Source organism: Osmerus eperlanus, chromosome 6 (genome assembly GCF_963692335.1).
Source record: "Osmerus eperlanus chromosome 6, fOsmEpe2.1, whole genome shotgun sequence".
Taxonomy (NCBI): Eukaryota; Metazoa; Chordata; class Actinopteri; order Osmeriformes; family Osmeridae; genus Osmerus; species Osmerus eperlanus.
The window spans coordinates 17443595-17514629 of NC_085023.1; the positions used below are offsets into that span (position 1 = coordinate 17443595).

Genomic DNA, 71035 nt, shown 5'->3' on the forward strand with positions numbered 1-71035 from the left:
ACATGCTCTTGTTGTTGGTGATAACTGGTTTACAACCCAATTCATATTCCAGCAGGTTTTGACAATGCTCTTATTTTGTAACCGGAAATGCTGTTCAGGACTATTGTAGCTTGTTTCATAGTTAAGGCTAGTCCATGTTATAAAAGAGGTACATGTTCAGACTCACAGACTGGGATTCACGGTACTTTCTTTCACTTGCGCATAAAACAAAGAATTTCAAAAGAAATATTCCGAAGTAGACAAGAGCCTACATGTAGAGGAAATCTGGGCAATGTGTCATTCGGTTTAAACTTGTTGGGCTTAACGTTTTGGCAAAAGGCATTTGTTGTAGATATCAAATACGGGAAATACGTATAATGAATGCATGTGAAAAAACATTAAATATAAGTCCACATTTGTTTTGCTGAAAATTGGACAACACAACAAGAACAACAATTGTATCTATACAAATGTAGAATTAATCATTTATTATAATTAAATAACAAATAATGATATTGGACTTTACATTGTGTTAAAATAGCTACTTGTTAAAGGGATATCAGTGATAACTGCACTTTGCCAAAAGGAATATTGGGATTGGCAGTCATTGTGGCGTATGCACTGAATCATTTCAGCATTTTATTTCAAAACAGAAATAACAGATTCAAAAAGGATAATATGAGAACAAATTTGGCTTTCAATTTCTATGCTATTTTGTAGTCCATTACTAGCATTTTCATTGTACTGTTGATTAGAAATCTCTCCCCATCATCTCTGCTGCCCACCTAGCAAGCCCAGTCCAGCTGCTACAGAAGCAAACACTGGAGACAACACACAGAAATAAGAACACACACACACACTCAAAGAGAAGAACACAGCTAAAGAGAGATGGGGAGCTGTCTCTCTCAAGGTCTGCCGTGTCTGTGAGAAGATGTCTGATCAGACCCCTTTAAAGCTGACTGTGAAACAGGATCAGAGGCAGCAGTGTTCTGGCCCATCTTCACTCTGGGCTGGTGGTTCTCTGTCTCTCTCTTTCTCATAAACACACTGCACGTTGCCAGGCCTGTGTAGAGGTTGAGTGGGTCTTAGTAGAGATGACCATGGTCAATCTCCCCAGTCAGGGAATTCCATCCTGTTTGGTCTTGTTGGCTGCCTATGGTCTGCAGACAATACTTTTTGCCATATCACTGTCTGGGACACCTCCCCACATAACGCCAAACTCCTCAGACTCTGAGGTATCCGTTTCAACTCAGCGGGGGTGAGGCTTTTGACCCCATCGGTGACACCAGGCACCCAGGACTACTTTGTGGTGCAACGTCTGGAGCATCTGACAGTGGCCTACCCGTTGGAGCCATCCCACAGGCATGAGGTGGTGCATGGGTGGGACATCCGGGTGGCCTACCCCCTGTTGGAGCCATCCCACAGGCATAAGGTGGTGCATGGGAGGGGCATCTGAGCGGCCTTCCAGTAGGAGTCTTACCCGTCCCCAATCTCTTCTTGTCCAGATTCAAACTATCAGAGAGGTTCAGCTTCTTCGTGACTTTGATATACTGATCATGATTTGGAGATGATTTTTATTTACCCGTGTTGACAGACACAATGTGTGTGTAAAGACAACGCAGAATTGTATTTGCTTGTATACATAGTAATTTCCTGTCTATGAAAGCAAAAAAGTAGTGTTGATTTTTAACTGTGGCTAGCAGCTCTATAAATCATTCTGTCAGTCAGTTGGTTGGTCTGTTGTTTGGTTGGTGCACAAAAATTGCTTGCCAGTACTTTGTCTCAGCAGGAGCGATACCACGGGTCCTTCCTTCCTGCTGCTGTGAGACTATACAACCAGCACTGGTCTACACACACAATCACACACAGAACTCAACCACTCTAAATATCTCATGGACACACTTAAAGTGCAAACTACTGTGCAATATTTATATGTGTTTATTTATATTTGGTCTCCAAATGCAACTGGTGTTATCTTTTTTATATATTTTTTTATTATATCTCGTACTTACTTTCTAAATTGTATGTATACTTCTGTCCACACTTCTGTCCACAATGCTCCACAATAATCTTATCTTATTTTTAATTTGCGCTTGTTATTACAGTGATTATCTGCACTGGCACTGACAAATGTATAATATATTACCACATGGTGGCAGCATGTACCAAATTAATCAGTAAGCAGAAGCTTCTGAATGGGAGAAACATGACTGATGGTGTTTGAATCATGCTTTCTCAAGAGCTGTTGCAAATACGGGATGATATGTCAGTAATATACTTAAAAAATGTGTCAGTTTATGCATCAATAAGTAATAATAATAATTAATCCAAATAAAAAAAACATAAAATAATGATGTGGAGGTTTGTGATGTTAAAGGTCTAATCTTTAAGACACATTCTTTTATGCAATCTTTATTTTTTAATATTGAGGATTTTTTATTGGTTTATAATATTTGTAAATTTTATGTCACTATAATGCAGCTTGTAAAACACCAAAATAGAGAGATTTAATTCAGATATAAAAATAGACTAAAGGTTAAATGTAAGAAATGAATAAATACAAGCCATTATTTAATTTTGTCTTGTTCTGGAGCATCTTCACCACTCCATGAAGAGCGGTCATGGCGTCCTTTGATCGTGACACATCTCGTTTCAGCCGCTTCCTCCACACTCCAATGGAAATATTGTTTATATTCAAGTGATTTCATAGAGTTTTGTCCAGCGGTTGTCTCAGCAACATTCCCTAGCTGTTGCCATGGGGAGGTGATTGTTGAGTATCATGTCACACATAACATCACACCCTGGCGACATGCTGGGCAGAAGGACTGATCCCATGGTCGCTGTGACACTCACCGTGGCAACCAGGGGCTGGGAAATGGGCAGAGTCAGATCTTGTGTCTCCTGCCTGCTCCTCTCTGCTAGAGGTCAAAATGGTGACCTGACAGTTCTCTTCACATTGGCCTATCACTGAGTTATAGATAAACTAACATTACATTACAGTAAGACATGATAACAAGACATATGATTTGGCTTCTAATGTCCCCAATCCAGGATATATCCTAAATGTCAATCAATCTCCTTAGATGTTGTTTCCAAGACCCTCAAAGATCTTAGTCTTGTTCAGTGAAAGCTTAGGAGAGGCTTAGAAACGCTCCATTAGATACAGCTCTGCAGGGATGATCCTAGCATGAGCACATCTTTCATGCCCAGTGTGCCTACTGGTTCTTGCTACAGCCTGGAGGACCACAGGGCTTCACTGTAGGCCCCAGGCGGAGGCCCAGACAAAAGGGTAAGCACAGGACTTGAGTCTGCAGAGTAGAGGAACAGGGCTTGAGACCTGGGATTATATTGCCTGGGATTATATTGCTGTCTTTTGTGGAAGTTTGTGGCTGGGAGAGGGGGTGTGTGTATATGTATGTGTGTGTGTGTGTGGGAGGGGGGGTAAAGGGTGTGAGGAAGTAATAAGATACCAGGATGTGCGTATACCAGGGTTCTAGGACTGAAAGCGCGAGCCAGAGAGGAGGCGTGGAGGAGGAGGAGCGTAAGGAGGAGGGGGGACTGGAGTCCTCATCACTCTCTCCACACTTCTGCTGTCACTGTCTTTGTGAGAATGGCATTACTCACTCCCCAGGCTTCTGGCTCCCAGGTAACTGACCTGGGGGTGGTGGGGTAAGGGCTGGATCTGGTAATCACGGCTTTGGTGGGGGTGGAGGGGTGGGGGAGGAGGGGTGGGGGTGGAGGGGTGGGGGGGACATTGTTGGTGAAGCTTTTTATCCTTGCACAACAATAAGGATGCCATACTTTAATTGTGTGCTGGCAACATTTGGGAAAACAAAGGCTGAACAATACTGGCTTGTGAACAGACAGGGCTCTCTTCATCAGTATGATAGAAGGATTTCGCAAATATAAAATTGTACTTTGTGGTGGATAACATTGGTCACATACAGTTCTATCAAAGATTCATAAAGATATGATATTTCATGTCCTCGGGTAAGAAGAATGTCATGAGACAACAATGAGAAAAGTTACAGAAATACAGTCACAAACTTGAGAAGAAACATTTGTGGATGGATTTTGTGCATTCTCTTGTGCAGTCGGAGGCAAATAATCATTTCATATTGTTTACTTGTCCTGTGTTACTGCAGTGAAGACAATCCCTATAATAATAGGGTACTAGTTCCATCTCACTTGTCTGCAATGATGAGACAGTGTTTTAGTTCAGTCCAATACTCAGAGATTCAGTATGGATTTTAATGACTTTCTGTCTTTCTGTTTCTTTATACTCATTTACTTTCATTGGCTATTCAAATTGATATCAGAAAGCAGCTTCCCCCCTGGTGTCAAGGCATATAGAAAACACAACTGAGTAAACAAAGAAAAACATGTTAAACGCTTCCTTGGTGTCAAGCTGTGTTTTTTAAATGTTTGTTTTCCGAACATCACTCCCTTGTAATTAACTTTTGTCTTAATTCTCAATGAGGGAATGTAAGATATCTAGAGCATAGGGATTTGTGAGCATGATTATTGTTGCAAAGGTTAAAGTTTTCTAAAGAACCAACTCTCAACCTTGCCTTTGTAAAGAAATTGACAAAATGGGCCTGACACTGAAGCCTATCCAATCCAATCTGGCACAAGGCCTTAAACATCAGTGGTTCCCTGACTGTAGTTTAGCGGACATGTTGTGTCTATTATGATAGACTGAACTAACTCCAGGGGTCCCGGGTGTGTGTGTTGTGGTGAGTGCTTAGTAAATGATTTACCTCTGGTGCTGAGAAGATGAACCATTATCCCTTGATGTTCTGCTGAGACCTGTCCTCCAACGTTAACACCTCGTTAGGGGGGCGGGAAAATAATTTTGCCAGGAGGCCCCTGGGCTGCGGCTCCGGTCTTCGTGGAGAGTCACTGGTCTGTCTGGGTACGACCCCTGACCCCTACACTCCTCACTCCCTGCCTGTCAGCCACACCATCAGGACAGCAGTCGTCGAACAGAGACTGAGAGGGGGTGGGGGGGGCACAATACATTATATGGGTAGTTTGAACACTCTCACTAAAAACAGTTGATTGAGCTAAAACAAAGAGGAGCGTGCACACACGCACACGCACACACACACACAGACACACTAACACTTGCACACTTTCACCACATCCCCAGCAGCCAGAGGGAAAGCTTTGTGAGGGATCAAAAGCTGTGCAAACAGACACAGGCTTTAATTGTTGCTCTTTATTAGGGGGATAAAGGCAGGCTGGAAACAGTAATTGGCAGAGAGGAATGAAAGGATGAGGATGAGACAGAGGAGGATGACACCGTCAGAGGGCGTTGGTGGGAGGTTTCGATCAGGTTGATTTGTACAGTAGAAGAGGCACTTGTTCCAACTGGTTCACAGGCTGCTTGACATAATGACATGCCTCCATCCATCCAGGTTACACTCACATTGCCATACCTAAACATATGAGCCTCATCAATATTTTTCCTTTTCCTTTAAACAACAGTAATTTATTGAACCCCAATACATATAAAATAACAAACACATTGTTATACATTTTATTGTCAACCTTGGTAAAAAAAAGGTTTATGAGCTAATAGCTGACTATTTTCTCACCAAAGACTGTGTATCTAATTTCCTTTTGGCTGTATGAATTCAGTGATATGACAATTAATCTTTTTAACCATCTTATCACTTTGCAGCCATATGCTTCTCAGTACATGCTCCATATTTGTTTACCTAGCATGTGATACAGCCATACGTTACTAGACAGTTTGAACACACCTAACTGTGCTGAGAAGAAAGGATGCCCTCGTCTTATATCCTGACATAAATATATGAGTGTTTTTATTTCCTGTGTGAAAGGCGATGCTCAGTTAAGTGGGGTTTCTTTGGGCTGTGCCTAATGGTGTAGTATGAAGTGTTGAGATGAAGGGGAGGCCTACACCATGCCTAATCAGCCTTTCTAGCCTGGGTCAAGACATTCTGTCTGGCTCCCCTCTCAGGCCTGCCACGGAGGACTCCTCCATTCACACACACAATGTACCTGTCAGTCTGAACAACACTTCCTGCCTTCACTGGCTCCAGTGCTCGCAGGGAAACACAATATTTCACGGCACCGAACAATGGCCTGTCTGCCCGGACCAACCATATGGTTACTATGGGGCGCAATATTGACACACATCACTAATTATTCATAAAACAGGATCAGAACAGAGGAGGCGTCCGTAGGCCCGGTTCTCTATTCTGTGCCCGCAGTGGAACCCCATGGAACCCTGAGGTCTGCTGGAGTTCTTCTCATGTGGATGACACATCAAAGAATTAGTACCCTCTCTTTTTCCCCTCTCTCACAGGGTTTCACCTGTGATGATTCTCACCACTAAGAAAGAAGAAGAAATTCCCAGAGAATGTTTAAACAGTGTGTAGCCCATACGGTACATATAGTACATACTGTATGTAATACATACATACTGTATATATAGTTTGTGTGTTGTACTGCCTGTGTAGTTTTGCTGAGTAAACACAGGACATGTTGGAATATCTAGCAGTAGTCTGTGTAACATACACACAATTCTTTTTAATGACCAACACTCCAGAATATGATTAAAGATTAAATATGAAGCCACTGAAACACTGAATTGAGTTAAGTTATGCTAAATGCAGACACTCCCACTTCGAGTGTGTTGTGACTTGTTGCTGTGTAGCCTATTAGTGACTGGAGTGATCTTGACCATCAACTTGCCAGTAGACAGAGACCCTGCAGAAAATTCTGATTGGTTCTAACAAGCATGTTTAATGTTTAATGTCTGGTTCCCCATCGTGTAAGACGAGCAAAAAGCTTATCTCCAATTCAGGCCTGTTGTTGCCTCAGTCGGTACAGTGACTAATTGGCTGGTGTCTGCTCTACTGTGAAATTGTCCTCTGACTGTTTAATTGAGTCTTTGAGTCTGCTATGTTATTATCTATACTTGAGGCAAAACATTGTTCAAAAATCAAACACAATTTAGGCCATTTCATGATGTCCTGTATTTAAATTTGCATATTTCTCATGGGGCAGCCTTTTGTACATTTTCCACATCTTTTTGGTCTCCTGGCCCAGACTTAGACCAAACAGCCTCTACAGCAGTGTTCCAGTCTACCTGCTCCCTCTTCAGCTTCAGAACCAGCCCTCTTCCACAGCTTCTTCCCCAATCTCAGATCAAACCTTTGGCCACAATTTAGCCCGATAACTAAAAATACTGACCCTGATCAACCAGTCCACCAACTTAACCCCAACCCCAGCTCCAGCCCTAGTCCTAGCCTCAACCCCTTCAGCCAGCCTCACCCCCTGTGTTGTGGGAACCTCCTCTTGTCCATCAGGCCATGACAGGCTCATGTCGAGCCAGACTGCTTCTCTCCGCCCCACAGCCTGGGTGATTGACAGACCCTCACATTCTACCTCACTGATGGGGCAGGGCTCCTGGTCTGTCAATCGTTAAGGAAGCTTGACGAGTCCCTCCTGTAGGTGAAGCTCTATAGTCACCGGCCTCCCAGGCCTGATAGACCTGATTGAAGGTAGCAAACCTTATGATATGAATCCACAACCATCACTTAAAACATTTTTGTATATTTAACTGGCATCTCGAACTCTTGGCCACAGCTAATATAAAGTTAGCTTGTTGCCGCTGGTGTGGTTGCCACAACTCCAGATGCCATGCAGGCCCGGGAGCCCCCTGGTGGTCAGGTGCAGCACTGCGCCACATCTGGCTGGGCAGAGATGAGCCATATTGCATTCCATCTGCCAAGTGGACCCAGTGTGGCACAGCCGCGCCCAGGAGCTGCCCGGACTGCTCCGACCAGAGCCGTAAATGCTGTAATTCATGACTGTGAAACAGCAGGCTATTAACGCTGCTCTGAGGAATGGAGAGAGACGAAACCATTGGCAGCCGACGACCAGCTTCTGTCTTTCTGGTGGCGATACAAAACATTTGCCTGAGATACCAGCCTGGCATCCTGGTGGCACAGAAGAACCAGCAGCACCCCCCCCCCCCCCCCTCTCAAAAAATAAAAACTCTTCGTCCTGAGTCAAACAGTCTGGTGAGCCAAGGGGGTAGTATGAGAGTGAATGTCACCCCTGTCCCAATGTGACATGGGGGAAATAGCCTTGTTCAGCCCAGCCCTGCTCTCAGCCATATGCTGATGTTTTCATATTCTACAGAAATGAGTTGAGGGACTAATAAAGTTGGTTCAAGTCAGAATGACATCCCGATGCTGCAGGGATACAAGAGGCCCCTTCTGTCACACTGACGAGACTTTTAACTACGAGCCACAGTTTCCACTCGTCTCGGGACGAAAGTGAGCTGAAGATGTGGCGTTGCTCTAGCCGCCCTGCTTATCTATTTTTCATGTCTTTATCTGTACTAGTTGTTTTAATGAGGCCTCTAATGGCTCTGTAAATCCCAGGAAGCGACAGCATCGCCTCATCCTCAAGTTGTGCTGATGGGGACTTTTTAAGATGCTGCCGGAGATTTGATTACCTTGCAGTAATTAAACTGTAGTGTACTATAGGAGTATTTGTTTACCCTGAGTAACATATCTCCTCCTTACATTGCTCCTTACATAAGGATTTCATAGATGAGCTCCTGAAAGACGTTTGTTTGACCCTTGGATGTGTTTCCGTCTCTTGTTTTCTCTCTTTCAATTGAATTTGGCATTTTCTCTTTGTTGAAATGACTGTTTATCTCCACCAGCCAGTTCAACTCAGTCTGTTAAAGGATGGTCACCATATGACAGCCATGTCTACAGTGTATGTAAGCTACACCTGGCCAGGACGCAGCCTGGTTCCAGAGAGAGAGAGAGGGAGCGGAACACGTGTGTGTAGGAGTGAGAGGGGATGAGGACAAGGAAGGCAGTAGCACCCTTCTTGGTATATTTTATGACATTAAGCTGTGTCATTGCACCAACAGTTCCCCAGGTTCCCAATCAGGGGTGTTATGTAAGTCGTCAGGTTTCCTAAACGCAGCGCTCCGATATCGTTTGTAACAGATTATCTGTCGTAGCGCGGCGTGGTGCGGGCTGACAGATGCCCCGTGCAGCTGGTGGAGGAAGGCTTTACAGCCCAGTTGGAACGGGGGTCCTCACACCCTCTACAACGCTGGCCACCATTGCCCGTTTTAATGAGTCACGAATTGCCTGTTTATCTTCTGCTCCCTGCTGTTTCGGCATTTTCCTTTCCAGAACAATCCCAGAAACACATGCTGTTACACACAGCAGAGCAATGCGTGGACACGTTCATGGCCAAACTGTTACAAGGAACAAAGTTGTTGTGTTTTGGTGTCTTGGGTGTTAAATTAAGAGAGGAATGACATGTTTCAGTAATAAAGCAGGGTTTCAGATGGTCGCTGTGACCCCGCCAATGTGGTTGCCCTAAAAAAGCTGCACCCATTTGAAGCCCCAACAAACACAGAAATGACTCTATAATTGGAGTGCTTTGTTGTTCATGTGTTGGCTCGGCTAAAAGCAAGGCTCCTCGCTTCGTGGAATGGCGCTACATTATGACAACACATGGCTCCTGCTAAAGAGAGCAGAACTGGCAGAGTGATGAGAGATGAGCAGGTGGTGTTGACAATTTTTTGTTTTAACTCTTTAAAATGAGGATCTACGAAGTTGTGGCAACTTCAGATCATACCAGTTTGCAGACCAGTGTCAGTGTAGCTGTGTGCTGGACTCAGGGAAGGGTCGGTATGGTTATCAAAGTGAGAGAACTGTCTGGACACGTATCAAATATGGAGCAGACAGAAGGGGTCTTTGTAGATGCTCTGTGTTGATGTCCCAGAAGATATTCTCAAAGCTGTCCAATCTTTTGCCTTAATCATACCTTTAATATTTGAGGTTGGCAGAGGCAGCTTAATGGAGGAACAGGTGGCAGAAACAACTGCTTTCCAAGACTTTGAAAAGAATGTCCTGGACAGAGTACACTGGAATTTCTGTTTTAGCATCTCTCGGGCTTTGGATGTTCTATGGTGTTCATACAGCATCATCTAATGTCACTGATCTCAAGACCTACAGTACGGTATTCTAGAATGTCCCAGACTTCATGATGTGCTCCATGGTATTCTAGAATGTCTCCGATTTCAAGGCTTACAACATGGTGTTCCAGTATGACCCAGATCTTAAGCCCTTTCGTCAGATATCCCAACAAAGAATCTAAGGAATCTAGAAAGCCTCAGAGCTCAGGTTCCTCTCTGTTTTAGAACAACCCACATCACAGATCTTACTATACGGGCAGAAAAAAAGAGAAAGAGAAGTGGGAACTATCCTTGGAATCTTGGCCGAGGACAACCTCATCACAGCGCCGTGAAATCCTCATTCTGCCTCTGTCCCCTTTGTGGTGAGCACCGGGGTTAGGGCCGACATTCTTCTCATTGTACATATCACTGAGGCAGAGGCGGCCAAGTAGAAAAGATCCTTGTGGGGGAAACAATGGCAAAAGCCACCCCATAAATGTCTCCTGTTCAGCCTCGCACTATTGACTCCCTGCTTCCCCACCAAGATGGCCCTGTCTGACCAGTGAGCTTTCAAACAGCTTAATTAGCTGAAAGCCCAGCCTTGTCTGAGCATGTTAGAGCTGAAATAAAACAGAGAGGCAGAAAAGCGGCCTTCTCCGCCTCTCATTGTCCTTCCGCTGTCTGTGCTGACAGAAATGTGGGTTTCTGCTAAAGAGAACACAAATACAACAACATTCCTCCAGGTCAGAAAGGACTGCCTGACAACAGAGGGAATGCCCTGTCCCCTCAAATATCTCCGGTTGTGAACCGCAAAATTAAAATTTACTTTAAATGTCTTTCAAAATGAATTCAGGCCATTGAAGTAACAGTATTTTTGTGCGTCTTGGGCAGATCTCCAAACAACATCTGCAAAATTTGAATTAAACTTAATGAAAAACCGTAACTCTCAGTAATGAACAATGATGATATGTCGATGCAGATGTTTAGCTACATTGGCCCAAACTCATACGATTTAACATTCGATGACATGATGTATTTATATTTGTGCTGGTTGACATTCCAAGAGGGAGTCGGTCCCGTTAGGATCTGAAGAGGATGGCTGATGACTACATGCACTACAGTTGGGTTTGTCCACTGCACTGCCATTCCTTTGAACCTCGTTCCTCTGTCTCACCCATCTTTTCAGATCTGACCCCCGTTATTCTTTTATTCCTCTCTCAGATCAAAGACTCAGACCAGATTGATTCTCATGTGAACACAGTTGAGGCAGGGACCCCGGCCTCACGGCCTGCTTTGATGCCCCAGACGCCCGCTCACCGCTGCTTGGTCCTCCCTCGGGTGAAGATGAACCATGGAAATTACTAAACAAACTAACCATTCACAAGCCATGTCAAAGGTGAGCACCGGCCCCCTTTACTGTTGCCGTGACACCAAACCACTCCCCCATAAACCCCCAAAGGGCCATGTACCTGCCTTCGGTGATAAAAAGTGTATTTGAGTTTGTGTGTGTGTTTGAATATGTGTGTGTGTATGTGTGTGTGTGTGTGTGTGAGAGAGAGAGAAAGAGAGAGAGAGACACTGGCTGAAGTCTGTCACAGTGATCTATGGGATGATGCCCTCTATGGCAAAGACACAATAGGCATATCATGAGTGTAGGAGGGAGGGAAACCAGGAGACTGGATCAGACTGACAGCTCACCCATCCTATCAAGCCCCACAGTCCCTCAATGACACTGTCACAATAACAGTTAGAATTTAGTCATTTTACATTACCTGGTTATGCGTCATGTTAACTTCTCTAGTGGCCTGTATGATGATTGAATACCAAACAATTATTTAATCCTAATGAATTCATAAATTAACTTATTACATTTGTTGAAATATGCATGAGCTATATTTCACAGGTCAGTTTTAAACCTTTTGTTTAGCCAGGCCTTTGATGACCAGACGGTAAATCCAGGGAAAACAAGGACTGTTTGGATTCTCAAGTGTTTTTCAATTGGACGTTCAACCATGAAGTTCACATGTCGGACAAGCCATGCCCTACAACGGCACGTATTGTCAATTTCCTGACTTCTAAGAGATATAAAGCCATATAACTTATCTTTTTAACAACCTTAGTCTTTGAGAGCTGCTGGGCCTGAACCATATTTAACCCTTCAGTGCCAGACCACCCGCCAGTGTCTGGGCCTCTGTTGGCATGTGGCACTGGCGGCCCGGAGGAATATGATATAGAGCAGGCTCCTGGACGGGCCACTGAGGCAGGCTGGGGATTTATGCCCTACAGAACCCAAACATCTTTAGAATATGGGCTGTATGGTCACACACAAAAGCCCCATAGGCTACAATGCCACAGCAGCCTAAATTGCCTTGTATTTGATGAAGAGGGGTTTTACATGGAGGTCTCCTGCTGACTAAAACCACTGGTTCCCAGGTTAGCTGGTCTGGGGAGGCCTGGGGGGCTGTGGGCCTGGGGGGCTGGGGGGCTGGGCCTCAGGGGGGGGTTTATACTTGTTTATCAAGCTTGGGAAATGGACAGAGAATCTCTTGGGAAAGTAAACCGTGAATGAGAAGCTTATCATTTGTGTGCAAACTGAAAACAAGATTATTATCAATACCATTTTCAAATGTGTGTGATATGAACACAAGATTCAAGAGTCTCTCTGGCACCTTACTGGTTAATCAATGTCAAATACATGTTCTAGAAGGTAAGCTGGGCTTTTCTATTGTTTGTTTTTCATTATTACTACACTCCACAATTAGTTCTCTTTTCGAACATACATGTAAGACTGAAGAACATCATGAGCCATGAGCCTGGGTCCATGGTTGGAGGGAGACTGTTGTCCACTGCAACAAACCGGCCAGTTGTAGCAACTTTAGATTCAGGTTTTAAAGGTGTCGACGAAGGTTAAACAAGATGTCTTGCACTTTCCTTCTCTTACTCTACCTCTCAATCTCGGACTCCCTCCCCCGTTTTCATCCCACTGCGGCCCCCAAAGATGGCCTCTGACAGTTGACCCCAGATGACCAGTGGGCTGCAGGACAATCCTGCCGGATTAATAATTACTCTACTCTCAGGGAGCAGGACTGTGACCAGGCCACAGCCCAGAGAGCCAGGGTCAACCCCTGGCAGAGCTGATAGATGGGAGTCTTCCAGCCAGGCTTTAACCCTCGCCCCACTATGCCAGGCAGGTAGGCAGAGCTCCGAGTGACTGATGAGATCTCACGTTGTGCCCTTGACTGTGGGTGGGAAGGCGAACAAACAGATAGCAGACAAACAGAGGCCGTGCTCCTCTCCCCCGGACCATTAATAACACTTCAGGTCACAAAGGAGCGGAGGAGATCAGAGGCAGAGAGAGCCTCTGGGCTCCATGGGCTCACAGCAGAGGGCCAGGGAAGCCTACTGATGGGTATGATGGGGAATTCTCTGGCTGATAAAGGACCAGAACCTGGCCATTCAATACTCACTCTTTTGTCATCTGCTTATGTTTCTCTTAGAGCCTCTTCTAAATTCATATGGTCCTCTGCTATGCCTATTTGGGAGTCTGTTTGATCTAGTAAGTGGAGTCATCGATTGCACGTGGTCATTCGTTTTCCAGTAGTGTGCAGAAACACTTTAGTTACTTTCAAGTACTAGTAGCTATGTTCAGTACTCGTAGATGACAATTCACAAGCAATTCACACATACATGTGAATACGAGGTATGTTGATAGACTGGGAGTTTTACATAAATTACATTATTGAAGCGGAACGATACAGTGAAACGAAAAGTGTTTTCATTTGCTGGGTTTACATACCACACGGTTCCATGACTCAAATAATCACAGAAAAAATGTTCAAAAGTTGTTGTTCCCTGAAATTCAAGCTGTACATTTAAAAGTACGCAGCACGAAAGATAATTTTGTTGCCGTAAACATAAAAAAAATTCTGCTTTTGTCGATTGGGAGAAAACAAACGTTTAGGCAGGACAACAATTTCCGCTATATTCAACTGCCCACAAATGTTTGCACATTGCTAGAGCCAAGAAACAGTTACAGCACAAACTATCTCTGTTGACTACAGCTAGATTCCACTGAGTTTTAGGCCTGGTATCTAAACCTATGGGTTAACGCTGACCATATTAACACCACCTTAGTTTTGTCGTGTCCTGTGGACTTTTCAACTGTCATTGCTGACAATAACTAAAGTGTCAATACAGCCAAAGCGTTCTGCGACCAGGCCAGTCCCCTCAGTCATTAATCATGGACTGGACAGTCGTGGTGTGACACTTGCGGCCAGTTCTTGTGTGGAGAGCTCTGAGTGGACAGCTCTCCTGTCCTCCATACTGCTCGGCTCTGGGAAGGTCGTCCATATGGGCCAGTGTTTTTTTTTAATCAGAGACCAGGCAGGGTCGCAGCCCCCAGAGGTGACCAGAGGGGTTGACATAAATCTGTACAATAATGACTACTGTAGTGGGAGGGCTCTTGCAATAGAAAGGGTGGTTAAAATGATAGAAAGTCAGTCGGTGTTATAACATGTTAAGACAGTACAGCACAATAGAATAACAAAGATTATGTGATGGGCTCTTTTGTCACTGCTTTGAATGAGTGGTGGAGGAAGTTCTTGTTTTATGGGTGCAGATTTAGTGGGCTCCGTCAGGTCACACAATTACATGTGTGGGAATTCATGAGCGACAAAATCATTTAATCTGTGACGTGTTTCTTCAGCCTCAAATGTCGATCTTTCTCACAGCTCACTGCCAGGATGAAATAGAGTGATATCAACCCAGTGCATTAAAGTCAGCCCCTTTCTTCTGTGGAACGCTCATCCATCCTCTCTCTCGTTCACGCGTTCTGTCTCTGACAGTCGACAGATCATATTCCCTCTCCTCCTGTCCTCCTCTCCTCCACGACCCTCCCGTTCTCTCCGTGCCGACGCGTCCGACCGCAGGCACGACGGCAAATAAAGAAGATGAATGTGGGAGAATCTGAAAGCAAACAGCGTAGGTTGTCATCCCTCTGGCTGCCATCAGGCCAAATGAATGATGATGTCTTTAAGTAAGTGACAGATCACTGAGTGGCTTGGATAAGCCTGTTTCCTGGCTAAGCAGCCTCCCCTCCAGGGAGCCTGGTGCAGAGACTCAGTCCTCCCTGCCAGAGCTATTTTTCACCCAATTTATTTCCAAATGAAGTCTAACCTGGGGTACCTCCCGGCGGGGCCGGCTTTATGCAGTGATTAATGGCGGGTGTTTAGTGGAGGTACCTGGGGGAGAGACCCATCTGCAGGCTGATGTCAGGTAGGACAGGAGCGCCTGCAGCCCTGAGATGCTGAGTGGCAGGCTGCATCGCCCGCAGCAGATCGCAGACACACCCAGGTCTTAGCTAAGTACCTTCTGGGCAATGGCTTCTGCTGCGAACTGCATCACCTGTCACTGACAGACCAGGCTCTGCTCTGTGATAGGACGATCAGGGCTGGGCGTCCATTTGTTCCTCCGTGGTCGCCACTGCGTCGGTCCCCCCCCCCCCCCCCCCACCTCAGACTCTCACCTGAGATGTGAATAAACAAGATGCGCTCGTCCTTTTAGATCGATGAGACTCGGTGTTTCGCAGTGTGTCTTCTTCCCGGTTGAGCTGGAATCTCCTGAAGTCAATGACATGCTCTTGCTGTCGCAAGTCTGGCCAGAGTATTTACATGTCCATTATACGCATGAATGCCCTGTCTTTTCCACTCCATCACAGCACCCGTCCCGCCCCCCCTCTCGGCCCAGCGGTCCCGCCACCAACGGCCCAGATGCTGTGTTTGGGCCCTAATCAGATTAGACTGTGGACAGGTTTACGGCCAGTGGCTGTCAGATTGTGTCTGTGTGGAAAAGAGACTGATGCTGATGCTGTGGCAATGATGGTGATTAATGACCATGTTTGTCCAAGAAGGAGTTCCATCACTGATGGACACATCATATGTGGGCCTGTCCAGGCCCTAAACAAGCCTATAGCCAGCCTTCTCGACATATTGGGTATGCACCATGCCTATGCCTTTATTTTATTTTTGGCCTACTGTATACTGGTGACATGCACAATGGAAGTTTTTTCTGGGTCTCCTGGTTTGTCTGGCCTACATAAGGTACAACCTTCAGCTCCTAATGGGACCTCAAGGTGGAGTTTTCACGCTCAGACAGACAGACTGGTCCTTACTCACTGTCATGGCAACAGTGACCAGGCTGGGATGGACAGAGACAGGAGCCTATACTTGTATACGCATACTGACTGATCTTCACGATCACATATATTCTCTCGTAAGTTCTGAAGGAGCTGGGAATGTTTTGCGTACGGAAGGGTGAGAGTGCAGCGGCGGAAGATCAAATAGTGTTTTTGAAATGGCAGTCGTCCAAGCCCCCTCTACAGCCCCTCATCTTCCCCGCCCACAAACCCACCGCCACCCTGAGCACAATGGACATGAACGTTTACAGCATCATCAATCAAAGGTATCCACTGCCCATGAGCAGCTGGCACGTTTGCAAATAATTGTAATTATTAATCATGCCGATTTCACACCCTTCAGATGTGAGGCTGGAGCCCTCAGGGTGCAGCCAGAGATGGCGCCTGAAAGCTTATTGTAGAGGCTGGGGCTGGGGGCTGGGGGCTGGAGGCTGGAGGCTGAGGTCTACAAGCTCAAATCAGGACGCTGGGACTGGGAGATAGAAACTGTTGCCTCAAGCCAAAAGACTAAGACATGGGTGCTTGTGGCTGGGGTAGGAAATGAGACAACCTAAGAAGCTTGAGAGTGGAGAATTAAGCCTTGCAGTTTGGGGTACAAGACAGGATTGTGGCTGTTCAAATCGAACCGCCCTCTCGGTTGTGCTTAAAGTTTCTCCATAATGTCTTTAAGTAACTTCTGCTATCAACCTCTAATCGTTCAGACGGAAGAGTCTCTGAGGAATACATCCACCACTTCCATTTATATCAACAGATGTCGCCTGTTTCCGCGGTGCTACCCAAAGTCCCTATGTTAACCAGCTGCCCACATCCCTGTCTGTGCAGGCTGTGGTGGAGTCAGCCAGCTTGTGTCATCTCTCGGCCTCTGGAGCTCAGAGCAAGGAGGGCCATTATGAAGCTCCATAATGAGGACCTCTGGACCATCTGTAAGCAGTGCTACTGTATGTGTTTCTGTGTGTGTATGTGTCACAAAGAGATTTGTAGAGAGTGTGTGTGTGTATTTGTGTGTGTCTGTATGAGAATGTCCTTTAGCGGAGAGGAGGATACAGAAATGAGGACGTGTGTACCCATTGTAAACATGGTCGCCAGGTCAGCCCAGAAATGTTGCCAAACGCACACACCTCACTCCACAGAGACACACCCACAGAAGGCTCTGACCTCCGAACACACTGGACAGATGGAAGATAATAGTACACTGGTCCAAAGCAAGTATGGGGGACTCAAGACATTTCAGCATTTTTATCTGCAGAAGCTGTCTTTATTCATTTCATGAAGAAATATATGAAATATAAACGCATGCACAACAACTGTTTTCCCACTGCACATTCCATCCCTCGCTCTCTGAAAGGCCTCTTTTCTCCTTCACTCCTCTCCTGTCTCCAGACACACCCATAGAACACAGCCACTGGAACAGAAGATTGTAGAAGACCAAGAGAGTCTCATTCATCTCTTACGTTTGGATTTATAGTGCGATCCCATTCCTGACTTCACAAACACATGGGTGCTGGGGTAGTTCAGCCTGACTACTGGATGCAGCTGTTTTCGTACCCGTACGTCTGCCTTTCACTGTCACCTCTCAGCAAGAAGGTTCTGGACTCGATTCGCGCTTAGGGCATTGTTCAGTGCCCAGACGGGCCATCTTCAGAGCCTTCCTGTGTGGAGTTTGCATGTTCTACCTGTGCTCACGTGGGTTTACTCCCAATAAAAAGATTGAAAAAGAATCCCAACAAATCAATGCAGTACAGATTGCTCTCCTGCCCATGTTCATGACCAGGACATGAGTGAGCACTTGGACGTGGCCCCCCGGTTGCCTTGATGTGGATAATCACTGCTCCTGGCTGCCCTCGGTGGAATGACACCAGGATAGGAAAACGCAGAGGAGAAATGTAATTGGTGAACACTTAAATGACAGTTAGCTGTTCAAACCTAAATATGTACAGGACTTCCCAAATCGACCGCCTCTCCTCAAAAACGTGGCCAAGATGAACAGGGTTAAGGTTGCCGTGATCTATGGACGTCACACGAAGGACATTTTCCTAATGATTTGTAACTGGAGTGTGTACGGGAGCAGCATTGCTCTGATTTGATCTGTAGCCATCAAAGCATGACTGTGTGTGTGTGTGTGTGTGTGTGTGTGTGTGTGTGTGTGTGTGTGTGTGTGTGTGTGTGTGTGTGTGTGTGTGTGTGTGTGTATATGAGTGTTTTGCAGCATTCGGGTGCAAGTGTTTGTAATCCTGAGGAGAGCAAACTCTCCAGGAGGTGACAACATTGACAGGAAGTTGATGGATGACCCCAAATCAACCCCATCCAGCCTCCCCAGCCTCCAGCCCTCCCCTGCCCTTGCATGACACAGCCCTCCCCTAGATCAGAGGTGGGCCCACAGACTAAGCCCTTCTCAGGTATTGAAATGAGCCTTTCAAGCATGTCCTCCAGAGAGAGTGAACCCTGCATGGCTCTTACCTTAATGAGGTGCAAATGAGGAAGTCAGCCTCTATTCTCATCTCAGATAAAGACAGACCGAGAGGAAGGCAGGCTTTTATTGGGTAGTTAAGTGATCAGGGTAGACAGATCGGATTGGTGGAGGAGGAGGGTTCAATAGCTTTCACTCTTTGAGAGTGACAGGTGTCACTCGGTGTGACTGTCTGTCTGCCAGCCTCCCTCCTCACATAACTGGGAATAATGAGACAAAGCTCCAAGCAGTTAGTTCTGAAAAATCCATCTGTGGTGTGATTACTTATGTTGATTCGAGGTTCTCAAATTGACATCAATAACCCATTGAAGAGCTACAACCCGGGGGAAAGTTTTTCAAGTTTCTCCTAACTTATCTTCCAAACAGTAATGCAAACAGAAGATATGTGAAGAAATGTTGGAACTGAATTTATCACAGCTGCCACTGAGGAAATGCTAGAAGCTGGAGACATCCTCGGAAGTCTCGTCTGTCTGATCGTTTTCTACCAGGGAAGCCCTTCCTCGCCACAGATGAAGTGAACATCACCACCATCTGTGGCTCCTCCATGTCAGTGCTTCTCCCCATCCCATCATCCCAGTGGGGAGGCCCCTCCTGCTGGGTGGCTGAGGAAGTGGCATGCTGTACCGTCCTGTGGGACAGATGTGTGTATGTGTGTGTGTGTCAGCCATGAAAGACCAACACACCAGAAACAGACAACAGGAAAGTGTGCCATTCTGACTCCTGGTCTAAGCAGCCCAGTGTCCAGGCTGGGCCCGTCCAGGCTCGGCCAGGCTGGGAAACCCCAGGGGGCTCCAGGAGCCATTGACATGTAGTTCCCTCCATTAGGCCCCAGCGGAGACGCTGCTTTACATCTCCAGTCGGGTAATAGTCTGCTAATGGGATCACGATGCTGCGTCCTGCCCCAGGGAGATGGAGGGATGGAAGGATAGGGACAGATGGAGGGACGGGGCCTCCCTTGACGGGCGGAGGGATCTGGGTGGATGGGCAGGGCTGACGGACGAGGCATGGCAGGACGGGGGAAGTGACAGTGGAGTGACAGTGGACACCTTGGAGTGTTTCCTCTGCTTGTGGAGAGAGAAGGGCTGCATGGGGAGAGCTCTCACTAGGGGGTGGGGTCTGTGTGTGTGTGTGTGTGTGTGTGTGTGTGTGTGTGTGTGTGTGTGTGTGTGTGTGTGTGTGGGGGGGTGTGTGTGTGTGTGGGTGTGTGTGTGTGTGTGTGTGTGTGTGTGTGGGTGTGTGTGTGTGTGTGTGTATGTGTGTGTGGTGTGTGTGTGTGTTTTGATTTTGTCATCTAATTCATCTTCAATGTGTAGAATACTTTTGACCACTCTTTCCATTACACCTGTATAGTACCATAGCATTTCTTAGCATTTACTGTAATAACATTGCCTTGCTAAAGAGCTTTTGTAAACTTTGCTGTGTCCACCAATTAATAGAACCCTGTTTCCTGTTTCCTACCCACAGCTTGGAGCAGACCCTTATAGAAGCCCCTCACATCTCTCTCTGATTGTCAGTGTCATGGTAACCAGCTGCTAGATTCCATAACAACATCCAACAGCTATCAACCAGCATCTGCTGCAGCATCTATTACTCTCTCTGTCTCTTTCTCTCTCTCACACACACACACACACACACACACACACACACACACACACACACACACACCATACACACATGCAGGCACATACACACACAGTTTTATAAACAGAAATAATTCCAGGCATCCACAACAAAATATGTCTTCAAAGGAGCTTACCCACTTCTTCACTTCATGTGTTGTTACTCAGTTTGGTCTGATGTCACATTCATGGACAGACAGTCACACAAATTAACTTTCAAATCACATGTTTTTGTTATTTATGTTACATTTCTTTCTCTTATCTCTTTATCACGGTCTCTGGTAGACACACTTGCGCTTGGTCACACAAACACCCCTCCCCCAGCGGTGTCTCCTGTCTGATTGGGTGAGCCCCCAGGGGAGCCATTAGATACAAAACGTTAACATCTGGCATGCATTACAGCACCAGATCAGCTGTGATTTGTCCATATGATGTCTCTGGCCCATACAGCCTTGTGTGTGTGCGTGTGTGCGTGTGTGCGTGTGTGCATGTGTGTGTGTGTGTGTGTGTGTGTGTGTGTGTGCGTGTGCATCCTGTCACTTCTGCTTTCACACCTCTGTTGGTGCCAGGCTGTAATTAGCTTTGTCTTCCACTACCCTGCATTAAACACCTTAGAGATGTATAGACTGAGGGGGAAGCAGTTGAGGACTCACTCAATTAATCCAAACAATCCAAAACATTTGAGTTTTTCATCAACTTTTGTTTAAAAGTGCATTTTATACAAATACAAAAGCTGAAAATCGAAGTTTGCTTGTATGCAGAAGTACGACAACAAGGCAAAGGTCATCCTTGAATATAACAGCAACCTCGCCCCCAAACACACGCACTCACACACAAACAGTTATCTACCTCAGTGTTTCACTGACACAAATCACAAATAACTGTTTGGTTCAGATACCAGACAGTCTTCCTATGATGGTTATTGTAGAGTGATAGAGCTGAGTATCATGACTCCCCCCATTAAAAACAGCCTGTCCAACTCGCACAAATATGTTGACAGATATTTACTTGTTTGTGTTTGTACAGCAAGCTGTCTCTCAGTTGTTTAAGATGAAATTGATCAAAAGCACCAACTGTGACAAAGTCCTCTTGGCATGGTGACTGGCGCTGGGTGGGCTTGCCAGCTGCAACACTGCCAAGAAACGCGTGGGGTGGCACTGCAGTGAGGAGAGGGTGAGGAAGGATTTCCGGATGTACAGACGGAGGGACATTGTTTCAGTGAACCTTTCATGCAGGTTTAGGGGTCTAATTGAGTTTATTGGAAAAGACAGCAGCAACTTTGAAACTTGCAAACACATTTAAAACACACATTGAATCTGATCATGACTCTATTTGCTCTCTCTCTCTCTCTCTCTCTCTCTCTCTCTCTCTCTCTCTCTTCTCTCTCTCTCTCTCTCTCTCTGTCACCACACATACACCTGTGGCACACCACACCTGTGTTGGTACCTGGTCCCACCTGATCTCTCCCCTCCTAGTCCTTCTCCCTTTCTGTTTTTGTGTGTATTGGTGTGTGTGTGTGTGTGTGTATTGGTGTGTGTGTGTGTGCATGGAGCAGGGGCCCTGCCGGTCCCATCTGCACACATCTCATTTCCATAAGCATTATGTGTGGCTACGGAGAACACATTTAGCCAAGCTGTCAGACACATCGCTGCTGAACAGCTTCCCTATTATAGCAAGCCACGAGATGTCAACTCAATAAGCTGTGTGTGTGTGTGTACACTTTATATACGGTCTACCCCACACACGTACACACACACACACATATAAACCCCACAAAACAAGTGTTACACTGTTTCAACCGCATTTTCTTTGTTTGCCACATTTCATAAATGATTTGCATTAGTTCTGTGTGACAAGTCACTTGTTTAACTGTGATTCTAGTTCTGCGTGTTCTTGGCGGGGGCGAAGACTCTCTCCTCGCGTCCATGTTTCACTTTGTTACCCAGCCCTGCCCGCTGGGAGGGACACTGCCTCCCTGCCCTCTGCCACCCTCTCAGCTGGCACACAGACCACCGCCCGCTGGGCACCTCCTCATCCTCTCCTTGCCTCTCTCCCAATACAACCTTTCTCCGGCTTGCTCATTTCCCACCTCTCTAAATTCCCTTTCCATGTTTCTCGTTCACACTTCCTTTCTCCTTTGGCACCTTTCACTCTCTCCTCCCTCAGTGAACTAGTTAGACCAAGCATCCGAGAGTCAGATAAAGTAACAGATGCCAGACATTGAGATGTTTTATGGAGCCTAAAAGTTAAATGAACCTTATTGGCCTTCAACACATTTCATTGTGTATCACTGTATCTCACTTTCATACACACACAAGTGCACGAATGCAAGGGCACGTATACATAGTCTGTCAACTTTTTGATAAAGTTCTCCTTTTCTACACCCCTATTTCCTCATGGAGAGACTGTGCTTGTAGCAGATTTGCAGCATGTGTTTGCCAGTGATTTAAATAGATATATTTTTCCCATCAGCACCTGCTCCCCCAGTCGACCCTCTCTCGCCAGAAGGTTGGGGTGACGAGGGCCGTGGCACGTCTGTGGTTGACAATCAAGGACAGTTCGTTTGGGGCGGTGTCAGGACAGTAACATTCTCCCAGGGAGTCCCTTAACCGCAGGCCGCTGGCAGACGGACAAACACTCGCTGACAGCCATTTACGGCCAACTACTGAATGCCATCTGTCAGACACTGTAGGAGGACATAACCGCTCTCCCACACATGATAGCTTGATTTTGTTCCCTCTCTCACTTTCTCTCTCTCTCTGTCTCTCTCTTTCTCTCTCTCTCTCTCTCTCTCTCTCTCTCTCTCTCTCTCTCTCTCTCTCTCTATTTCTATTTCTATCTTGCTTGCTGTTTCTTCTGTATTTACAGAGCAGTGACTTTAAAGCAGGCTTGGATGCGATGTAGCATGTGAGTGTAAACAGGCTGATATTCTAATAGGAGTCTGGGCCATGTTAAGTTTGATCGTGATGAGCCTTTTCCATCTGAGTTTTTGAGTGCTGGTTTGGAACTGCTCTCTCATGAGACTTGCAAATATCACTTTCCAACCGTGAAGAGACCCTTTTCTTCTGAAAAGCCCTTCAGTTAGCATGCAGAGATCTTGGTTTTGATAGGGCTTCACATTGGTGTATCAATCACACCTGAGTCTTTCAGTTTTCGTGTGAATATGTTGGATACATTTTCCACAAGAGCTGAGTGGTTGAATAATCCACCAGGACAAGAGAAAAACAATCGTTTTACATTTTGATGTTACATTCTTTTTATTCACAGATTCCCAAATCAGGGTTAGCATATCTGATACTCCTGAAAGTTACATCAGTTGTTTAACAGAAACACAACAATGAACCATTTAACCACAACAGACATCCAATCACATTTGATTCTCTGGCTCAGATCTTTTATTTCCTGTGACCAAACATTGACAAAGGGAAGTGTCACCACACCTCTCACTGCACAATTAACATGCAAATTTGCTCTGTCGCTAATGGCTATGGAAAAATGCTCTTATGATGGAAATATGCTTTCTGTTTTGGCTATATAGGATAAACATTTGTCTATGAAATCAGCTGATGACAGGCCTGGGGCATTCCCTGGGGGCCAGAGAGGAATGGCCTTTGCACCTGCCACCTAATTCAGACCTGGGCTGGGGGAGCAGGGGACCTGGCATCCATACTGAAGAACATTCAGCCTGTCATCCCACTCAATAACTTAACCCCACAACTGCTTTTGTTCTAAGGGCTGGGGGGCGAGCCGAGCAGCAGTTTCGACGATGCAGCCACTGCCTGTTATTCAACTGAAATTTATTTTCAATTGCAGCCCCCGGCGTTGGCCCGGCACAAGCCTGGCTTTGACGAGCCGGTTTGGCTCTGGGCTACCAGCATTGTTAGCATTGTTAGCATCAGTGTCTATTGTGTGGAAGCTCTGAGGGGAAGGCCTACTTAACAAGGCAGCTCTCTCAGAGTGTAAAATCCCAAGTGTTTCCAGTAACAGGTGTGTCCACTAAGGATGACTGGTCATTTGTCAATCCTGAAAAGAATGAGCGGCTACTTAGAAAGCTTGTCTTTTTGACTGCAGACCATCAAGACATTACTTGAGAGCATGAAAGGGTCTGCCTTGTTAGTTGTCTTGTGACCCTTCTGTGGTTTTTAGGCTGGTGATCTGGCAGCCACTGAATGAGGCTCCACAGCAGTGTGGCTGATCCTGGGACTGTTGCAATTTCCCTCTCAGAGACATCCATAGGGTAATTAGAGACCCGTTGATCAGTGCGCTAACTTTTCCCAGTCTTTTCCTGGTGATTGCAGTGTGGAGGTGAAATGCTATCTATTATACAGTTCACTTTTAAAACATAAACGACATGAACAATTCCTTCCTTGATTCCTTCCTTATTGATTAAACTTTTTTTTATTTATTTAGACTAGGCTTCAATTTCATACAAACATTCTGTCTTTAGCTGACATCATTATTCAATCTAACTGAACAGATGTATACTGTTTTCAAAAACGGAGGTAAGAACATCCGTCTTTCTGCAAGACTTTTAGATCTAAACAACAGTACCAGTAGTTATGATGAGAATCATAATATCTGATGAATCTCCCACTGAGGACTTTATTAGCTGCAGATCTGTAATTAAAACAAACAGAGCAGAAAGGAGGAGGATAAATCTCAGAGGAAACTAGAAAAACATATCACTCACGTGCATCCCAAAAATTATTACTTATGAGATTACTGTACTGTAAATTTTATATCTCAACAATATTAGAATACAAACCAGACAATTATAGGTTACAGAAGCAGTGCTTTTCAAACCTACAACAACCTACGCCCAGAATTTACAATAAATGATCGAATGATCTAGAATAATATTTACGTTTTATTCTTGATAAATATTTTAATTATCCATCTCACAATAAGGGGTAGATAAATTCAGAAAACCTCATTATCAGCATTAAGAAATATTTCTCGCCCCATCGCTTTGAAAATGGTCCATAGAATAATGTATTTTAAGTAATTACTCTAACTCATGACTATTAACTACTGCAAGCCTCCCTTGACACTGCATCTTGTCTGTCAACGGTTAAAAGCCTCGGCTTGATAGGACATTGCAAACCCCCTGTTTAAAACCCATCTGGCACGGATAGTCTTTCCGTAACTGTTTGTATCCTAAAGACAAAGAGTGAAATGAACTTTCACTCTCTCCAACCTGCATCAGTTACTACGAGGAAAAAACTTGAGTTTCCCAACGAGAAAGTTACAAAAGGCTTTTTAATCCACTAGCTCATTTACATGCTGGAAGAATGTGGACTGAATGCATAATCTTCAGCATTTTAGGGTTCTCTAATCCCAACGCTCTCTCTGATGTCCTTCTTCCCCTAGTCCCCCGTGAACAATTAACTTGTAATCTCCACAAACATACATTCTGTTGCAGCCTATCTGATGTGCAATGAGCCAGGGAGACGGCCCGGAGGACTTACATCCCAAACCGCTCGCTAGTCCCCTGGGGTGGATCTTTACGTTGTACAATGAACAGCATAACGGAACCTGTCCAATCATTAGATCAACACATACTATACATATTTTTAGCTTGCTACATTATTATTAAAATGTTATTGATGTGGTCAAGAAAAAAATCACCTGAAGACTAAAGCAGTAGGCTATGTTAAAAATATTTTTAAAATATTTTTAAAAATCTACATAATTTCGTCATGATAAAGTAACGTCTACATTCTCTTCAGTTTGTATTTGTCTATGCGTTCAGAAAATTAAACAAAACCCAATAGTCAAGAAATTCTGCTGCGACAATTTAGGAGGGTACTGACTTCGTGTAGACTGACATACTAAATGAATATGCCAAATGAACCTCATTGAATTAATTTCGTTTCGGTAATATATTCTTGTTGTGTTGTTTCTTATTGGATTTATATGTCCTGCTGATTTCAAGCAGGGTGATGCTCTCAAAAGGTATTTTGTTTTTCAAAATTAAGTAGGCAACAATACATTTCGAATTAATTAAGAAGAAAATTGTGTGTAATAAACGGTGGTGTTTTTCATTTTTTAAATGAGGACGTAAATAAAGTTCTTCCTCAGGTTGTAGTTTGTGTGTGCAAAAGGATGTAGGTTTTAAAAGGATATAACCAATCAAAATAAAATGTATAATGAGAAAACGCTCAAAATATTTTTTTTTAATGTAATGTCAAAATAAGATATTAGGCTATATGTAAAAATCTGTTTTTCCGTGTCCCATGCATCAGGAATTATGTGAAGTGCCTTGGTCAAGTCACTGTGTCTATCTGTAGGCCTTATTGTTTCCAAGCATAAATCAATTCAAATGGAGACTGTCTGCCCAATAGTATACATCACTCCCACTTGCTAATGTTTTTGTATATAAATGCAGAAACCTGAAATCAAAAAATCAACATTACAGTCGCCATGAACAGACAGCCACAATATGGGTCATTTGAATCCGTTTTATTGAAATTTCTTCCAGGGACACTGGGCAATAATAAATATTTTGTTTGGCTAATCATCGAGAATGTACAAAAATAAAGACACGGGGTCTCTGGGCATAACAAACTCTTTCCAGCAAAACAATCATGCTTTGTAGTTGTTAGCACCGCAGAAGCCATGCGTAAAAGAGATCAAAATACTAATGGACACATGTATAACAACACAATCATATTTTAAGTCAAGTCAAGAGTCATATCATTTCACACTTTTTGAACTAAATAATCATACACTTTTTTTCATACACTGTAGAATGCAATTTCACCATCCTTGTTACAAGGCACAAAGGGCATTCTTCATTTTCACAAATGATGCCTGATAGAACAAACTAATCAAATCAAATGTCCATGCAGTGTTCCATTCAGTCCCGCTGTCACGTGTGCTGCGGGCTTCAAGCTACGATAGAGTTTGTGCTCACAGTTGTGTTTTTGTTTACATTGTTTAAGGCGTCTATGCTGACACAAAACAAATAGAAAAACTTTTGCCTATCGGGATCCTTGTTACAAGGAGGAACTTTTAGGTTGTATACGCAAAACAAGACAAACAATGAATGCATGCATGCATGGAGGCAATATCCTCTTGTCCTTGGTATTCACAATTTACAAATTGTCATTTTTCTCTTTTTCTCTGCATCTGATGTCATTTCATCATGTCTTTGTTTTCGCTCGTTAGTCTTGTCAGACCTGTAGAGGTGATAGGGATATGCGGTGGAGGGGGCATCTGGCAGATGGTGCACGGACACGGTAACCCTGCCCAGTGCTGGAACCCACTTCCGAGTTGTAGCGGGTGCGGGGGAGCACTCTTAATCAGCGAATGAGGGGCGCGAATAGAGGTAAGTCCAGGTAAGGCCGTGGACAGCGTTGAGGGTGAAGACGAGGAGAGCGCGTTACCGAGGAGAGGGTGCACCTGATGCGCTGGGTTACCGGAGTGACCACTGGAGTGTGTGACCGTCCCGCAGTGGAACGCTGAGTGGTGTCCTCCGTATATCTCACCGACCAGCCGCTTCATCTCGTCAAGGGAGCTGTTCAGCATCAGGATATAGTTTCTGGCCAGCAAGAGAGTGGCGATCTTGGACAGTTTTCTCACTGACGGGCCGTGTGCATAAGGCATGACCTCCCGGAGTCCGTCCATGGCCAGATTCAAGTCATGCATCCTCTTGCGTTCGCGCCCGTTAATTTTGAGACGTAACTGCTGGACCTCTTGCTCAGTGACCTGTTTCTTGAGTTTGTACTTGCTGCCGCCAGGTGACTTATCCCCGGCCAGGGAAAGGTGCTCGCTCGTCATCCTCTGGAGCAGTTCGTTTTGTGCAGAGGACATGGAGCTGAGGCGTCCGTGGTCTCGAAGGAACATCTCATCCATGTCAGGCGATGAAGCTCTGCTCGAGCTGGAGTCAGAATTCATTTTATTGGTTCGGTTCGGGAGGAGGTCGCTTCCTTCGCAAACACAAGATCACCTGATTTTGTCGTTAGAATCCCGTCCGCCCTTTTTAAGAAGGATGTGTATCTAAGTCGACGCAGTGGGCTTGTGGTCCTCCGCGTGTTGCGATGTATTGATGTGTGATCTCGTGTGAGCACCTCTATGTCTGTTGTGAGGTAAAAGGGAGCTGTGGGTTTTATAGAGCTGCCTGAGAGAGGGGAAACAAAAGCTGTCCTATTCATAATGGTCTAGTTAGGATGACGTCCCCATCATAGGGCGGTGGGCTTTGACTGTCCCATTGACCACAGGAGCATCGATTCACTCTCATTGTCATGCCACCATAGGGCACCTCTCCTACCCGGGACTCTGAAACCAAGACAACTTGAAAACGCTCTTCTCCATGGCTCCGTAGAAATATAAACGGGTTAGTTTGATATCGTCGTTTGATCGAATCAACTTGTAATGCATGTCTTATTACTTACATTGAATATAAGGAATTCTTTATTAAAGGAAACTGAAAGTAAAACTATTTACGTATTTTGTAAATGCTAGAGGTGCCAGCTATGGCGCAATTTACTTAAAATAAATGCATATTATTTTTCCTTATGTTCATAATTGAATTGTTGAAATATATCATAAACTGCAATAACCTTTTTTCTTATAAAGTGACTATGCTATGTTAATTCTTATTTCGAACCATTTTCACATTAAAACGATATGTTATTATGCACAAACATATTTGCAGATCATTTTAAGATTGTTGCCTTTCAGTGAAATCTTATTGTGGTTTTCGAACAATATTTTAATATTCATATTTTCGACCAAAGTTAGAAAAGCCGCTTATGATTGGCTATCTATGGTAAAAGAGTTAAGAAAAGTGCAAGCAAAAAAAAAAATCCTAAATTTTTGCTTCCATTGAAACATAATAAACGTTTAAACTACTACCTAAGCTATTCAGTTCACTATGATTAACCACTATTTGCATACAATTCTGTAGTTTCTAAAGTAAAACTTTGCAACAATAACCCAACATTAAGTGACGTTTCTGTATGGTCTATATCTGTCGCAACACAGTGCAATATTCATATATTAATATTGATAATGTCCAAAGACCTACAAGCTAGTAAGGTACACATGATGAAAATATACACATACATAGCTAACAGATGCATTTGCATCCAAAATCATTTACAACAATAAATCTCCAATTCTAAAAGCTGTCAGATTAATCTGACTTTGACCTTTTTGGTGACCCTACCCTGGGCTTCATTTTGATCCACGAGTCCATTATTGGCACGGTTAAGTTTAGTGCTATTTAGAAGGCCTTTAAAAGTACCTATCAGCGGTAAACTGAAAACAAGCAGCAATTTGGCATGCAGCCTATGCAGAAATATCACACTTTCAGGTGGAAATAATCCTTTCCTTCATTTAATAATGTCCACAACAAGTGTTGCCTGCGAAACCGTTTACATGAATCCAATTAAACTGAGACAAGTACTTTTATAACAGAATAACAATCACATAAATGCAGAATAGACCTAAAAACTCACATAATTATGGCGATTATGATAATCATAATTATTATGAGCACTGGCAATATAATAATAAAAACAACATAAAAATTAATAATAATATCAACATTAATAAAAAACAATAACATAACAGCTATCATTTTAACAATAATGATAATTATATTAATAATAACAAAAATTGCAATACATATTACAATTTACATTTCTATTATTTTATTTGGTGTTATCATTCTTCATTCAACAGTTATCATTACCATTATTATCAACATTGATACCATGACTCAACTAGCAATCATGCTATACAGGAACGGTTAAGTCCTCTGCAGTTAGTCAATTAGACAATCCTAATGAAAGTTGATAATATATCAAAATAACAGATTTCAAGCCTTTTCATTTAATACCCAATTGAAATGTCGACAGAGAAAATACTTGATTATCAAGCAAAAACAAGATAGTGTGACTAAATCAATAAACTGCATAAGTGCAAGGCCTTGCTAAGGTATGAAACATTTAAAATAACAAAAGGGGTTTGTGTTGTAAATATTTAGACTATTCCTATATTCTGAAGAATGTTCTCCAGTCTTTTGATGGGGAAAAGAATAATATAATACACAGACGAGGTAATTGGAGAGCCACAAGCCTTTACTATCCTGTAGCTCAGGCCACAATAAACTCCATCTCATATTCTTCTTGGTGTTCCACTGCAATAAAATACCCCCAAAAAACATTGAAAATGTGTATTCACAACTGTCATTGTTGGAGCAGAAAAGGGTCCATCCTTATAAAGGTGCTACCAATGCAAAGAAAAGCGCTCCACTTCTTTGCTCTCTCTTGGTGGCATTTGAAAGTGTAAAGCTTTGAATACCAATTGCTTGAACTGGACATATGTGAATCCCTTTTAATCCTACTAATCCTGTCCCCAAGTGTTTCTTTGTGTGTGGGGCAACCACATAGATCTAAGTGAAAGTGTTCCTAATCCAACCAATGTGGAGAAATGTGTGAATGCGAAAGTAGGGTAGGGGAGAAGGACCAGCAGTGTATGTGTGTGTGTGCGCGCGTGTCTTTGTGTGTGCCATATATGTATGTATATATTTATATGTGTGTGTGTCTGTTTCACTATGTGTGTGGTAGGGGTCACTTACTCCCTACTGCTAGAGGGAATGGAAGGCCAACCAGCAGGAAGAGACTGAGGCCTCTCTTGTTTTACGTTCCTCCATATTTTCCTACCTCTCTCTCCCCCCTCCATTTGCTTCGTCCCCATTCCTCTACTCACCTTCTCTTACCCATCTCTTTCTCCCCAACACTTCCACACCTACCACTCTCCCACCCCTTCACCTCAATCCTCCTCCTCCCCTCTATCCCTCCTCTGGGCTGGGCCCTGGCTGTGCGCCACCTCCCCAGAACCAGGACATTGGCCTAAATGAAGGATTTCATTCACCCCAACTCAGCAGTACAGTCCCAGCAGGTAGCCTCTAATGTGGTCCTTTCATTTCTTAAGCCCTTAGCTTGTTTATTATTCCTCCCTCCCACTCTCTCTGTCTATCTCTCTCTCTCTCTCTCTCTCTCTCTCTCTCTCTCTCTCTCTCTCTCTCTCTCTCTCTCTCTCTCTCTCTCTCTCTCTCTCTCTCTCTCTCTCTCTCTCTCTCTCTCTCTCTCTCTCTCTCTCTCTCTCTCTCTCTCTCTCTCTCTCTCTCTCTCTCTCTCTCTCTCTCTCTCTCTCTCTCTCTCTCTCTCTCTCTCTCTCTCTCTCTCTCTCTCACTCTCTCTCTCTCTCTCTCTCTCTCTCTCTCTCTCTCTCAGGCAGTCCCTAGGGAGCCCAGCCCATTAACCCTCTCTTGTCCTGGGTCGTTACCCCTACACTCCCTGGTACAGCCTGGGGGCCGACTCACACTCTTACTTCTCCAATTAAAACATTACTGTAAGTCTGATGCGATGCAGCCAACCAGCAAAAAAAAAAAAAAAACCCTGGAAGATAGAACTGGAACTCCTGGAGGAACTCCTGGAAGAATGAAAAGTTGGATGTGATAGGGGGGTGTTCTGAGGGGTGGAAGGTTAGAACAGACAGACACCGACCGAAACACACGTCACACAACTACACTCCTCAGACTAGAAATGTACAGTTTAAACAAACCTACACCAACACAGAACTATTCTGACACAGTAACTAAATATTTTTTTCTCTTTGCCTTGCAAACAAATGGATTCTTGGCTTGTCATCTATGTTTTTATTATCTCCTGTCCAGTCCTCTGAGTTATCTGCCATGGCCGGTATGGCCATCTTGGCAGGTGTAAAGAGTGTAAATACACTTCTGGATAATCCAACTCCCTCTCAGATGGTGCACATGAAGACAAGTACATCAATAAGAAGCAAGCAAGCTGAGCTGCACACTGAACACAAACGCATACACACACTCAAACACACACACAGGCACACACTAACGCACACACACAAATCCATTCATGGCGCTGTCTGTTTGAAACCAGGTCCATAAATGAATAACTAATAGGGCTGTGATAGAAGCTGCAGCTACTTGGGCTATTAGTCTGATCATTTGTCGCCGTTTCTTGTCAAAGCTAAACCGTTCTTTCTGTGTGGGGAGGATTTTTCAAAGAAATGAATCATTTGCATATTTAAATGATCCCTCTGAGAGAAGAGAGGAATTAAAGTGTGTGAGTGTGTGTTTGTCTGTGTGTGTGGGTGTGTGTGTGTGTGTATGTGCATGCGTGTGTGTGCGTGGGGAAAGCGGAAGATGGGGGCAAATACAAACAGGAGGGAAGGCAATTGACAAAACTTTTTCAAACACAACTGGACCCTTAGGAGAGGGACTATCAATGGGGACTATCAACACCAAGTTGTGCTTTGGACGGCTATCTATGGGGAACAGAATGTGCAGGTATAGACTGTGCATGAGCCATGGGCTAGTTGTGGAGTCAGGGACAGGAACACAACTGTGTCTGATGAGGCCCCTGTGCGCTATGAGCACAACTATGCGCATAACTGTGTTATTTCAGCACATCAGCTAACTGAGGGTGTTGCCTATGCTGGTTGAGGGACTAACTGTCCCTACAGGGTCATTAGCTTTGGAACAAAGGCAGAGGACAGCAACACTGCAGCAGGACTCTCATGGTAGAGGATGCTCTGTTGATCGTGTGCACCAGGCTCCAACCTGCATCCTATTACTCAGTCCCACATCATTAACGATCTGAATGTAAATACTTCACAAGCACACACCTCCACGTGTGGCTGGTCAAATGAAGGAGTGATGTGTTTTATGTTATACCAGCGCATTTGTTTTGAATGGGTTTGAGGGACTTCTAAGAGATAGGCTACACTTCTTATGTTGTTTGTAATGAATTTGTGTCATAGATAATTGGCAGTGTAGGCCTGCCAATTGAGTTTCATGGTGTTGTGTGTCTGTGCGTGCTCTCCTGTCTGCTCCTGTGTATGTGTCTAACAGTGTCAGTGATAAAAAGGAACAACACACCCCACATTTTTCAAGTTTGTTTGACGTATTTAAAATGCTAATAACCACTTTATTATGTGCTATATCAAATGCAAATGTTTTGTTTTACTGCAGCGAATTTAGGCCGACGATAGCATTTGCATATCTTATGTCTGTTTCCTTACCATGCTGTGGAGCAATGAAGCCAGCCAGCGGCACAATAAATAACATTAACAGGAGCATTAGATAAACAAGCTCCAATGATGTGCCCATTAGGACCTGCCGTGGTATTGCCCATCTAAACGAAGGTGTTTGCCACCCGCAACATATGGTCCACAAATTCCCTCAAATCAACTCAGCCCTAACCATTTTCCGGAGGTGTCTTAAGAAGCAGACGGATAAAAAAACAAAACATCACGATAACGGCTTCTTTACGACGTTGAAGGAATGCTGCTAAATCTACACTCTAATAACTGCTGGCTGTTCGTCTTGGTGTGTGGTAAAGAGAGATTGGAGTTGAGTTCATACTGTCTGTTTAATGATGGACTCGACAGGAACTTTTCTGTAAAATTCAAATTCATCAGTGGAGTACTGAGTTTAAATGGTTGTGATTTTGTTCAATGGATTATATTTCAAACCTTCTCAAGCTATATAAGAGAGGTGATGCAAAAGGTCAATGCTAGTGAGCTGTTGTTTATTTTCTAATCGATTGGATGATGTGACAGGTGTTAACTGACTGTTATTTACCTGTGGCAAATATGATGCATTGTTAAGTAGACATTTATGTAGGCTGCAGTAAGTACATTCATACTTGACTGATGTAATCCAAACATCTTGTGTGACACTATGGGCATCCCCAGCAAATAGATCATGAAGTCCTAAGCCCTTCCTGTAGTATAGACCTCTGAGGATAACACAGCAGTACAACTACGAGCCTGTTCATCGAACTTCAGTGGTGCACGTCTTCAGAACTAACAGGTTGTAATGCCCTCCATAGCCATGAAAATGCAGAGTGATCTGCAACATGGAGGCGGTGACCTGAGGGCAGCCCGGTTGAATCCAGCCAAGGATTTGAATCCCTCAGCAGGTAGGATCAGACCACGCAAGCAAGTAAAACCAGGCTGAACCTTCACCAGGCGCCTCCAACAACTTCCTCCAACAGATGGCCTGACGTCTCTCAGGACAGGCCTGTGTGGCCCACCCCGGGTTGCCAGGGGAGAGGGGGCTGCCGGTGTGGAGGGGGAGGAGGGGAAGGAGGGGGCCAGAGGCATATGTCCACAGCCCTGTCCCCTGCCGACTGCCTGTCTCCATGTTGGGCTCCCATCCCTAAAAAGTCTGCCTAACACACACACTCACACACGGTTGGCAACGCCTGGCAGATTGCAGCAGAACACCCCCCTCCTCTCTTTCCATCTGCACCTTAAGACCCTCATGGCCCGACAATGAGGTGACCATGTCAGTGCCTGCTCAGAAACAGAGGGGCGGGCGGTGAGGGAGGGAGGGACACATTAACAAGCTATAATCTCAACTGCCTTATCCATAATGCATTGTCTGGGCCAATTTACATGGTGCTGGACCCTTTGGGAAAAGAACAACATCCATCACATTAGTTTATTAGCTTTCTCCCCATCTCCCTCTCTTTTCTTTTTTTTTGGGCTTGTTTTGTCATGGTTGTTGTACAGAGCTTTGGCTAGCTCCATAAAAAAGTTTGCGCAGTTCCATGGCATGGCTGTGTGTAGCTTATAGCATGGTAGAGACACCCCGAGGCGGAAGCCAGTTACAGAGAGAGGTGGATGGGTCGAAGAAGGAACAAGTTAGGGTTTGATCTTTAAACATAGTTGTTTCATACAAGTAAATGTTTAGGCCTTACTTAGGATATCGTATTTGGACATTCATTCTTATTGTTTAACCAGTCAACACATTAACATCCTAATCATCAATGACATTTCACTATTTTTACATTTGACAAGTGAATCAGTGTTGATAAAAAATTAGGTCTTCACATTGTGGGCCTAATTTATGGAAAAGGAATAATTATAAATATCTATCACAACTGCAAACATTTAAGATTGTTTTTTTTAATGTTCAGTCCGATGTTCCAGCAAAAAGAAAAGAAAACATTATGATTTGAGAAACTGAATTTGATAAAAAAAATTCCAACTATCAGATACACTTACAGGCTTCCCTTAGTAAAAAACACTTCAGATGATTTTTTAAAAATAAAACACAAATTCAACAATGTAAACATATTGTTTGATTAAAACACAATTTAATATAAATATAATGTTACTTCAATAAATGTATATAATTTTTGTTGAAATGGTTATTCAGATTTGTTTACTAAATGCGGCAATTAATAGACTACAGCACATTTGTTTCCTATTTAGCTCAACGTAGAGACACCCCCAGATACCTCTCCTTTCAAACTAAGACTACTAGACTCCAAGCCGCCTGCGATCCATCAGTCTCATCTTACACTCCCAGAATGGAGTCTGAATCAGAGGATAATAATTGCAATCATATATGTGGAAGTTTAACATTCACGCCATACTGTACCATTAGTTTCACAAATAAGTAATAATTTGCTAATGACAACATTATGTTGAGCCAGTTTAGGGGCAATTAAAGTGAGTGATATTTACATATGCCTAATGAATCACCGTGCGTGGCAGCTTGAGAGAAGCTAATGAATATTCATCCAGGCATTCTCAGCCGCCGCCGCAGTTTATAAACTGAATTATGGTTGATTTGCCCTTTTAAAAAATGAACATGGGCGCATCTCCCACAAGGAGGGAGCGAACAATAAACGCTGATTATAAAAATGTTTTAGTGGTAAACTGCTGGTGAGGAGATCATGGGGCTAGTGTTTATAGACTTCCACCGCCTTCATAAAAAGCGCGCCTCTGCTCACCTTCTATTGGGCTGAGGTGTCGACAGGCCTGCGGTGCACCAGTGATTGACCTGTAATTATCGTGCGTGCGGTTGATTCCGACCCCTCAGGTGCGGGTTCAACGGGCAATCAGTAGCCCATATTCCAGATACATGTTATATCATGTAAATACCAGCTAGCCAGCAGGTGTTACAAGAACAATCTTGATAACATTTGTGGCCAACCGCTAGATTGTAAAAAATAGGCACAATATGTTTCCCTTTCCTTAGATTTGTCAATATGTGCAGCATGCATGCTTACAGCTTCAGTTTATGATGTTCCAAACGCGAAACGTTCTATTCTTGTTGTAGGCCCTTTCAAAAATGCATTCAATCTGTTTTATGCATAAGTCTAGGCTATATAAACTCAACTATGAATCACACATACACATAGGCCTAACCATATATACTTTTATGTGGCCCAGTAGAGTGCTAAAGTTTCCCATTAAAATATGCAGCCATATACTTTTTGAACATGGCACAGTCCGGCTTAGACAGCTTGCAGCCTTCTGTAGTGCTTCTGCAATGGGAATGGAGCTCAGGTCACTCATCTGGGTGACATATATTGACCACCCACTGCTACTTTATTGGCACTACATCAATCAATATACAACTTGTTTGATAAATCTGATGATTTATCAGTGAAACTTGTAAGTGCAGGTGGTAACTTTTTGACAATTAGGTTTACATTGATGCCGACCACGGAAAACTATTTTGAATGAAAATACAATAGGCCTACTACTTCAAGTTGTGCTAATAACTAGGCCTTGGGAAATATCGGTACATCATTTGTATAGGCCTATTCCACTTTCAATGAGTAGGGCCTATTCAAACCCTTGCTAAACATGTTGCCTCTCACTCTATAGGCCTATAACGTTGAGTGGAAGGAACGGTATAATATTTTGTCTACCCTAAAGTGTAGCACGTCTGCCATCTTGTGGTTAATGCGATGCACTGCAACTAGCAAAAATATGTTTTATCCACCCAATAATTACACCATCTTCAACTATAAAAACGGATATTGAATATCGTATTCACAAATGTCATGGCAATCAATAATCGAAGTTAACAGATAAGTCACATAGGCCTACTTATTTTCTTCCTATGTAGGCTAATAGTAATTTATAACAGACTATTGAAACTTTAGTGTAGCATACCCATGTTATGTTGCATGGTAGAGGAAACTACAGTTAAGTCCGGAAGAGGGCACTGCTGCAAAGAAAATCACAGGCATGGAGAAATCTGTTTTGTACAACAGCAAACATGCTACAGCAGCCCATCGATTTTACTTAACAGGGATAGGTTTTGCATTCACATTACAGGATGTGTAAATAGAAAATATAGGCCAAATCTGAAAAAAGTCGCGTCTTTATTTGGGGCGGTGGAAAAATAAATGGGTAGTTCTTGTGATCTATTTTAAAACAATATTATTTACAATATACTTATTTATATTATTATTATTTTAGGCTGCCACTGCCACCATACAAATGTTTGAATATTTAGGCTAAATGACGTGAACTGGGAAGACGAACATCAGCATCGCCATCCCAACCCCCTGAGACAGAGAAAGTGACACAGGTTTTTGTCATCCACTTAACTATTCACAGACGTGTGACATGTGTTCTGGGAGCAACTAGCTTTTTCTGGCTAGTGCCTTTTGAGGTTGTTCTGCTTTCCCTTCCCTTTATTTAGGAGTGACTGATACTGAACGTTCGGTCCAATAACCTGTTGTAACCTAGAATTTGGTGACGTTATGTCTGAGAACAACCTGTTCGCTGATTCAAGGCCCCATTTCTCGCTTCTGTAATCCTATCCGTGTACCTTTATTCTCCTTCCCTTGAATTGCTATTCCTTTCCTTCCCTTTCCCTTTCCTTTCCCTGATTTCCCCCCTCTTGATTCCTGAGTCATGGCTAGGTCAGGCAATGACTACCCTCGTTCCAATGATTATTCTAGGCAGTCTGAGTCTCATGAGGAATATGCATGCAATGACGCTACTATTTTTTTCTCTCCGTAAGTCTCGTCCTTTGTGCACAGTAGGAGGGACAATGCTTTTTCAGTGCGCAATTCGTCACTAACCCGTAGAACGTAACGTCGCTCCGTACAGAGACACAGACGGACGCCCCTACTGGCAAAAAGCCATAACTGCACCTATCAATGAGAGATTGGTGGAAAGTCCCAGCCTGGAAATCCCCTCAACCATCCCCGGGCTTTCCGTTCCGTTCTTTACAATTGCTTCGGAGGATCTATAGGGTGCTTTGACAGAGTGTACATCGAACACACCGAAATAGATCTGGTTGAGAAGACTGAATGGCGCCGTGGACAGCTGTGGTTGGGCAGACTGAAGTGGCAGAAGACCCTGAGCATCCTTAGGGCTTTGTTGGTACCGACATATTGCACAGGTAACACTCACGCCTTTGCTATCTCTTTCTTGTAACGTAGTATTTAGTATTCTCCATTTTGGAGATATTTCTTAATTTAGCACGATGCCTATGCGTATATTGTTTCTGAGGGACATGGTGATAGCTTTGCGAACGACAGTAGGCGCCATAGCTTTTGACAGCCATTGTTTACGAAGACGTCACCCTCTCAAGCAATTAAAAGGCTTTTAACCAGTCAAATGAATAATTCATGTATCGTTGTACCTTTGCTTGTGGATTGCACGAGCCGCAGTGTTACATTGTCTCAGAGGTTGCTGCTTGAGGAATTACGTAACCTAAACGTCAGCAAAGTCTGACTGTTATTGTGTTTGTGTGGCACCCGCAGAGCGCACCATTGTGCCACTGTCTGCCCAAAGTCTGCCCCTGTAGGAATAGAGGCTGCTGCTACAATATTAACAGACTACTTGTCAATCAAGGTTACCGTGAACACACTTTAGTTTAAGGCCAAATTCTGGAAATGTCCTTCCTTGGTAACAAAAGAGTAGTAGCTTAACTATTGTCTGTGCACAGTGTCTGGAACTAGTCCGGTAGGACAGCATAGCACTGGTCCAGGTGTCAGACAGGCCAAATGAGACTACTCACAGACTCGTGAAGTCTGGCGAGAGAAAGTTCAAACTAAAAGTCACCATTATTATCACTTCTGAAAGCAGTTCCTGTTTTTGTAGCTTGTAAATCTCACAGCTCTCTTATTTTATGCAAGTTTCCAGGGTTATTGAAGGTTGATTTATAATTCATGGCATATACATCATTACATTTGAGACCGATATCACAGTCATTGATCTTCATCACTGCTGTGTTGGTGTGTGCGTGAGGTAGCTCACTGGTCTCTCCCAGTCTTATGTCCTATAGCCTGACTGTCCTTAAGGTCTGTCTCTGTTGGGAAGTTATTAGCAATTTCTACAAGGCATAACATGGCTCACTCCAACTGGGCCTCTACAGGCTGTTGGGATATTTCTCTTCTGAAAGTTTGAAAATAACAAATGACTCAAAATAGTCACAATGATCTGTGCCCTTCTAGGAACAATGTGACTCCTCCTGGGTTGGAACCAGGTTTCATGTGTAGTGAGTGTATCCAAGAGTTCTCCATTTTTCCTCTCCTCAGTTCAGCGTTGGTGCTAGTCCGCGTGGCCAGCACCATGTCCCAGGGACAGAACTTCCTGCCCAAGTTCCTGTTTGTCAGCAACTTGCTGAAGGCGGTGAAGATCCGTGAGCGCGTGCCCAACGATGTGGTGAAGCCGGCCGCCAGCGGTGGGCTCATGCACCACTTGCGTGGCATGCACCGCTACACCCTGGAGATGATCGGCATGAGCCAGTTCCCCCAGGCCTTCCGAGAGGTGGTGCAGGCCGCCATCTTGGATAGAGCCATGCAGACCTCCCTGGAGCAGGAGAAGAAGCTGAACTGGTGCCGCGAGGTCAAGAAGATGGTGCCCCTCAGAACCAATGGTAAATAACCCTCCCATTACACTCCTATTTTCCAAGCACAGGGATGGCTGTTGTGTCATACATATACTAGAGGTCAGTGATGGCTAAGGTGAAGGTATGGCAGGATTACAGAGGGTTACAGTTTGGGGTTTAAGGTTTGTGATGGTAGCAGCACCCAAGGCGTACCACTCGGATGCTCGTTGTCAAGGTTTCTCTTGTTTGTGGAGGAATTCTAATGTGTGAGAACTAGATGAGTCAAGGTACTTTAAAATATACTGTCAGAAATTACCCATGCACACATTTACAGTAAGTGAGACTCATGTCGTCCTTCCACTTTCAGAAGTGCGACATTCATTGACTGCTGATGGTTTTATTGCTGTCTACCTACCATGACGTCAGAACAATAGCCCCAAATAGTAGGAAGGGATGTTTGAAAGAATACAGCAACAAGATTGTTGACGCCAGATATTTGAGCCTGTCTGGGAAATTCACAGTCACATTTTCTTTCAGGCTTCAGATGAACTTGTTCCATTTCGATGGGATAATACAGCTTCCTGTATGTGGACTGTGAATCACAGGCCTCTGTCTTTTGTAGATTGTGAAAGCATGTGTTCCAGTAACTCAGTCAAGCGATGAGGTATTTTGGGGGTTTCTGATAAGTGGTGTCTTGAGAAAGACCCCTAACATTCACATGTCTCTGTTCTGACCCTGCTCTTGTTCTATGATGACTGGAAATTCCTCCCAGTAATTCCCTGTGCAGGTGTACCTAAGGCACAGCGGGGGGTATACGTGTATAAGTGTGTGTCAGGGCGTAGGGATATGACGTGTCTTAAGAAGTATGTGTGGAGCGGTAATAATGTGTCATGGGCAAAATGTGGAGCTTTTCATGACCCAGAAATCACTTTGAGCTGGAGTGTTCAATGCTGAGTCACACAAGCACACAACATCAGGTGACCAGAGGACAGGGACAAGGACAGGAGGAAGAGTCAGACAGACAAGCAGGTAGGCGGGCGGGTGGGCGGGCCGACAGGCAGGTGGTCAGGCACGCAGGCTGACACAGATGAGGGCAGAAGAAGATGACAGAAAGCCATAGATGCTGGACAGACTCTTAGACATTACGCACGCTTCAATCCCCCTCATTCATGGACAAAGTATTTCCTCAGAGTGTCTAATGCAATTCCGGTCTTTTTCCTAATGGATGGGATTGTTTACTATGTTTACGGGTATTTCCCAGATTGTGTTGCATGTGTGTCATGTGTTCTTGTGGGTGGGAACAGGATGCGTTTTCAACAGCTAGTTCTTCAGATTTCTGGAATGAACTAGTTCCCCAGGGCTTGATGAGAGCTTGGTTAACTGGTGGCCATCACTGATAGATGTGGCTTCTTGATTGACTAATGCACAGACATCCGCGTGGATCATAAAACAGTTTAAAGAACGTTTGAAGCCGTGTCAATGGAGGAGGGGGTTTTGCACATAGAGTATCTGGGTATTTTCTCTCAGAAGAGAACATTTGTACAGAATGATGCAACCTCTGGGTGGAACATGAAGGTGACCTGAGACCAGAGTGTGAGACCATCGGAAGCTTGTTTTTGGCTTCATTGGAACCATGTTTGTTCATGCAGAAACCTAAGTCTGTTTTACATTCAGTTCTCTCAAGCTGCTGAGAAGCTAATGTTAAATCTGACAGAACTTGCTGAGCAGACAATCAAAAACAGAATGCGTAGACAGTGCTTAAAGGTAGTGTTATTTAATTATAGCCATATGTTCCTACACTTTAATTTTTACTTTCGATCTTACTAAGGAGTTGAGATGATTCAGTGCAGTGCAGATTGTGTGACGTTGTAGTGGTTGCTATGGATTCCAGTTGTCACCGTAAGGCTCAGGTGTACAGAGGCGCAGAAATAAAGAAAACAACAGAAACAGAAAGAGGAAGGCCAAGGGTGTCATGTGTCACATTTGAATAACTTCCTTCTTTCACTGGACAACCAGTGTATGTACATTTGACATGGCAACACACGTGGCCCAGCTTTGAAGTAAGATGCCAGTGGTTGGCTGGGATGACTGTCAGCGCGGAGCACTCCACACAGTCCAAGCTCTTCCCCTTTGGAAAGTCCAGAGTTGGTAGGATCAGAGGGGATGAGTGGAATGGACGCTCACAGCATTGACACACAAACACACACACACTCAAATTACTTATCAGCTCAACTGAGGGAAATTCCTCTGCTAAGTGTAGCAGTAAGAAGGGTTTTTCAAACCAACCACACACACACACACACACACAGACATGCAAGCATATACACTTTTCTCATGTTTCACAATGACAGAAAGACCCAGCCCTGTAATGAGAGATGCATTTAAATTCTTGCATTTTGTGGTCAAGACAGTTTAAGAGTGGTGTAAGAGCAACGTAGTTAACTTATGTAAGTTAATAAATACCCTAGAAGGCAGTATGTGTGCACACAGCTTCCAGAAGTGAATGAACTGTACAGGTCGAAGTTTACCGTACTTGTTAAAGACAGAGAGGTGAAAGAGTCCAGCACACTAACGAGGACGCAGATAGAAACAGCGCTACTAAACATTTCTCAGGCCTGTCTCACGTTTCCTCTATGAGAGACGAACGGTCCGCTAGGCGACGCTAACTCCCCTCTCTCCGTGCCACGGTGTGTGTGTAGGGGATGGGAACTGCCTGCTCCACGCAGCGTCCCAGTACATGCTGGGGGTGCAGGACACGGACCTGGTCCTGAGGAAGGCTCTCCACGGGGTTCTGAAGGAGACCGACACGGGGAGCTTCAGGGCTCGCTTCCAGACCGAGCTGCTCCAGTCGCAGGAGTTCACCCAGACAGGCCTGCGCTACACCACCACGGTGAGGAGCTTGCACGCACGCACGCAGACACAGGGGCTGGTGCAGGCCGTATCCGTGTCGTTAATGTTAATGCTGTCGTTCTGACGGGGCAGAACTGGGAGGAGGAGTGGGAGAAGATAGTCAAGATGGCGTCTCCCGTGTCCAGCAGCAACGGGCTGCAGTTTGACTCCCTGGAGGACATCCACATCTTCATCCTCTCCAACATCCTCCGCAGACCCATCATCGTCATAGCAGGTGGGTGGGGCTGCTGGGTCAGGGGTCAGGGGACTTGAGCCTCGCTGTTGTACATGACAGAGATGCATAGACATGGCAGAAAGTACCAAGTATTAGCAGGCACATCATATACAAGAAACTCACGTCTGGTACGAGCAAAACATATGCTAGTAAATGGAACATTTATTGGGAAATGGTAAAGTCAGTAGTCCTTTGTACCTAGAATATAAAGTAGGAATTACCAAGCCCCACCAGACAGCATTTTACAACAGGTAGTTTACACATTGTAATTGCCAGAAAAAAAAACATTGTTACTATATAATTAAAGGAATAACCAGAAAAATACCCAACATCTCCACATGACAGCCAGGTAACTACCAGGTAAATGCCAGTGGAATCAATCTGGGAACATAAACTGTTATTAAATGAGAGAGGGAATTCCCGTCCCCTATCCTTTGTTGCAAACAAATTGGCTAGTGAACTCTGGGAGGTGAGGAGAGAAGATCAGAAAAGCGCATTAGGTCGGGATTCAAACCCATGCGGCACCATAACCTGGCATCGAGGCAGGAATGTGAACCATCCAAAGAGGACCACACAGCTGTTGTCTAGCTTTGTCCCCTTCCTGATGCCTGTTCCCCTACAGACCAGGTGCTGCGCAGCATGAAGTCAGGCTCCTCCTTCTCGCCGCTGAACGTGGGCGGGGTCTACCTGCCGCTGCAGTGGCCTCCGGGGGAGTGTTACAAGTATCCCATAGTCCTCGGCTACGACTCACAGCACTTTGCCCCTCTCATCACCATCAAAGACAGTGGACCAGGTGGGGAGCAGGTCACTCGTCACTGCTAGTCAGAGATACTAGTCACTATTTATACTAGTTACTGACTAGTTACTGACACTTAACTAACTATATGTGTGTGTGTGTGACAGAGATCCGAGCGGTGCCCCTGATCAACCCGGGCCGGGGGGGTTTCGAGGAGCTGAAGGTCCACTTCCTGACGGAGAAGGAGCAGCAGCAGAAGGGCCGCCTGCTGCAGGAGTACCTGGTCCTGCTGGACATCCCCGTCATCGGCCTGGGCTACGACACCACGCGCATCATCAACGCCGCCCGGTGAGGACGCGCGGGGGTAGGAGGCGGGGTGGGGGGGGGGGGGGGAGGAGACGCGTGGAGAACCCTCTGTCTCATAATGATGACACCAAAACCACTCCATGGCTTCTGTTATTGTTGAGTGTAGTTGTTGTGTGTAGAGCTGTGGTACTGACCAGGCGTCTGTCCCCCTGTGTGTTCAGGCTGGATGAGGGGAACCTTCCGGAGGACATGAACCTGATGGAGGACTACCTGCAGCTGGTCAACCACGAGTACAAGCGCTGGCAGGAGGACAAGGAGCAGGTGTGGGCGGCCCAGTCCCAGAGACCCCCCCCCTTCTCCGTCTCCCAGCTCTCCCTCATCGAGATCCGCTGCGCCACGCCGCGATGCACCTTCTACGTCTCCGTGGACACGCAGCCCCACTGTCACGAGTGCTTCGAGAAGCGGCAGGCCAACGGGCACACGGAGGCGGCGCCCACCAAGGGAGGTGGGCAAGGGGGGGTGGAGGTGGAGGCCCGAGGGGGCCGGACCAGCCCGCCGGGCAGAGCGGTCCTGTCCAGCCCCCGCTCGGCCCCGCCCACGGCGCCCAGCCTCAGCCTGTACAGCGAGACGCACGCCATGAAGTGCAAGACGCCCGGCTGCCTGTTCACCCTCAGCGTGGAGCACGACGGCCTCTGCGAGCGCTGCTTCAACGCCCGGCAGAACGCCCCTCCCCCGGCCGCCAACGCCACCCCGCCCGCCGCTCCCCCCGGGGCTCCCCAGGGCCTCCCGCTCCCCGCCCACCCCGGCTGGCCTCAGTGGGGGGGGCGGGAAGCGGAGGCGGAGAGGTGCAGCATGTGTCGCCAGGAGGTCTTCAGGGTGTTTAATGGGCTCTGCACCCCATGCATGCAGAGGACTGCCACAGAAAGGGGGGAGCCCCAGCATATCACCCCCAGGACTGAGGCCTTGTCGTCGGGCTGGAGCCAGCCCCGGGACTCTGAGAGGTCGGCCACCTCTGTGCTGAACCCCAGCCTGGCCCCCGGCCACGGGCACACGTCAGCCTGGCAGACGCCACTGGCACGACCCTGTAAGAGGTCGGGTTGCCAGTTCTTTGGGACGCCAGAGAAGCTGGGCTTTTGTACCATCTGCTATGTGGACTACCAGACCAACCATCGTAAGTTAGACCCAGCCTACCGTTAGTATCGCAGCACCTTCATTTAAGAGTTCTCCAATATTCTGGTTTGTAGCGTGTGACGAGGTGTAGTGTGGTTGTATCGTTTGGATCCATGTGGTTAGGGTTAGTCTGAGGCAGAGTGAAAACTGGGAGCTATTTGAGCCTGTGTGAAGTGGATTCTCTCTGACAAGTCTCTCTCTTCTCTCTTTCCCCCCCCCTCTCTCCCCCCCTCTCTCTCTCTCTACCGTGCAGAGTTAGCCCTACCCCCAGCGCCCACACAGAGCCGCCACGCTTCGGAGGCCGGGTTTCAGAATGCCACGCGGTGTCGCGGCCCTGGCTGCGGGTCACTGGGCAAGGCCATGCTGGAGGGCTACTGCAACAAGTGCTACGTGAAGGAACAGAGCGCCCGGCTCAACCAGGCCGCCATCCGCACCCCGCACTCCCCCCCTCTGGTCATGGTGAGTCCATCCTGACCTCATCTGACATCCTGTTGACCCCCCATCTCTGCTCCTCTACCCCCCACCACCCCGACCCATCTTCCTGGTATAGCTGCTGACGTAGTGTTATATGCTGTCCTTCCCCCCCCTCCTCTAGCGAGCTGCCAAGCCCAAACAGTCCCAGACGCAGACCCAGACTCAGACCCAGACGCAGACCCAGACGGAAACCCAGACCCAGACGCAGTGCAGGCGGAGCGGCTGCAGCAACGAGTCCCCGGGCTGCACGGACCTATGTCCGGAGTGCCACACGCGCGGCCAGAGGGAGAACCGCAGGGCCCAGGCCCCCAAGGAGAAGTCCAAGCAGAGGTGCCGCACCCAGGGCTGCGACCACTACGCCAACCAGGAGAAGCAGGGCTACTGCAACGAATGTGACCACTTCAAACAGATCTATCGTGGCTGAAGCCAGGGACTGTACCCGACCTAGTTGTGCCATCCTGTGCCCACCATGCCAGTCAATGCACCACTGTTACAAGGACCCTCTCCCCATGTCAACTGTCTTAGGAGGGTGGGGGAGGGGCGACAGATTACCTCTTAGTGCAGTTCTATAATCTTACATGTATAGGAGGGGGAACCAGTGGGACTACTGACTAGCTAACTCATGCCTACATTATGTATCTACCTAAGGACATGGTCTATCACATTTGGACAAAATGATTGTATGTAAAACCACGAGCATGAGATATGCGTTGCTTTAGAATCTGGCCAAGGAATACCATTTGTCTGTGTGTCTGTCTGTGAAGCAACTACTACTGTAGTTTGTAGAGTTCCAGCGGAAGTTGGACTTGACCTCTTCTGAGCAGTGCCTAGTCGGGCCAAACCAACAGTGCACTAGCATAACAGGGAAGGAGGCTGGTTACCGTAGAAACCTGGTTACTGCATAAATGTGACACGTAAACAGGTTTAGAGTGGGACAGCCAGTCGTCAGTCCCACTGTAAACTGCTGATGTACAGTGTGTGTGTGTGTGTGTGTGTGTGTGTGTGTGTGTGTGTGTGTGTGTGTGTGTGTGTGTGTGTGTGTGTGTGTGTGCGTGTGCGTGTGCGAGCGAGCGAGAGAGAGAGAGAGAGAGAGAGCTGCAGACACTGGACAGGCAGGACCCTGACAGTATGGTGCTACCTGTACAGAAATACAACACTCTTAATAACACAGAGCCTGTGTGTGTGTGCGTGCGTGCTTATGCATGCACATGTGTGTCACATTTTAGTCTGGATAATACAGTAAATCTAGATGGCAGTAATACTCCACCTTCTCCATGGCACGGTACAGAGATGTTGCCTTAGTGGTTGTGTGACACTGTTTTCTGTTGACCACTTTTATACTCTGGACTGCAGAATCCCAGTCACTGCTAGCCCTGACAGAGTAGAGCAAAAGGTTAGAGTCTGGTCTCAACCTGTCCTCCGCGGAACTCCAACTGTTGTTGACAAAGCCAGTTATTGACTGAGTTCAGTTAATGAACAGATAAGAGGAGGAGGAGGGAGAGGAGGAGGAGTAGGGGATTGCCAACAAAGAAGGGAGTGTGTCAGAAGGGAAAGAGAAAATAACACGAGGTGAATTCCCCACCGCTGTTCTCCAACCTCTCACCTCGCCCCTGTAGCAGTGCAAACACCACGCCCCTGTAAGGAGAAAGAAAGAGAGAGACAGGCAGGGAGGGAGGGGGAGGGGACAGATGCAAACAGGTGGAAAACATGCCTTTGGAAGGTAGGAACCACTGTTCTCCTTCATCTCTTTGCACGGCCACAGTAGTCTGGGTCCCTTGACAGGAAGTATTACTTGTCAGGCCCTCTGTGTCCACGCCTAGTCTGTAGCCCTGCAGTGATGTGCGCCTGTAGTCGGTAGGATAGTCGTGACCCCTCCGGTTGGCCTGTTCTCCTCTGAGGTCTGCTCACACGATGCCTCGGCCCTAGACTCGCAGCAGTCTGAGATCTCCTGACAGATCTGGGCTTTCTACAACTGACGTTTCTTCTTTTTCCTCATTCCTGCCAAACAAACTTGACGTGCCATCATCTACCCGGCGTTGCTGCTCTGCCCTGCTGTGGACAGCCTGCCTGTTAGATACCTGCTTAGCTGGCGTCTGTTGACGAGAAGACGTTTTGTGACAGCCTAGCTCTAGATACAGAGATGTGCTTAAATCAGAGTAGAAACACATAAGGGCAATTAGCAGTCAGCTTGCCAAGGGTTCTTGAAGGTTTCTGGGTCTGAACTGGATTCATAGCATCACAGACTTGTTGCACAACACTTTATAAGCTGCTCTGGAATCTGGCTCGGTACTATGATATGCGTAAGGACATTCCAATGGTAGACATTGCCAAGCAAAGCTGTAACAAAAATGCAAAGGTGTCAGTTTTGTGTAACCTTTCAATAATAGGGTATTGTACGACAAGCCTTGATTTGTTTGTTAAGTATTTATTCATATCAAATATATGTATTGTGTGATTATTTATATGTTGTCCTGAAATGAATTATTTTTATTAAGAAATCTGAAACACTGACTTTTCATTTTGTGTGTGTGTGTGCATGTGCTTGCATTGTTCAAAGCAGTACTCATTGTTTTGCCAATTTGTTCTATATCTTACGGTATCACTTACATGATTATTACAACACTCCTCCACCCTCCACAACAGATGTTTCCCAATGAGTGATCTTGTCAGCAGTTTGTGGAGGCATAAAGAGGGGACAAATAATGAATCATTCTGATCTAGAGTTTGTAATCATGCACTGCATCATTCTCAACCCCCCCCCCCCCACCCACACATTTTCCCCTTCTCTGTCTGACCCTCCCACTGCTCTGCCTCCCCGGCACACAGACTCGCTCATCCTCATGCTCTGCTGTTTGATATTTTCTCAGGTAGTTTCAGTCCCTGCTCTTTCTAACAAAGTAATTCTGAAAGTGAACCCAGAGCCCACAACCTCTCATACCCATGCCCATCTGACAGACAGTGCCTGGAAAGCAGGTAACACACTCCCCATTCCCTTGATGTTGAGTCACAGCAGAGAGGAGAGGAAAGTGTTCATCAGGGATCCTCAGATGCAGGGGGAGGGGGTATTTGATCAGAGATTGGGGGTATTTGTAGACATTTAAAGAATGTGTGGGAGGGAGTATGCGTTTATGGCCACAATGTTAACTTACAGCTACCAAAAGATAAGCAGGGGCGTTACTTAAATGTAGTATTGCATGCAGTATTTGTGTCGTCTGTGTTTTAACACTCACTTTTATTTTGACACATTGGCCTAGTTTGAAAGCCTTAGGTGCCTGGAGTAAGATAGCTCAGCTGGTTGACAACCGTGTCTTCTTGAAACAGGAAGTCTGTCTTCATTTTCCTATCCAGCAGGAAGTGGGTTCCTCACCTTTTAAAGCCACCCTGACACTGCCGTGACAACTGGAAACAAACACACCAGTAACCTAGTTGACAAACGTTGCTTAGTTACTATCAGATAAACGTAAATAAACTACTTCACTGGCCTAATTGTAAACATGGAAACACAGATAGGACACACAGCACACCCTATTGTTTACAGGTGGATAACCACAAATTTGACTAGCCCGATACTTTTTTTTTTTTATGTACCATGAGCTCAGAAACAGCATGGGAGTCGGCAGTTATGTGTCTGTTGGCAGACATGTCGAGAACCCAGTTTCACTCCGCATTCACAACACTGTCAGAAGCTGCACATCCATGGCCACTCTTTTTCTAAAAACTGATGATAGAAAATATGTTTGAAAATATACTCTATAATATACTCTTGCAGCAAGTTCCTGGGTTCAATCCCATCTGGGGGAGTGTCGGTTCTAAGATGGGCTACCACCCGGGCCTTTTCTGCGTGGAGTTTGCATGTTCAGCCCATGCTCAAGTGGGTTCCCTCTGCAAAAAGAACCCCAATAAAATATGCATAACCGATTGCTTTCCTGCCCTTCTGAGTACCACTGATGTCGCTGCATCTGCTCCTGGTTGCTCTGGGAGGAAGGCACTGCAGAATGGGAATGACTGCAGTGACACATTTCTCCAGTGGAGAAATGTGTCAGGGCCCAGGTTGGTCAGGGCCCAGGTGCAGACACAGAGACGTTAGAGAGAGTCGGATGTGGTAACTCAGGTTTACTTGACACATTTCTCCAGTGGAGAAATGTGTCCAAAGCTCCCTGCATGCGTGTGTGCCCAAATTGTGAGATTAATGAAGGATTGTTCTTTTAAAGTACTTAAATAATTTCGTGTGGTTTTATTTTATTTTTGAGGAATTTTCTGTGTTTACATTATCTGTATTTTAATGTCTGCTGCTCACAAAATTATTTGGGGTTTCCGAGACAGAGTGATATCTGTCTCCTGGGGACAGGTGTTTTGTCAATATTTTTAGAAAGGGTAACCCTAACTGGAAAACTCCCTTGATGTTCTTTATTGTGAAGTTCCACTGTGTCGTTTTTATGATTAAGGTAGAGCTGACAGATGTTCAACAATGACCTGATGCAATTGGACCTCAAACCCTCATGGAATCCATAGTTGTAAGTTACCCAGTGTTGCAGATTTGAATCTGGTGATGTTATTTAGTCCTTTCTGCAAAGAAAATACTGCCATCTAGTGAATGTATTCAATAACATAAAAATTACTCCAAATAGCACAGTTACTTTAATAACTTTTACTCTTTTTATATTTAGATATCTACAATATTGAGTTACATACAAGAAGTCTATGTGCATTCATGTAATTTACTCCTGATTTAGCCGTCACTATCCCAGGCCCAGGTTGGTCAGGGCCCAGGTTGGTCAGGGCCCAAGTTGGTCAGGGCCCAGGTTGGTCAGGGCCCAGGTTGGTCAGGGCCCAGGTTGGTCAGGGCCCAGGTTGGTCAGGGCCCAGGTGTAGACACAGAGACGTTAGAGAGAGTCGGATGTGGTAACTCAGGTTTACTTGCCAAACATACATCACAAGGAAAAATGATAATCCAAAATCAAAACAAGGAACTGACAAAAAGGTATGAACAAACTGAGACAAGGACAATGACTATACAGGTAAATCCAGAGTCAAAATTATATCTTAAAAAGGCTTGGTAACACACTCAAAACAATCTGGCAAAGAGTGACAAGACTTATATAGGTGAGTGATTGGCATTCGGCCCTGATGGTCCCAGGACCCAAATTTTCCACCCCTTCCATCTCCTTATGAACACGGGGAATTAAATTATAGATTAATCAAAATGGTATTGTTTGACAAACGTTGATAGTGCTCCCTGGTGGTTGTTTAAAGGTATTATTGTATCAAAGTGAGGCTTTGTTTGAGTAGTCTGTGCATGCTTCCAATCACCCTTTCTATCTTATTATCATTCATATGCATTCTATGGAAGAACTCCTACTCAGTTTGTTCTGTGGTTGTTAAAAACATTGTTAAAACATGACCTGTTCAGCTTTGACAACCACCTTGGGTAAATCAAACAAATAAAATATAGAAACATCCTTTCCATGGGATGGGGGACTAAAGGAAGTATGGCTTATTTAATCTGGATGTAATGCTCCTTCTCTCCTGTCGAGAGGATAGGTGTGCTAGGACTAGATGTCATTATGTTTCTGCACTCTCTGTTCCCTGCCCCTCCACACACACACACACACACACACACACACACACACACACACACACACACACACACACACACACACACACTACTCCTCCCGGCTTCCAGCCTTTTCTGTGTTGTCAGGGCATGCAAAGGAACAGCAGTAACCAGTTTCAAAAACAAACTCTCTCACACCCGCATACACATAAATACTCTTCATTTCCTGGGTGTGGTTCTCAGATTGTGAGTGTGTGTTGGGGTGGGGTGGCAATCTTGTCTGACTCATCCTGTCTGCATGTCCCAGCTACACAAATACTTTGGAAACAGTGATAAACATAGTTGACAAACTAAATCAGCCATACTATGTTTTTCTTCATAATTTCTATGTCATACTTCGAAATACCCTGTTAATGGTTTCTGGTTGTGAAATATGTACAAAACATACACCCATTATCCTGTTAGTATAGAGTCTAAAACACTTTGTTTGGGCTCTATTCTAAGATTCTCCAGTTCCCTTGTTTACATTTTAGTCATTTAGCAAACACTCTTATCCAGAGCGACTTACAGTAAGTACAGGGACATTCCCCCTGAAGCAAGTAGGGTGAGGTGCCTTGCCCAAGGACACAACATCATTTGGCACGAACTGGCAACCTTCTGATTAATAGCCCGATTCCCTAACCGCTCAGCCATCTAACTCCCATGTTTGTGAGAAGAAGCCTTTACAGATCTTTTAGCCAAGAGTTCAGAGACGTTTGACTGAAGACATCATAGCCTAGATTGTTCACAAATTCCCATCCTGGGTTTGAGGGAGAGATTAAGAGCTCAGGATTAGATGCAGATTAGATTGCTGACTTGTCAAAACTAGTCCAGCGTGCTATGGCATTAGTTCATTTGGCAGTATAAGCTAGTAGAGTTTAGACGTTTACATTGAGTTAACAGCTTATGGGTGTCTATATTCACATTTACTTTGCAATTTCACTCCAATAGCATTCAGTTCAAACATTATTTAGTTTTTAAAGAAACTCTTTATTGCTTAAAAATACACATACAGGTGAAAACTGCCTATGAGACCAAAGGAAATAACAGGTGATCATCGCCAGTCATTGAATATTGAATGACCTGCAAATTGACATGTCTAGTAAAGCATTCAGTACATTAACAACAAGTTTTTATCAAGAAATTAAGGCACGGGTCTTTTATACATTCTGCCATCGTATAGCACAGCGCCCAGCCAGCCGTTAGAAGTCTGACAGAGAGAGAGCAGCAAGCCAACAGTGCTACTGAACACCATGAGGCTCTCATCTGCTTCCCTAACACTGACTTCCTTACAGCACTCATTTAGTCTGGCTCCACTACTGACAGCCAACATCCAATATACTTTTAGCAAAAAATAACCCTTTTTACAGATTCATAGAATTATTATTTTCATGATATTGTTGTCTAGTGTCAGCTATCGACAGTTTTGAATCCAGACTAATTTTAAGCACATGGAATCGACTTTTCAATGTTATTCTATTAGTGTATTATCATTTGTGTTCATAAAATATAAAACGTATACAATGCAGCACATACCCACAGTCTTACCCATTATCATCAAAGAAAAACATATTTAGTAAAGATCAAAACACATACTAAAACAAAACACAAATGTACAAAATGGCCAAAACAAAACTGAAATAAATTCTAAATCAATCTTCCACTTCATTTTCATTATCTTTCCTTGCAATACATAGTCAGGCTCTAACCATCCTCTTATTTACCTATGGCCCTCTCTCCTCAGAACTGACAGTTCTTAATACTAACCAAGCAATAATCTGCAGAATTTAAGATGCTTCAGGATAAGAGTGAATACATTTTTCAACAAGCACAAATAGAATGTAGAAGTAGAGAGGTGTCCACAACATTGTAACTTATCTTACAAACTGTGACCAAGTGGTTTAGCTGGCTGGAACACTTGGGGACTGTAACTGGAGCACAAATGAAGGCTAATCTAGAACTAGGTCCCTCTGGGGGAAATGAGTTGACATCATTTCTTTAAGCTAACCCGTATTTGAGAAAACCATCGTTATTACAAATGTCTCAGACATTACAGGGTGACTACCTAGTTGTTAAGTGCACTTAGGTGATTTTTGCGATGACATCTGGAGACAGATCCGTTTGAGACAATCCCATCCCATGGTGTCACTGTTTGAATGTGACTTTGAAACTGTCGGATCAATGTGTGGGAGGGTGTAGGGGGACATCCACTTGCGGACACTGCTGGGGAGAAGGGGATGGATCTAGGGGTGTGGTTAGGGGCAGAGCAAGGGGTATATTAGGGGCAGAGGAATGGGCAGGGTGGGGGAGGAAAATGTGGGAGGTTAGTAGGTAGAGGAAGGGAGAGGATTATGGGTACAGGAAGCAGTATGGTTTGGGGCTGGGTGGCTTCTTTATGCAGAGGAGTAGATGTACTTGGTCTTGGCCATGCCTGTGAGCTCGTCCTCATAGCGTGGCAGGCAGCAGAAGAGAATGCCACAACCGATGGTCAGGATGGTGGCGCCCCACGCAAAGCCGTAGGCCCAGGTAAAGTCATAGTGACCTTCGAAGATCAGGTCGTTGAACTTGACTGGATAGATGATGAGGGCGATGATCTGTACAACCACTGTGGGAGAGGAGAGGAAAACCATCAGAGACACACACAGACCCACCGTATTCCTCTCTCTATATCTATATATAGCTATAATTGATAACTAACGCTGTAAAATCTCTTTTTTGTACAGAGGGTTTAGAAGATAGCTGGTGAGAGTCTGATTAAGAGCAGCTGGTGGGAGAATTTGACACAGTAGTGTGAGAGACTGACAACTCTATCAGGGTTGTGTGGAAAATACCTTCACGTAGTGGTACTGTGGCTCTGCTAGGCCAAACCGAGGGCTTGACTGACATTGGTTTACTATTAAACGATCGACTGATCGTCATATTCTAATTTTTTCAGGGAGAGAACCAATTTCTAGTCTAGACAGTGACACTTACGATCTACAGAGTCAACACAGACTCCAGGAAGAGAACATTTCAACTGTGTGACAGACAGGCAGACTCAACTATGACATACGCCTACTTATGACTGAACATGAAGACATCCACACTCCTACACACACACTCATCGTTTCTGTTGAACTCCTGAGTGCATTGTTTATCTCCCTCTTCCCTGATGGCCAGCAGGACTGAGTTAAACAAGCAGAGTTGAGTTCATCTGAAAGCTGGGCCCAGGTTTCAGGGGCGTGGTCTCTGAGGGGAGAGACCTGGCTCAGTCATGTGGGAGTGTCCCTTTAGGATCTGACAATAAGAGTGATGACTCAGGCTGAGTTCACACATTCTCCAAGTTCCCACGGCAACGCCATACCACAGCCCTGCCCTAAGTGTCCTTGCAGAAAGACTGATGCCATTTCTTATCTGGGAAGATTCAAACCTCCCACATCTTACCTCATCTTCTCACAGTTCTTGCTGCCTTTGATAGCTCCAAGTCCTTTACATTTACATTTAGTCATTTAGCAGACGCTCTTATCCAGAGCGACTTACAGTAAGTACAGGGACATTCCCCCCGAGGCAAGTAGGGTGAAGTGCCTTGCCCATTTTGCACGGCCAGGGAATCGAACTGGCAACCTTCAGATTACTAGCCCGCTTCCCTAACCGCGCAGCCACCTGACACACCTCTCTCTACAGAACACTTTCACCCTTTCCTTAACCACTTATTTCCTTTGCTCTGTCTCCCCTATGGCAGCTGAAACACAAACTAAGGCTTGGTGACTTTCTGGCTAGAGAGTAGTGGTTGTTCTCCTGTAAAATCCACTGACGCTGTGGAGAGTAGATACGTCTGGAAAAGAAAAGAAAAAACGTTTTCCCACTAATTCTGCATATTAAGATTGCTTTGTCTTACCAACAATGAAGAGTAAGATTCCGATGATAGGCAGGAGGCTGATGTTGAGGGTGCAGCAGAGGGCAATGCAGGAGATGATGAAGGCTATGATGAGGATGATAAGCCCAATGATCATCAGAGCAGCCACAGCCTGGGCCCATGCTGGAAACAAACATCACAACACTGGTTAAGCCCCTCCGCAAGAACAACTGATGGGCCAATCATAAGACTTCAGTGATAGGCTGATGCCGGGGCCTCTGCATGCAGAGTGCATGGTGTCGTGTTCAGCAGTGGACCCCTAGAACGTAGACCGCATGATCTGGATGCAGGATGGAAGTTTTGAAATGTTTCTTTTTATTATCATTTATATTTGCCTCACTATGAACGCTTACTTCTGCCGTAGTAATTTCCGTGACAGAGGGAGGATGAGACGGCAGTGGCAGGACTCAGAGTTGACAAAGGGGGTGCCCTGGTGGCTCATTGGGTGAGAGCGTGTACAACTACGGCTATGCCTTAATGCAGGGGCCCGTGTTTGATCCCACACCCTGCCATTTCCTGCACGTCTTCCCATCTCTCTCCCTGTTTTCCTTTCTCTCTCTCCAACTGTCTCTATGAATAAAGCCGCAAAAATACGTAATTGAGTAAAGTAGTGGTTTGGTAGGGTGTGTGTTCATGCCTGTGCATGGTGGTTTGTAGCCAGCTAGCTTTCTCACATGCTCATAGTCTAGGTAATCTTTTTCTCAAGTCACACCTTCAATGATTCATTCCGTCTACACCTCTGACAGGGTTGAATTGCAGGCTTAGCCCACACCTCAGCCTGTGGCCATACAGCTCTGGCTGTTTTCAACACCGCTAGGCTCTGTTGAATAAGCCAGTTTAAATTATGATTGCAATACTCCTTACCATAATTTTAGCATTGTATGATTTGCCCGTGAACATATAGAAGTTCAAAGTGTTTCCCTTGACAGACAGATGAGGAGTGAACCTCTTCAGGGTTAGGGTTAGTTATGTTAATTAGTTATGTTTATGTTATTTAGAAACAGAATACATACAAGACTCTCTCTCTGATAAAACTCATAAAAGAGCTGCTAATCTGTTCTGAAAAACACCCCACACTTCAGTACCCACTATTTGTCACCCATCCCTCACCTAAGAAGATTATAGGGTGTCACCACTGTTTCTAGTGACAGTGTCTCTGTGTACAGTTTACATCCTCTTCCCTACCTCAACCACACCAGGGTATGGCTTTAGGGTTGGGCCATCAACCCTCCGAGGCAGAGGAGTCACAAAGGAGAACTTTGATCTCATCATTATTGCATCACTGTCTTAACTACCACACTTTTCTCATCTGCTGGTAGCAGAGCTACGCCCCCGTGGAGCCACCAGAGATACTTCAGAAACCACAAATTATCTACATGTAATAACACCATTCATTATATTAGTATTAGATAGATTCAGTAGTCTTTGTGTCTGTGTGCGTGACAGACTTACAGTTAGAGTGTCTGCTTTTCTCATGGGTATAGGCCCACGATCATAATAATAATCGTATAATATGTGGAGGCAACTAACTTGGTGACTGAACAGTAATGTGTGTGTCCTTCTCCTTCTGATAACAACAACAATGTGGCCCTTGTGATGTGAGATAGAGACTGCACCATTGAAACATCTCAACAACACAGGTGAGGGGAACTAGGCTACCACTGGTGTGTGGACAACGGGATTTCTATTTCAGGTGAAATGTTACACTGAAGGACAAGGACGAATGAACCCAATCCCCCTTCCCATATCTTTTTTCCCCTCTCTTTCTCCCTCTCTCTGTCTAAGCTGGTCAGCAAGTGGACCTCCTCTGTTGGAAACAGACACTCATTAACTCTAAAAATAGCCCTGAGAAAATGACTGTGTAAGCCATCTTGTTATGGACCCTTCATTCAGCTGGTTCACTTCAGTTTTTAAAAACAATGAAGTTAACTATAGGATATAGAATATAAACTATAGAAAGGTTTGTGTGAATCTGTATTTACATCTTTTTAGTTGTACAAGTTGTAAATGATTGTCGTAGTCATTCAGCTCCCCATAGTATAATAATGTCTGAGTAGCAGTGCAGAGAAGAGAATAGTGCAAATTTCAGTTCAAAGTTCATCCCAGCTGTCGACAGCAATGGGTTCCCTTCCCCCATACTGCAGCCAAACAGGGACTACGTTGTAAATGTTTCCTTTCTCACACAAGACAAAACTATCTGTATGATTGGTCTTCTTTCAACGTGTACAGTTTAATTATTATGATAGACATACGTGTGCATGTCTGGACTGGCTATGAGGTGCGTTCAGACCTGTTGGTCAACTAGGATCCCTGCCTGCCAGTGCCATCGCTATTATTTTCCCTTATTTGACACGATTCCCATTTGTGGTGATAAAGAATGGGTTTGAATAAAGATCTTTCGGTTTGTTGATATACTTACGATTTTCCATAAGAGTCTTGCATTCCCATTGGTCATTCCTTCCTCGACAATGGCTCCACATGTTGGCATAGTGGGACTTCGCACCCTCGTCCTCGACCCATCCAGAGGAAGCAGCGATTGCAATAATGTCAAAAATGATTGCGAAAAGCAATAGAATAGGCAAGATCCACCTGCATCTTGGATACGCTATTCCACAACGAAACATGATCGCGATCAGAACAGACAGACACACAGTGCGAAACTGAAGCTCGAACTTGCAGCTTGGAGTTTTGAGCGCAGTAGGCTACACCTATTTTACGAATAGGAATGAAGGGCCCCACCCGAGTCTGCGACGGTATTCGTTGTCACAGTAAACAGAAAACCTGTTCACAAACCTGTAGGGCTGGGCATGTCTGGCTGGCCTTGTCCCAATGCCGGGGGCCGATGGGTAGCCCAGCCCAATGACTGTTTCAAATTACAGTAACTCCTTCAGTGCCACTTGAGACTAAAGACGTTTTACTTTTTTTGTCATTTTAGTTCTGGTTGATCTTAATGAAGTATAGGCCTATGTATACACATTCCAAGGCTTATTATGTAGGCTATTACATAATATCTATTTTATAATATAATATTATTATGATGTAGGCTTACTGTAGCTACAACTAGCCTATAGCTTAATTATTAGACTAACAGTACTTGTTTTCTTTCAACTTGATTAATATGATGGCTCTAGATCAGGAAATCCATTGGTATAGTTCAGTGATCTAATTAGATAGACGCTTGCAATGGGTTATAATCTATAATTATTTCAAGACAGACGTTCTATTTCTTATGCAGCTTGCTACCAGGATATTATTGGTCGTCTTTAATGGATAGTTAACTGTAGACTAAGCTTTTACGCGAAGGCTTTGTTAAATTGATACTATTTTCCATTGGGAGGATATTTTTGTGACAAACCCCGATGATTGGTTTGTGGCACGTTTGTTGTCCGTGCATTTGAGATAGAACTACAAATCCCAGCTACCGATAGTTTACGGAAGTGTGTGGACAAGCTGTGGTGGTTCATTCAACTGTTGACTCAAACAAACCTCAGTTATGCTAGGTAGATTTGTGCACGCCAACCGTGACAACATAAATATAGTTTGCTTATGAACAATCGTTTGCTAGTTGATTAATTAAGTTAATTTATCATTCCCGAAATGAAACCATTGGATTCTGATGAGGATGAAGAGTTGGGGGCTTATCAGAAGAAACTGAGAGGTAACTAGTGGCTACTTCTGTCTCTATCAAGCTAGCTACAGAACTGCTATGCCCGGTTGGTTAGTGCAAGCAAGTGCTAAATTAGGAATACATTTCTGTTCACATAATGACCTGATTGTTTACTTAGTTCGTAACGAAATGTCAGTAGTGCTACAAGTATTTAAAGTCATGGGCACCAACGTTTGAATTCTGTGTTTCAGAGCGGGCAAACCGCAGCATCCAGCAGCTCAGAGGTGTCCTGGCGGAGCGGAATTCGGATGGAGAGCTTGTGGAGGGAAGGGGTAGCCACTCTCCTGGCAGCCCGGGCGGGGAGGAATCATCCTGGACCCAGCGTCAGCAGAGTGAAGCTGGTAGGTAACAACAAAGACTCTGGGAGGTGACAAGCAGGAACCTTCTATTGAGTCCCATATATCGGAATGCTCTTGGCTCTAGGCTACTCAAGAAGAGTTATTAAATGTTGATATAGATGATCCGTTGATCCCACTCTATGGTATACATGCTAAAATGAGAATATTTGTCTTTCAGTCAATCAGCTGAGGTCTCTCCTGCAGAAGCAACAACGAGCATCATCCCCTCTCACTCCCTCCAAGACAAGATCTTCCAAGGTACTGAGACTCTAGTCTCTCTAGGCTATGCAGATACTATCCAGGAAGTTCAGTATACTATTTATTAATTTAAGTTACTGATGAAAAACAATGCTTTACAGAATGTGAGCAGTTTTGTGATTTTACAAACCGGTAGAATGACCATTCACAGAGGTTGAGTGGTGTACAGGGTTTGTTTTTGCAAAACACAATTTAGTTTATTTGGTTACCTCGAATAATTGGCAGTATACTTGACTACCATAACAGGCATTACTAGCAGTCCTACTACTATGAACATAATCAGTAATAGATCTCCACCCCAGTGATTCTGATGGGACCTGTCTCTGAGTCTTTGTGTGTTGTCCAATCAGGGACTTCAAGATGAAGCAGCCTCCAGCCTACCTAGCGTTCAGGACCTCGTCCCAATTATCCACAACCAATCAGAATACATCCAGCACCTGGAGGCAGAGGTCAAGTTCTGCAAGGTTAGTCCTGATTGGCTGCTCCTAGCAACGCCTGTTAATAAAGGAGCACATGAATGTATTGATGGTTTACACACAATAAACAATGATTGAAAAACAAGCAATGAAGACATACCAATTCGCCATGAAATATTCAAATGAAATGCAGAACCTGCAGCTGTGTTTTTTGGTGTGAGTGAACCATCTCTGCTTCACCTATAGGAGGAGCTGGTGAGCATGAAGCAGAGGATCAGGGTGGTGGTGGTGGAAAACGAGAAACTTCAGGGAGAACTCAAGTCCAAGATGGTGGAGGAGACCCTGAAAGACTACACTCTCCTCGATGCAACGGTACAGTATACTGCTGTCTCAGAAGCAAGCTCTGTCAGTAGCAAGTCATCCTTCCAGTAAAGAGGCTGATAAGATCCTGTCCACCCCCCTCAGGTGACTGAACCTCCCCCCCCAGCCCCCCTCAGACCGGGAGCCCCCAGCATTCACAGCCCTGGGCGTTCTGAAGACCACCACTGGAGGAGAGAGCTGGTACTGATGACATCTGCTGCTGCTTTCCCTGAGCCTCTCCACCTCATGTGTCACCTCGAAGCTTCTTGTCAGTCTTGTGATCTGTAGCACCTCTCAGCCGTTTGGGGTAGCTGTTGAGCTGGTGTGGGCGTGCCCGTCCATTAAGCTGTCTCATGTGCAGTGTGTGTGTTGCAGGAGCAGCTGAAGGTGCTGTATCAAGCCCAGACAGACACTCTGGAAGCCCAGATCACATCTCTGAGGTAAGCTTCGTCTGCGCAGCTCTGTTGCCACAGAGACGCGACACAAAGCTGATCTCAAGAACTGGTTGTGCTCAGGTGTCTCAAATCTTTGACTTTGTCTCTCTGCATGTCTACCTGCCTGTCTGACTGCCTAGTCTGTCTGTATGCCCTGACCCACCAGGAAGGAGCTGGCCAGCTGTCAGAAGGAGTGTGAAGAGGTCAAAGGTCGCCTAAGGCATAAAGAGGCCGCGGCAGCGTCACGCGGTGCCCAGCCCACCGTGGGCGGCCTGTGTCTCAAGTGTGCCCAGCACGAGGCTGTGCTCGCAGAGACCCACTCCAACATGCACGTCCAGGCCATAGACAGGCTCACCAAGTACACATTTCTCTTCACACAGATACATTTGAATGAAAGACTTATGTTATGTATACTTTACATAATATTTGACAGACCCCTGTGCGTGTGTGTGTGTGTGTGCGCTCTGACCTGCCAGAGAGAGGGATGAGCTCATGGCAGTGCTGTGCTCTGTGAGGGTCAGCCAGAGCGAGACCCAGCAGAGAGAGTGGTCATCCTACCAGCAGGTCAAACAGGCCGTCGAGATGGCGGAGGAGGCAAACCTGGAGAAGACTAGGGTGACTCTCACTACACTCATACAAATACAGCTCTTAGTAACGGAGTGTGGAGCATCAATTGACTGTGTGTGTGTGTGTGTGTGTGTGTAGGCAGCTGTGCAGTGTGAGCAGTTGGCCAGGGAGCTGTCGAGGCAGAGGGAGAGGCTGGAGAAGGAGTTGGCCGGCCAGCAGCAGAAGCTCTCAGAGGCCAGAGAGGAGGCTCGGAGCGAAGCCCGCAAGGAGAAGGACGAGCTGGCCCAGACAGTAAGCAGCTGGAGCCCTGACTACCCTAACCCTGCCGCACTTTCAAAAGCCAGACATTCTGTTCATCCCCAAACGTCTTGTGTGTGGCGTTGTCTGTCCTGCAGGTGGCGGGTCTTTCCCAGCGTGTCGCAGAACTGCAGGGTCAGCTGGACAAGGAGGGCAGAGAGGGGGCCTCGCTCACCGCTCAGCTGGACGAGGCTCTACGTAAACTCACCGCTCAGGAGCAGGACAGCAGCGAGGTGTGTGTACCCTCAGCACACGCGTATGTGTGCTTGGACTAGTAGCAGGACGCAATGTGCTACTTCACCCCTTCACCCTTATTCACCCTTTTTTACTGTAACTGTTCCATGGCTGCAGTAATCCCATGTAACCACTGGGTGGCACCAACGCCTTGTCAATGTCTGTGTTTTGTTTTGTGTGGCGTGTATTTTACTCAGAACTGACCCGATCATCTATTTTTGCTTATATTTACTATATTTAAATAATCTATAATCACATATTCTCATCGAGACAGTGATACATTTATCAAAATACATAAATCTTCTGAAAAGTCTGGAATTTGGAGTGGCCTTAATTTTCCTGAGTGCAGACTTGAAAGTCATGGTTGTCCCACTCCTTCCTCAGGTGTGCGGGGAGCTGAGGTACCAGCTGAGTCAGGCCCAGCTGAGGAGAGAGGAGGCGGAGAGAGGGCTCAGAGAGACCTCCTCCAAGACCTCCAGACAGGTGGAGCTGTCTGGACAGGTGAGAACGTCCACAGCAGCAGGAGACAGGGTGAACACCAGGAAACCACATTGGAAGACGGGACAGACAGCACAACATGTCTTTCGATGCAGCACAGAACGCGTTCTGACATGCTGTTCTGTGGTAGACGGTTACTTGTTACTGCTGGACTCCTATTGCTGAACAGCTCATTTGTAACTACAATTACAATTCATCATTTGTAGCAATAATTACCTCAAGATTCATTTAAACGCAACACATATATTCTCTAATGTTAGTACCATCAAAATTCTTTCACTCCGACTGGGCCGTAACAGAGAAGACACAAGATGTAGCGTTGTATAAGCCTCTCCCTCCCTCCTTCCTCCTCTCTCGGCGGGACAGGAAGTAGAACGCCTGGGTCAGGAGCTGATTGGCTGCCGGCAGCGATTGGAGGCAATCCAGAGGGAAGCTAGCCAATCCCAGGCCGAGGTTCTGAGCCTGATGGAGCAGCTGGGACAGGCCCGCCACCAACTGCACCTCACCAGGTAACAGCTAATCCTATTAGACATGCCACAGCAGCGCCCGCACCCCACCCTCCCAGCCCCGCCCCCTCCGCTGTGCCCACCAGTGCCCGTGCCAGCCCCACTGCCCAGCACCCAACCCGGTGCCCAGCCCTGGACCAACTGGACCTCACCAGGTACCACTAATCCTGTTACACATGCCAGAGCACTACCCACAGCCCCTCCCCGCCACATGCCCAGGCCCGTTCCGCTCTGCCACACCGAATTCGGCGACCCTCCGGCCCCCTCTGGCCAGCACGCCCAGCCCAGCCTTGCCCAGCACCCATAATCCTATTAGACATGCGACAGCACCACCTTTCTCCCCGTGCCCAGCGCCCTGCCGCTCTACCCCGTCCACTGTCGCCCCCTCCCTGCGAGTGCCAGCCTCTAGGCCGCCGCCCAGCTCACCCTCTGTAGGTTCCCCCCCTAATCCTCCCCCCTGCTCAGCCGTGCCAGGGCGGAGGCCCCCAGGACCCTCAGCCCCAGCCTCAGCCCCAGCCTCAGCCCCAGCCTCAGCCCCAGCCTCAGCCCCAGCCTCAGCCCCAGCCTCAGCCCCAGCCTCAGCCCCGCACATTCTGGTGTGTAGACAGAATGTCAGCTCTGTTCACAAAGGACAGGACGGTGCCTCGGCCTTTCTGTCGCCATTTTCCTCTCCCGTCCTCTCACCTCAGCTGGGCTCTCGTCTCCCTTGCCCTCTCCTCTTCTTTCTTTTCTTGTCTTCCCCTTCCCTCTCCTCTCTTCCCCTCCCCTCCCAACTTCACCCCTCTCATCCCCCCCCTCTTCTCTCCCCCTCTCATCCCACCCTCTTCTCCCCCCCTCTTCTCTCCTCCCCTCTCCCCCCCCCCTCTTCTCCCCCCCTCTTCTCTCCTCCCCTCTCATCCTCCCCTCTCATCTCCCCCGCTTCTCTCCTCCCCTCTCCTTTACAGCGGCAGATTGGTCCTGCTGGCTCCTGCCTGTGCCTTGTGCCCTGTACTTCTCATGGCGGGCAGTACTGGCACCCGTCACCTCTCTCCCCCCCCCCCCCCCTCCCCATGTCACCCCTCCACCCCCATCTCACCCCTCTCTCACCTCTCTGTCCCACCTCCCCCCCCTCCCCTGTACGCTGGTGTGCCTCTGCCAGCCGCTCTGGGCAGTGTCTCGGCTCCCGCCCCCGGCCGAAGTGTCAGAGACAGGCACAGATGTGCCCTGGTGCCACGCGGAGCAGTCGAAGCAGCGGGCAGGCTGGCAGGCTGGCAGGCTGGCACAGTTGCAGGGCTACTGCTGATCTCCCCCCTCCCTCCTCTCCCCTCTCCCCCTGCTGTATGCTGCTGCTTCTGCTCTGATCTGTGTTTAACTGAGTTAGAGTGTAATCTGGACAGCTGTGGAGAAGGACATGCTAACACCAGCGCTACATGCTGCTGGGCTGATAGGTGGCTAGCGGGCTTGAGGCTAGGCTAGCCGTAACACCCGCCTGGCAATCGTTACGCTAAGCTACTTAAGGTGCACTTAATTTAGTCATGGTAGGGAGACGCATAGCTCCTGACTTTGTGAACACTCCACACCTCGAGCATTTGAAATCATTTAAAGGTACACGTGTTTGTGTGCTGGCTCTCTGTCTGAGGGGCTGACCAGTGTGGGCCTTGGCAGAGCGGCCGTTTTTGTGTGCGTGTGAAAATGTGTGTGTAGCGTTTAATGTGTTTAACACTCAGGCAGGTTGGAGGGCCAGCTATGGAGTACAGATGCAGCTGACATCTGGTCGTGGTTGAAATCTTCCTTCAGGCCAAGCTGAAGGACGCACACACACAGACCCGCACGCACACACACACACTGCACGCCCGTTGTCGTGCTTGAAGCCGAACTAACATCCTCTATGTGATATAGAGCGTGTTTCAGTCCAGACTGCAGCCCCCCTCGGGGGGCACGTTCTCCAGCGCCCCCGCTGTTCACTCCGGGCGTTGCGGGGTCTTTGTAGCGGCGTGGCCCGTGTGTGTCTCTTCCAGAGAGAGAGAGAGAGAGAGAGAGAGAGAGAGAGAGAGAGAGAGAGAGAGAGAGAGGCACACAGCCGTGTGAGCCGGCTTCTGATGACCAGCTTTGATTCGGGTCCTTTCTACTGGGTTCATCTCGCAGCACCGCGGATCACAGCAGCCCCGCTTCAGATGCTTTCCGAGGGACATGAAGCACTCGGTGCCTTGCGTTTGATATTTAGGAACCTCTCCCCCAAATCACACACACACAGAAAGACACACATACAAAGAAACCAACACACTCACACACACACACACACACACACACACAAACACACACGACGTGCCCCCAGGCCCCATGGCGGCTGGTGCAGAGCAGGGCCCCCCGTCCTGGCACTCCAGGATTGGATCATCAGCCAGCTGTGCGGCGGGCAGACCAGGATCTGGCCTAATCCTCGCCACTCTGTTCTCCTTCCTCCCGACGCCGCTCAGCCCGGGCTTTAGACCGTTTGTTTGTTTGTTTGTTTGTTGTTTGTTTGCTCCCGTCTTTTGTCCCCCCCCCCCCTCCTCCCCGTTCTGCTCGGGGGAGCCCGCAGGACGCCACCAAAACACGCTGGAAAACCACGCGGCAGAACTTTTCTCAGCGTCGCGCCAGATCCGCCTGACCTGCGACGAGCAGCGGGCGGGTGGATCTGACCGCATGTGTGCGCGCGTGCGGTTTGGACGGCACCCCGTCTACGCTGGCGCCGACTCTCTGCTCGGTTCATCCTCATCAAATCGAGCATCCATTTTAATGCCGGTGGCCTGGGAAGGAGGGGGGGGGGAGAGATGGGGGGGGGGGGGGGGGGAGAGATGGGGGGGGGGTGTTGGCGGTGAGTCTGGATGGGGGGGGGGCACTGGCAGGGCAGGCCTGGGTCAGGAGCATGAGCATCAAACTCCACAGTATTCATGATGTCACTGAGCTAACCCCCACAGCCCTCTGTCTGCCTGTCTGTCTCTGCGTGCCTGTTTGTGTTTCATTCTCCCAGCCTCTTCCTCTGTCTCTCTCTCTGTCTGTCTGACTCAGTCTGTGAGCAGGTACACAGGCTAATTTGAACTTCCCGTTTATTTCTTGAACATTGCCAATCTCTATGGCCTGTCCTAGTCCAGTCCTAGTGTCCAGTCCTAGTGTCCAGTCCTAGTGTCCAGTCCTAGTGTCCTGTCCTAGTGTCCTGTCCTAGTGTCCTGTCCTAGTGTCCTGTCCTAGTCCAGTCCTAGTCCTGTCCTAGTGTCCAGTCATAATGTCCAGTCCTTGTCCAGTCCTAGTGTCCAGTCCTAGTGTCCTGTCCTAGTGTCCTGTCCTAGTCCAGTCCTAGTCCTGTCCTAGTGTCCAGTCATAATGTCCAGTCCTTGTCCAGTCCTAGTGTCCAGTCCTAGTGTCCTGTCCTAGTGTCCTGTCCTAGTGTCCTGTCCTAGTGTCCTGTCCTAGTCCAGTCCTAGTCCAGTCCTAGTGTCCAGTCCGAGTCCAGTCAGAGTCCAGTCCGAGTCCTGTCCTAGTCCAGTCCTAGTGTGCAGTCCGAGTCCAGTCATAGTGTCCTGTCCTGACAGATTATCCTCTGTTTTAGTTCTGTTAGCAGAGGAAGCCAGCTGAGCATAGAAAACAGTCTGTCTAAAGTTGCTTTTCCACCACATAGTATCAACTCACCTCTACTTGCTTTTGGTACCAGGTTTGTATCCATGGCTGCAGATCATACCCCCTAAATGTTGCTGGTCGTCATAGCGACTCCGCATGAAACTGCCTTGACAACCACTCTCTCTCTGGATCCTTTTGTCGACAACCAGGAGGACGGAGGTGTTGCCAAAAAATACACCCAAAATGACCGCATACTGTACCAGGTACCAGCATACTGTACCAGGTACCAGCATACTGTACCAGGTACCAGCATACTGTACCTACGGTACCCGGTTTGCCCGATGTAAAACCAGTAAAGGTGAGTCGGGTGGAGCCAGTACCACACAGTGGAAAAGCACCAAGACTCAGTTCACCTTCCTGCAACCTTCCCCACCCAGACACACACAGAGACAGAGTCAGGCCAGACCTACCACTGTGCCCCGGACACCAAGTTACACATCTAGCCTCCAAATCCCATTAAATATGACACGCTCCTCTGCTCTGCCTTCAGCTTCTCTCACGCTCTCTTTTTCATTCTCTCTCTCTCCCTCCCTGGCAGTGTGTATTGTGGGGAACAGGCCCTAAGAGGGAGGGAGAGAAAGAGGGATGGAGGGAGTCTGAGAGAGGAAGAGAGAGCAAACTAGTGAGCAGATGCAGCTTCTCGCCAGAGGGAGAGAGAAATCTGTGCGCAACAAAACTGCTGCACTCCGAGTCAGTGGGAGGTGGTTGTCCAATCAGAGTGGAGATAAAAGGCTGCTGCCACGCGGGCCGCTCCTGTCAGGGTGGCAGTAATGAACTGTAGGTCTCTGCCAGCCCTTCAACACACTCACACACACGCATACACACACACACACACACGCATGCATACACTCACACACACACACACAGTTCTCAGTTTCTCTGTCTTTCTCACGCGCACACACACACACACACACCCCTGTGCCAGCCTGCTCAACCTGTCCTGCACCATAGACAGATACTCCGTAGAGCAGACATAACCTGTCAAGCACTGTATTTATTTTCTTCAACCTCTTTACCAAAACCGAACGTTGCCCCTTTCCGGTGTGCCAAGCCCAATTCAAACACGGTCCTAGTAGCTACGATGCCCGATCTAGAAGCCCTAGCTCTACACAGGCGCAGGCATCGCCCTGCCAGGTAGGTAGGAGGGAGGGCAGGAGGGGGGGGGGGGAGAGGGGGGCGGGCACGGGGAGCTGGGCGGCAGCCATGTTGCTGGGTAGCAGATGGCGTCAGGGCTGGCAGGGGAGGGGCTGCTTAGTAGAACTAATCAGACAGTTACGGATAGGGCAGCTGGGAGGGCCGCGGGCCAGCCGTGGGGGGGTGGGAGGGAGGGCGGGGGCGGGCGGGGGGGGGGGGGGGGGGGGGGGGGGCGGGCGGAGTGTCTTGATGTTGACAGTGGTGTGCCCATTGGCCCGGGAGGAGACCTTGCCGTGTTCTTCTCGCCTCCCTGTCAGAGTGCCCTCTCCCTGCCACCGTGTGCGTGCCTGTGCCCAGCCTCGGACACACACACACACACACTTCCGTGGCAAAGGCAGGCCTCTAATATTAACCTGCTCCTCAGTGTACCTGTCTCCCCTGTTTCATGTCTCAACCTGTCTCAACACTCACTCCCTCTTTCTATCTGTATCTCTGTCTGTCATTGTCTCGCTCTCTCTGTCTTTGTGTTTCTCCGTCCTTCTATTTCCTCCGCACCTGAGATGGAAACTCAAAAAAGACCTCCTGTGTGTCCTCTTGCTCTGATGGTACACACTGGAAGTCCGTGGACAACTAGAAACTCCTCTAGACATCCGGTCTTCTCTGCAGCGCTCCCCCTTTCCCCCATTCTCCTCACCCCTTCTTCCACCCCTCTATCCTCTCATCTTGCTGGGTGGGACAGGAGGGAGTGCTGAGAGACCTGAGGCTAACTGGAGACAAATCTGTCGGGTGCAACTGTTCTCACTTGGGCCAACTCTGCCCTGGGAGGGTGCCCTACTTACTGCTTCTGGAACACGCCTCACCATCCCTCCTTCTCACCATCCCTCCTTCACTCCCTCCCTCCTTCCTTTCCTCCATCCTCCCTCCTGTCCTGTGCTGGAATCATGCGTGCGGTTTTGAAGGAAAGCAAAAGAGAAAGCAAACCTCCATTTTGTGGTTTTAGTGATACCACGATTGACCTTAGGGAAGTCGTGGAATGTGTGTGTGAAGAGAGCGAGAGAAGGGCTATCTCTGACTCTGTGGCCTCCTCTGCCCCCCACACCTCCTGCTGTCTGAGTGGCAGCTGTACTGGGGTTCTCAACATTGGTCCTCTCTCACTTGGGCTGCCTCTCTCGTTTCTCTCTCTTTCTTATCTCTGTCTCTGTCTCTCTCTCTGTCTCTGACTTCTCCTCAGCCCTAGCTAGCCTGCCCGGCCAGGCCCTCCTGTGCCAGCCATGCCCTGGTACTGCAGGGGCAGTAGTGCCACTCAGAGCAGATTACTTCAGTGTTATTACTGTCACACCAGGGGGCGGAGAGGAGAGGAGGAAGGAGGTGATAGGAGAGAAGGAAAGGAGTGGGGGGAGAAAAACTATGAGAGGAGAGGAGAAGAAGGTATAGGTGAGAGGAGAGGTGGGAGTAGAGAAGAGAGGAGAGTAGGTGAGAGGAGATAAGAGGAGAGGGTGGGCAGACAGACGCAACCCCTCCTCCTCCCCTCCTCTCCTCCAGCTCTGGTTGTGTTTAAAGACCCTCTTTGTTTCCCTCCGCTGTGGCCCCAGCTTCAGTGGAGAGTGTGTGATGGCTGCCCAGTGGCACCCAGGCTGTGTTTAATGTGACAGAGTCGAGCGTGGTTGTGGTTGGCAGAGAGCTGGGGCGGGCCAGGGGGTTGGTCCCTGTGTGAGAGCACATGAGAAGGGAGTGAGGGAGGGAGGGCGTCGAGGGAGGGCGTGGAGGGAGGGCGGGGTTGCAAAGGTTGTACTCTGGCAAAAAAAACAACTCCTAGTCGACTTGTGTGTGTGTGTGCGTGTGTGTGTGCGTGTGTGTGTGTGTGACTGTCACATGACCAGGATGTGTGAACTCCAGTTCAGGTGGTGACACAGGCTGGCTCACCGTGGGAGTCAACCCTGTTTACTCCTTTTCTCTTTCTTTCCATTTCTCTCTGTTCTCGCTCTGTTCCCGTCATGCAATATTCCCTTTCTTTCCATCTCTTTTCTCAATGTATTTGCTACTGTTATCATTGTTGTTTTGTTTTTGCAATATTGTTGCTGCTTTTTCTCTCCTACAATCTGTCTTTTTCCTTCTCTCTCACCCCTATACTTCATTTATTTTTCACGATTTCTCCTCTTAACTTTCATCTTTCCTCTCCTGCTTCACCTATGCTCACACTCTAGAATTATAATAGTTTACTCTATAAATCTGTACGTTTTTTGTGGTTATCAATAATTCTGTACAAAATAATTATAAATGTCAGGTTAATACTTTCTGAATGATTTGATTAAATAGTGAACATAACATAAGTGTAGCATAAGTGTTATTCATTTGTAGTATCATATATAACATTTTACAAAGAACTGAACATTTGTATTATATAATTTATACTCTAGTTAAACTGCAATTCTCAGATGTTTAGGAAGTTATGTTCTCATTAATTTTGCTTTCCTCTTAAGCATTCTCTAAATAACATCATATATATGGCAGAGGGATGAATACAGTATGCATTACTCACTATTTATGTAAATGACAGACATCACTGGGGAAAGATTTGTGTACATTTTAGGTCAATATTGAAGCATCCATATATTTGTGCAAAGGCACAGATGTCGATACATTCATGGAGCATCTTCTCATCTAGAAGAAGATTTCCATCTGTGTTGATTAAGCAATGAACTACCCACATTAGTTTGTAAAAGTTAGAGTAGGAAGTTAGCGTCTGTATTCTCCGCTGAAGAATGTGCACTCTTAACCTGCGGGAAGTGTGCGTGCGCGTGTGTGCACATACAAGTAAAAGTGCGCATTGGTTACAAAAGGAAAATGCTCTTCTTCTTTTTTTTTTTCGGGTGTAAATTGATGCTGATTCTCCCCGTCAGTGCGGCTGACCTTGAGGGGTGCTAGTGCTCCTTGAAGAAGAAAGCAGAAGCCCGCTGTAAACAAAGTTCACTTCTGACAGATGGATTGAATGACAGAGAGGTTGCGGGCGCCAGAACGGGCCTGGCAGCGCGGCCCGCGTTCAGCGGCCGCCAACAGGAGAGGAGGTGTGAACAGGTGCGGGGCTGCTGAAGGAAGAGCCACCAGATGGAGGAAGCCACAGCCAGTTTAGTTAAAGGAAAAAGGGTGGGAGGAGAGGGGGGGGGAGGGGAGGCAGGGATGGGGGAGGGAAGAGGAGGAGGGAGGAGGGGGAGGGGCGCTCAGGGGGAGAGGGAAAGAAAACTGATGGGGGAAAAAAAGCATTGGGAGTGAAGACGAGAGCCCTCAGGATGGATGGAGGGATGGATGTTGTAGACGGAGAGCGAGTGCTCTTCGCCAGGCGAAAGAGGGCTGCTTTTGATTCGTCTATTTCCGAGAGAGTGGAGGAGGTGTTTTGGGTGGAAAGCGGGGTGCAATTGACACACATCATCCAGTAGCTGTGGGTGTGTTTGACACTTCTGTACCCACGCATTGTTGTTCACCAGTGCTTTGCTGCACAGTAGTTCTTCCATTGTTGAT

The 71035-nt window shown here is 46.4% G+C and overlaps 4 protein-coding genes across 4 annotated transcripts in view; 2 read left to right on the forward strand and 2 right to left on the reverse strand.

The window, feature by feature from the left end:
- Positions 1–26743: 26743 nt before the first annotated feature.
- Positions 26744–28161, reverse strand: olig3 (oligodendrocyte transcription factor 3). The gene has a single exon (XM_062464648.1). The coding sequence runs from the start codon at positions 28125–28127 to the stop codon at positions 27366–27368; it is 762 nt and encodes a 253-aa protein (XP_062320632.1). The 5' UTR covers positions 28128–28161; the 3' UTR covers positions 26744–27365.
- A 10012-nt stretch (positions 28162–38173) lies between these two features.
- On the forward strand, positions 38174–48187 carry tnfaip3 (tumor necrosis factor, alpha-induced protein 3). The gene is made up of 9 exons (XM_062464071.1): positions 38174–38445; positions 39587–39927; positions 42579–42769; positions 42862–43003; positions 43626–43796; positions 43907–44087; positions 44267–45216; positions 45469–45674; positions 45811–48187. The coding sequence occupies exons 2-9, from the start codon at positions 39621–39623 to the stop codon at positions 46111–46113; spliced, it is 2451 nt and encodes an 816-aa protein (XP_062320055.1). The 5' UTR covers positions 38174–38445; positions 39587–39620; the 3' UTR covers positions 46114–48187.
- A 4061-nt stretch (positions 48188–52248) lies between these two features.
- Positions 52249–57972, reverse strand: perp (p53 apoptosis effector related to pmp22). Its single transcript, XM_062464072.1, has 3 exons — positions 57597–57972; positions 55160–55300; positions 52249–53887 (listed from the first exon to the last, which is right to left on the reverse strand). The coding sequence occupies exons 1-3, from the start codon at positions 57799–57801 to the stop codon at positions 53676–53678; spliced, it is 558 nt and encodes a 185-aa protein (XP_062320056.1). The 5' UTR covers positions 57802–57972; the 3' UTR covers positions 52249–53675.
- Positions 57973–58614: 642 nt separating this feature from the next.
- The window catches only part of sdccag8 (SHH signaling and ciliogenesis regulator sdccag8), a 28316-nt gene continuing 15895 nt past the window's right edge, over positions 58615–71035 (forward strand). The window contains exons 1-13 of the mRNA XM_062464075.1: positions 58615–58835; positions 59036–59185; positions 59361–59440; positions 59791–59904; positions 60103–60228; positions 60322–60417; positions 60592–60656; positions 60817–61008; positions 61127–61265; positions 61356–61508; positions 61613–61747; positions 62133–62249; positions 62613–62755. Of these exons, the coding sequence (XP_062320059.1) occupies positions 58775–58835; positions 59036–59185; positions 59361–59440; positions 59791–59904; positions 60103–60228; positions 60322–60417; positions 60592–60656; positions 60817–61008; positions 61127–61265; positions 61356–61508; positions 61613–61747; positions 62133–62249; positions 62613–62755 (1571 nt within the window). The 5' untranslated portion in view covers positions 58615–58774. The remainder of the gene's footprint in view (positions 58836–59035; positions 59186–59360; positions 59441–59790; positions 59905–60102; positions 60229–60321; positions 60418–60591; positions 60657–60816; positions 61009–61126; positions 61266–61355; positions 61509–61612; positions 61748–62132; positions 62250–62612; positions 62756–71035) is intronic.

Excerpts from the sequence above, each read along its gene's own strand:
- perp (XM_062464072.1), bottom strand. The coding sequence starts at position 57,801 with ATGTTTCGTTGTGGAATAGCGTATCCAAGATGCAGGTGGATCTTGCCT. Across the intron at positions 55,301-57,596 it reads CAAGACTCTTATGGAAAATC|CATGGGCCCAGGCTGTGGCT; the intron begins GTAAGTATATCA and ends GTTTGTTTCCAG. Across the intron at positions 53,888-55,159 it reads AATCTTACTCTTCATTGTTG|TGGTTGTACAGATCATCGCC; the intron begins GTAAGACAAAGC and ends CCTCTCCCACAG.
- tnfaip3 (XM_062464071.1), top strand. The coding sequence starts at position 39,621 with ATGTCCCAGGGACAGAACTTCCTGCCCAAGTTCCTGTTTGTCAGCAAC. Across the intron at positions 42,770-42,861 it reads GCCTGCGCTACACCACCACG|AACTGGGAGGAGGAGTGGGA; the intron begins GTGAGGAGCTTG and ends CTGACGGGGCAG. Across the intron at positions 43,004-43,625 it reads ACCCATCATCGTCATAGCAG|ACCAGGTGCTGCGCAGCATG; the intron begins GTGGGTGGGGCT and ends GTTCCCCTACAG.
- olig3 (XM_062464648.1), bottom strand. The coding sequence starts at position 28,127 with ATGAATTCTGACTCCAGCTCGAGCAGAGCTTCATCGCCTGACATGGAT.